The 72,089-nt window shown below is 29.2% G+C and overlaps 7 protein-coding genes across 13 annotated transcripts; 2 read left to right on the top strand and 5 right to left on the bottom strand.

The window, feature by feature from the left end:
- The first annotated feature begins 1,559 nt into the window (after positions 1–1,559).
- On the top strand, positions 1,560–4,730 carry LOC113857942 (monothiol glutaredoxin-S17). Of its 4 annotated transcripts, XM_027490280.1 has the most exons (4): positions 1,582–1,810; positions 1,888–1,962; positions 2,256–2,331; positions 3,238–4,699. In XM_027490280.1, the coding sequence occupies exons 3-4, from the start codon at positions 2,272–2,274 to the stop codon at positions 4,462–4,464; spliced, it is 1,287 nt and encodes a 428-aa protein (XP_027346081.1). In that variant the 5' UTR covers positions 1,582–1,810; positions 1,888–1,962; positions 2,256–2,271; the 3' UTR covers positions 4,465–4,699. The 4 variants fall into 4 exon arrangements, with proteins under 4 accessions (XP_027346079.1, XP_027346082.1, XP_027346081.1 ...); XM_027490278.1 differs by lacking the exon at positions 2,256–2,331 and having other exon boundaries at positions 1,560–1,810; positions 3,238–4,730; XM_027490279.1 differs by having other exon boundaries at positions 1,607–1,810; positions 1,888–2,331.
- A 2,091-nt stretch (positions 4,731–6,821) lies between these two features.
- Positions 6,822–9,435, bottom strand: LOC113859887 (heat stress transcription factor B-2a-like). Its single transcript, XM_027492552.1, has 2 exons — positions 9,157–9,435; positions 6,822–7,151 (listed from the first exon to the last, which is right to left on the bottom strand). Exons 1-2 carry the CDS (start codon positions 9,433–9,435, stop codon positions 6,822–6,824), a joined length of 609 nt encoding a protein of 202 aa, XP_027348353.1.
- A 4,442-nt stretch (positions 9,436–13,877) lies between these two features.
- Positions 13,878–27,453, bottom strand: LOC113857510 (vesicle-fusing ATPase-like). Its single transcript, XM_027489491.1, has 21 exons — positions 27,141–27,453; positions 26,818–26,913; positions 26,657–26,738; positions 26,511–26,561; positions 25,575–25,745; positions 24,795–24,949; positions 24,602–24,710; positions 23,844–23,943; positions 23,711–23,766; positions 23,300–23,365; positions 23,122–23,204; positions 21,509–21,642; positions 18,574–18,784; positions 17,120–17,251; positions 16,986–17,046; positions 16,831–16,890; positions 15,814–15,872; positions 15,633–15,720; positions 15,023–15,145; positions 14,689–14,754; positions 13,878–14,245 (listed from the first exon to the last, which is right to left on the bottom strand). Exons 1-21 carry the CDS (start codon positions 27,314–27,316, stop codon positions 14,102–14,104), a joined length of 2,223 nt encoding a protein of 740 aa, XP_027345292.1. The 5' UTR covers positions 27,317–27,453; the 3' UTR covers positions 13,878–14,101.
- A 1,137-nt stretch (positions 27,454–28,590) lies between these two features.
- LOC113857511 lies at positions 28,591–31,589 on the bottom strand. Its single transcript, XM_027489492.1, has 3 exons — positions 31,243–31,589; positions 30,985–31,142; positions 28,591–29,143 (listed from the first exon to the last, which is right to left on the bottom strand). The coding sequence occupies exons 1-3, from the start codon at positions 31,327–31,329 to the stop codon at positions 29,047–29,049; spliced, it is 342 nt and encodes a 113-aa protein (XP_027345293.1). The 5' UTR covers positions 31,330–31,589; the 3' UTR covers positions 28,591–29,046.
- A 738-nt stretch (positions 31,590–32,327) lies between these two features.
- On the bottom strand, positions 32,328–38,680 carry LOC113857509 (protein SMG7L-like). Of its 4 annotated transcripts, none has more exons than XM_027489488.1 (6): positions 38,407–38,680; positions 37,089–37,208; positions 36,394–36,996; positions 35,982–36,104; positions 35,673–35,881; positions 32,328–34,523 (listed from the first exon to the last, which is right to left on the bottom strand). In XM_027489488.1, the coding sequence occupies exons 2-6, from the start codon at positions 37,146–37,148 to the stop codon at positions 32,492–32,494; spliced, it is 3,027 nt and encodes a 1,008-aa protein (XP_027345289.1). In that variant the 5' UTR covers positions 37,149–37,208; positions 38,407–38,680; the 3' UTR covers positions 32,328–32,491. The 4 variants fall into 4 exon arrangements, with proteins under 4 accessions (XP_027345289.1, XP_027345290.1, XP_027345291.1 ...); XM_027489489.1 differs by having other exon boundaries at positions 32,328–34,520; positions 38,407–38,603; XM_027489487.1 differs by having other exon boundaries at positions 32,337–34,523; positions 35,673–35,905; positions 37,089–37,204; positions 38,407–38,603.
- Positions 38,681–46,533: 7,853 nt separating this feature from the next.
- LOC113859276 (protein RALF-like 19) lies at positions 46,534–46,863 on the top strand. The gene has a single exon (XM_027492086.1). The coding sequence runs from the start codon at positions 46,534–46,536 to the stop codon at positions 46,861–46,863; it is 330 nt and encodes a 109-aa protein (XP_027347887.1).
- Positions 46,864–63,654: 16,791 nt separating this feature from the next.
- LOC113858693 (VQ motif-containing protein 4-like) lies at positions 63,655–64,611 on the bottom strand. Its single transcript, XM_027491424.1, has 2 exons — positions 64,491–64,611; positions 63,655–64,446 (listed from the first exon to the last, which is right to left on the bottom strand). The coding sequence occupies exon 2, from the start codon at positions 64,405–64,407 to the stop codon at positions 63,667–63,669; it is 741 nt and encodes a 246-aa protein (XP_027347225.1). The 5' UTR covers positions 64,408–64,446; positions 64,491–64,611; the 3' UTR covers positions 63,655–63,666.
- Between the last annotated feature and the right edge of the window lie 7,478 nt (positions 64,612–72,089).

Genomic DNA, 72,089 nt, shown 5'->3' with positions numbered 1-72,089 from the left:
AAGAAAGCACCGGAACTAATCTATCACGGAGAAGTATGGGTTGTATGTTGAATAATAATAATAATGTAGAAGGAGAGGAAGTTGAGGACAATGGCAAAGCTTCAAGTTCTGTACATAAGTATAGGAGTTAGGAGTGAAGTTCCTTAATAGAAGAAAATGCTGAGAGTTGTTGGATGGGTAGTTCACGACAATTAATTAATCAGGGTGAAAAAGGGGAAGTTCTTGGTTGGTCCATGCTGATATGACAACAATTGCTATGCATTACAGTGGAGAATATTGCAGCAACAATGCCAAACTTCGAGTTCTAGTTCATGAGGTAGCCTAGGAAGAATAATTTGCTTAACAGAGTTAGTGACTCATAATTAACAATTCGAATTTGCAGCACTAACACTGTTCTTATCCTTTGCCGTTCACTCGAGCAAATGTCTTATAATTCAGGTTTTTTAATGCAAGTTTAAGAATGAATAATAAATATTTGTTATTCAAAATTATAATATTTAATACTATTAATATGTTAAATTTTGTAATATTTTATATTCTTTAATGAAAGTTTATTATACAAAAACTCCTCCTTCACAGCCAGTACAAACATGAGACTTCTAAAGTTTTGCTTGAGATATCCCAAAAATTATAGATACAAAATATCTAAATATAATATTAAATGATAATAATTTATTATTTTTAAAAAAATATTATTAGTTAATATATAAATAATTTTGGGAATAAATATTTTTTTAACTAAAAATAACTCATCATCTTATTGTCATTCATCTCATTATTTATTTCATTATTTAACTTTTATGTTTCTATTAGTATTAATTAAAATGTAATTTTTCTATTATTTAATATTGTAAACATTGTAATAAAAAATAGTCACTAACATAAAAATTATCATAAATGTTGACCGTCTAGTATACATATAATGCTTATGAAATAATGTCAACAATCAAAATTGATAAAATATTACTTAAATCAATAACATCTCAATAAAAATTTAATAGATTGGCTTTGATATCAATTATTTAGTAAATGGTTTCACCTCTTAAAAAAAAATTCTAAAAAATTAAATTACAAATAATTTTAAACTTAAATATTGGTTGGGTTAACTTTGATTCCCTTAAATTTACATTAAAAAAACTATTTATAGTATTTATAAAGAATCTATTTCATATATTTATGAAATTTTAATATGTTAAATTTTTTTTAATATTTTACATTTTACTTCACTAACTAATATCTCAATGTATACAAATTAGTTATGTGTGTTAATAATTAGCATTTATTCCTCTTAATCTTATATTATAATGTCATCTCGCAAAATTATTAGAGCACGGTGGGATTTTTGGGATACTCTTGAATATCATTTTTTAATTAATTTGAATTTTAAATTTGGATATATATATATATATAAACTTTTGTTGTCAACTATTATTTAATGTTTTTATTGGTGTATATTATTTAGTTATAACAAAGTATTTGATAAAAGTTTTTGGGCCTGAGAATGGGCTTATATATTATTGGGTCTGAGAAGAAGCACGCTACGATTTTATCCGATTCTGTTTTGATCGGAGATAGGAACTTAGGGTTTGTTTGTAGGGTGTTGGTGTGATCCTTGACAATTGACAGTGAAGAAAGCAGAATGAGTGGAACAGTGAAAGACGTGAAGTTGAAGGGTGAGATTGATGAGGTTGTGCGAAGTGGTTCACCGGTTATCCTTCACTTCTGGGCTCCATGGTGTGAAGCTTCTAAGCACATGGACCAACTCGTCTCTCACTTGTCCACTGATTTCCCTCTTGCTCATTTCCTAAGGGTTTTTATTGCTTTTCATTCTCTTCTTTTCTTTTATTATTTCCTTTGCTCTATTTTTTTATTAGTTAAATTTTGTAGGTTGAAGCTGAAGAGCAACCTGAGATATCCGAGGCTTATTCTGTCTCTGCTGTTCCTTACTTTGTCTTCTGCAAGGTATCGTTATCCTATGCCAAAGTGACTTAATAATAATAAATTAATATCATTATCTTTCTTGTTCAGCCAATGTTTGGTTCGTTTTAATGTGATGCAATGGATGATAATCGTTCTGTTTTAGTGATCATTCTGGTTGAACACTAGTCAATAGAGTATAGTTTGTAGTTGATGCTCTAGTTGATGTTTTGTTCTGTTGCTGAGTTACATGGTATGGGGTTAGGGGGAGAGTTGTTACTTTGAAACCGCCTCTTCAAAAATGACGATGAGTTAGCCCAGAGTTCTATTTCCTGAAGGTATGTGTTTGACTTGATGCTAGCTGAACAATGGAGCCCGATCAATGCCCAAAATGAATGGTATTTTCTGAGAAAGGTGAGAAATTTTGCATGGAATAGAATATGGTGCTAATTTTTAAGAGGACTAAGTTTTATGATCTGTCTTGATTGCCTGGAGTGAATCCCTTTGGTGACTTTAAAGTTTGACTACTTATAATAAAAATTTCATAAAATGAAAGGGGAGCTGTTATTCAATTGGTCTTTAGTGTATACTCACTGTTGAGGGCAAGTATCACAGCTGCACAAAGGTCAGCAGAACGTAGATAATTAGCTTTGAACCATTTTGGCTTTTTGATGTTGTTAAGTGCAAGACTGCTTCGTCAGGCATTTTCTTAGGGTGTGTTTGGGAGTTAGTTTTGGAAGGAAAGAGTGGGGAGGGCAAGGGAAAATTTTTATTTCTAATTAACATTCTCTAATTTCATAATTTTTTAGATAAATGCCATAACATGATAGATTAGTATAAACTTAATGTGTTCATATTTTATATACTTTTATATACATTATATAACTCTTTAAAGTTAAAAATGAAATATTTTGTTCTCCCTTTCCTTTTTATCCAAAACCCAACTCCCAAACATACCTTTACTTTGGGTTACATACCCAATCATTTCCTTTACTTGTGTGCATGGTCATTTGCTGCATTTCTCTAAAGAAACTTTCTGTGTACAGTCGAGACAATTTCATGCAAACACTAAACTGAAATTGAATTTATAATTTATTGGAGTTCTTTGTTGTATTTCCAACTTTTGTAGGTTTATAATATAAGACCCAGTTTTAATATTTTTCATGTTCTAAAAATATCTTCAATTAGACAAATTAATATCTTTGTTTTATTGCAATTATAAAACTGTATGATGATTCAACCGGCTAGGATTAAAAAAAATCACTTGTTACATTCTTTGCTTGATTTTTTATTAGATGATCCAAAGTCCTTTTTTGTCAGGATGGCAAGACTGTTGATACATTGGAGGGAGCTGATCCGTCAAGTTTAGCCAATAAGGTTGCTAAAGTAGCTGGTTCAATTAACCCTGGAGAAGCTGCTTCTCCTGCTAGCCTTGGGATGGCTGCAGGACCTGCTGTTCTTGAAACAGTGAGAGAATTGGCGAAAGAAAATGATTCTTCAAGGGAGAAAAGTCAAGTCCAACCGGGGCTTAGTGGTTCTCTGAAAAAGCGATTGCAGCAGCTTGTTGACTCTCATCCTGTCATGCTTTTTATGAAAGGAACTCCTGAAGAGCCAAAATGTGGATTTAGCAGAAAAGTTGTTGATGTTTTAAAGGAAGAAAAAGTCAAATTTGGAAGTTTTGATGTCCTGTCAGATTTAGACATTCGTGATGGTCTGAAGAAGTTTTCTAACTGGCCCACGTTTCCGCAGCTTTACTGCAAAGGAGAACTTCTTGGTGGCTGTGACATAGCAATTGCTATGCATGAGAGTGGGGAATTGCGGGAGGTTTTTAAAGATCATGGAATTGATACCATTGGTGTAGCAAAAGAAGCAGAATCAGGAGATGCCAAAGGTGGCATATCTAAATCTACTGGTTTGAGTACAACATTAACCTCTCGTCTTGAAAGCCTGATAAATTCAAGCCCAGTTATGCTGTTTATGAAGGGAAAACCTGATGAACCAAAGTGTGGTTTCAGTAGGAAGGTAGTTGAAATTCTCCGGCAAGAGAATGTGCACTTCGAGAGTTTTGACATTCTTACTGATGAAGAAGTTCGTCAAGGGCTTAAGGTTTTTTCAAACTGGTCCAGTTATCCCCAACTGTATATCAAGGGAGAGCTTATTGGAGGATCAGACGTTGTGTTGGAGATGCAAAAAAGCGGAGAACTTAAGAAGATTTTACATGAGAAAGGGATTCTTCCGCCGGAGACTCTTCAAGATCGTCTGAAGAGATTGATTGCTTCTTCCCCTGTGATGCTCTTCATGAAGGGTACCCCAGATGCACCAAGATGTGGCTTTAGTTCCAAAGTTGCTAATGCCCTTAGGGAGGAGGGTGTGAGTTTTGGGTCCTTTGATATATTGAGTGATGAGGAAGTGAGGCAGGGTTTGAAGGTGTTCTCAAACTGGCCTACTTATCCTCAGCTCTACTACAAAAGTGAGCTGATAGGTGGTTGCGATATTGTGCTGGAGCTGCGAAATAATGGGGAGCTGAAGTCGACTTTATCTGAGTAGTACTTTATTCCTTCAAATAACGTGTTATGTCTTAGAAGCCATTTTGGTTGTGTATTGGAACTTGGAACGAGTGTGATTGGCATTATACAGAGGCGATTTTGATCCTTGTGTTAGGAGGATGTTTGAGAACATATTATTATGATCTATCTTTTACATATTACCCTATAAAGCCTACTTGAATCAGCTCCCTTCCTGTTGTTATGTATTGCATATCAACTATTGGAATTTTTATATCACCACAATCACTTTATTTTACATTTGTTTTTCACTCTTAATTGTTTTTTTACATATTTTATTTTCTTATTTTTCTTTAATTCACTCACCTTACGCCCAAAAGAGTGGATGTCAAGATATAAGGCCTGTGTGTATTCCTTACTGATTGGAGTTGGTGACTTTTCAAAGGCACTTTGTAGAAAGTAAAAGACATTCAGTGAGCCAACGGAAATTTAAACGGGAATACAATAAAGCACGTAATTTTCCTTGGAAACCTCAGTTTGGGGCTTCCCGACAAGATATTTCTACACGGGTGAATCCTAGTTATTAGAACCTAGTCAATCAAATTTAACACTGAGCAACGAAATCCTTTTTATTAATAGATTTGACCTAAATTAATTATACATATTTATTATGTCGAATATCTTATCTTTAATTTATACAATTTTATTTAATTAGTTATTCATATTTAGAATTTAGTTAAATTTAAAATATACTTGTATGAGTAATGGTATTATTTATAGGTTAAATAACTCTGCAAGTTCTGTCTTATAATTTCATTAAAAATTTAAGTTGTCATCGGTTGAGGTCGTTTGGATTCGATTATTAGAAGTCTAATTCACAAGTCATTTTGTTTTGCTGTTATAGGTGTTTTAAGAAAGGACTTAATTATAAAATTTAGTAAAGAACTAATTGAAAACTTAGTTGAACTATAAAGTATTTATTTTAAAAATTTAAAATACATGAATTTCATTATAAAAATATGTATAAGAATATATCTATAATTTAATAAAAATATATTAAATTTAAAGTGTGGGTTGTAGAGTTACCATGTCTATTTCTTTCGACTCTCATTTTATGTCATGCCAACAATTTTATAAGTTCCTTGTTTCTTGATTTTTTAACCTTTTGAGCACATCACTATTTTTCCTTCCTATTCGTTATCTTCCTTTGATCCCCTGTCTTTTATTTTTTCGATTATGTAAAACATGAGCACGGGTTATTTTTTTATATATGATATTTAAAAATAATATATATATATATATGTATATATATTGAAATAAGGTACTTTTTAAAAAATTATAAAATATGGAGTTTAAAATTATCATTAGCAATTTTTGGTGTAGACACAAAAATTCAAAGATAAAAAAACAAAAAAGTGGTAAAATCTCAAAAATTGTCAATGACAATTTTTTTAAAAACATTAAGAAATCAAAACTTATCAATAATCATTTTTAAAATAATAATAAAATATTTCAAAAGTATTAAAAATCATCCTTGACAATTTTTGAAAAAAAACCTATATTTATGTAATTAAAAAAAAGCATACAAAAAAAAGAGAGAGCTGAGTTGCCTTCTCAACTCATGCTTAATCTTTTCTTTTCCTATTCAAAATTATTCGTAACCTTTCACATTTTTCCTTACTCTTTTTATTTCACCATTTCTTGTTTATCCTAATGAAAATAACATATTGAATAACTATTATTGCAAACTGCTACTTAAATATTAATAGGAATGTTCTTATACTATTGGCGATGAAACTCAAATTTTAATAGAATTTTCACATGTTTATTTTTCAATTGATGATATTCACATTTTAAGTTTACTAAATATCTAGATGGATTTTGTATAACTATTTTATTTGAAAGTTTTAACTTTTATATTTTCACATCATATCTTTTATTCTCTTCAAGTTATTCTCTTCATATCTCTCTTGTGAAAGAATCATTTCCTAAAAGTCTTAATCCTTTTTAAACTCCCTTTTCTTAAATATTTTTTTTATGTCTTTTCTTTTTCTCTTCTCTTCTTTTCTCACTGTATCTCTTACTTTCATCTTTCTTTCCTTTACACTATTTTGACATATTGATATAAATAATGAGTCAAAAAGCATCCATACAATTGATTTTGTTTGCAAGTTTAACATTGACTTTCACACAATTTTTTGCTTAATGCATGCTAGTTAGAATTTATATACGTGCATCTACTTATTATATTATTAAGAAAAGGAAGTATATTAATTCAGCTGTTGAGATGCTGAATATGAGTGAACCAGGAACGGTAAATTAAAAGAAGCATTATTAATCCATGGCAAACAAGACAACCTAAGTTTTTTTCTTTTCTATTTTCCATTGAATAGTTGTCAATTAACATAGTCTCCTAACTTTATTTTGGTGGTTGTCTGTAAATTGAGAGAGACATGCCAACAACTTTGTTTCAAGTGCTTTGCATTCGGCTAATTGCATTTGAAGCTCCAATTTCTCCTTCTTGAGGTTCTTGTTCTCTTCCATAAGTAGTTGGTGATTGTTTTCTTCTGTGGAACTCATTGCATTTTCCTCTGAAGAAGACTTGAGGTATGAAGGAAACACACTTGGCTCGCACTTTTTCCTCGTGATTTCAACTAGCATATGTTTGCAACCCCTTTGAAATTTCTCATGCTTAAATTCCCATCTTTTCGATGATATTTTCTTAAATCCCTGTTCGCACTTTGAAAGATTAGAAAAGACGAAACACCAAACCAAACCAGCTAGAAAAAATAGGTCAACTTTTTTTATGATAAAATATAACGCTTGTTAATTTTATTTTGATACAAATACTATATGATAAAAAAAATTGCATATTTCCAAGGATTATTTCGGCTTGATTTTTGAATAACTTAGGTGTCACACTGAACAATAAACGTTTTTTCTTCGAAGTTCCTAACTATTTTCTCCTGGATCAGGAAGATACAATCACTTAGCACAATTCCGTCCACATAAAGATTATAATATGTTGATAAGTTTCTCGAGCATTGGTTGAATATTTATAAAGTTTAATAAAAATATATGAAAAACAACAATATCATTCTTATTTATAAAACAATGATGAACTTATGTATTTAATTTTAATAAATATTTTTGGAATAATTAAGATTTTACTGTATTAGACAATATTAAATTAAAGAGTCGAGACTTTTAAAATAGAGAAAAAATGTGAAATTTTTTTAATGAAGAAACATCTATTAATTTGATTATCATGTGTTAAGACTTAAAAAATTATAATTCACACACACACACACACATATCATTTTGTGAATTTCTGATTAAGTTATCCAATTTGATTTTGCTTGTTTTAAAGACAACGTGGGATATATTGAAAAATATGCTAGTTAATTGTACTTTATTTTGTACATCATTTTATAAATTTTTAAAATATTTTTACACTTACTTTTTTTACATCTACTTTTTATTCTCGTTTTTATTTTTATTTTTATCATATTATCTATTACGTCCTTTATTTTTTTTTCACCTGTTTAACACTAACTGGACTTTAAAGAATTATTTTTGTACAAAAGAAAGGTGATAACAAGTGATGTGATAAAAAAATATTATAAACGATATTATATGAATAATACAATTATCACACACACAAATATGTGAGTATTACTAAGATAAAATTTATTAATCCTATTGATCACGAAAGATTGAGAAAATTTGGCACCTAACTGTGATTGATATTGAATTCTAGCAGTGGAAATGAATTGCTTAGATATTACATAGAAGTTGAAACATAAAAATCTATTATTCCACGTCATGTTATTATATATTCCAAACGGCTGCTATGCAAAATTGTCAAAGATAAATATTTGAAAATTCTTTCACCGAATAAATAGCATGGTTCCATTCTCAATAAGCGAGGTTGTATCTTCATTTTCAATTTAAGTGTGCTCCCAGTGGAGCAATAAAGGATTATCGACTATTTTGACTTTACTTAAAAATAACTGATTTGACCACATCAGCTATTTGTGTCTGACTTGACCAAATTATTCTTTACATGCACGTGGTTTGATTTGTTTAATTATATGATACTTCTTTTTCAATATTACAACTCCTCTACGTTCCTAGTTTTGAAAGAAGATATAATAACAACCACCAAACATACTATAGAACAACCACAAAAGCAAGAATAGAAACTCAAAAACTTCGCTTATTATAACCTTTGATCAATCAATTTATATCATATACGTTTAACTCAGATCTGTTTTGTTTAATTATGATACTTCTTCAATAGTTCTCCACTAACAATTCTGTAGTTTCTATAGAAGTATAGAGGGCGCTAGAAAACAACCACAAAAGCATAACAAAAACTTGGGAAAATAAGACCTACAATCGATCACTATTATCACATTCACTCCACGTTCTATTGGAGGTAAAATTGAACAAAAAGGAAACAATGACTATTTTGCTTTGCTTATTTTTTTTCTTTTTATGTTCCCCCTATATATACATTTGATTTTCTTTTTCATTTTTGTTATGGTAGAACTAATCCAAGAAAGTTAATTAACATAATTAAAACCTCAAAATGGCTGAAAGGGGATCCATTTGTTCTGAACTTTGTAAGGATATGACTACAATTAACCTTGTGTTAATATATTATCTATTGTACTAGTGCAGAGGAAAATGAATTAACTATATATATATATGTGTGTGTATAGCCACTTACATATGTATTCAATTGGCGAATGAAGCTAGAGAAGTTGTTGTGCTTGAAATATCTAGGCAAAGTGAGCTCAGAGAACTCAGCTGGAGACCACACAACAAAAGCAGTTCCTTCTCCATTCCATGAAACAATTTTGGTGCTATGTTCAGCCTCACCTTCTTCCAACAAATCATAGGTCTTCAACAAAAATGGTGCGGGGCATCTTGGCCTTGGTGACTGCCCTGTAAGATTAGTAAAGTTTCCTAAACCAAGGTTAAGCTCCAACACATCACCACCCTGCATGCTTGCTTATTTTACAAGTCTAGCTATTAATATTATCTCTTCATTTGTGTTGCATGCCCAAACAGATCCATATTCAAGACGTTCTTCTTTATATAGTTATAATAACTTTTACACCCACCACTTAATTGGTAGCTAGCTATAGAGAAGCTACTAGTGCCGTGGAAGGTGGACTGTTTAATTTTGTCTTCTCAATGATTTCCATCCTTTTCTTCCGCTTTCTTTTACTTTCTTTTGAGCAAAATAATATTAAATGAAGACATATTCTGGTGATGTCTTTTGTTTCTATGTACTCAATAAGTTGGAAAAGGGATATGATATCAGAGAAAGGTATTGGTACATTGATTAATTTTATATAATATTTTTTAATTTCTTTTTATCATGTCAAACATTTGATTGTTTTTTTTTATTCCTATCTCTCTTCAGTGTATATTTATTATATAAAAATTGTATGAATACAATCATTTTGAGATTTTATATACCAAAGATCAAATCGTTAATATGAAATAAAGACAAATAACAAATAATATTATAAAAAATATTTAATGAATAAAATATCATCATATTTCTATGAGTCAGAGGTGAATTTATGACTTTCACATGTGACAGTGGCGTGTATAGTGCTGAATTCTTTTTTTATTATCATAGAAATTACATTTATGCTATTATTTTGTATAATTTTATATATATGATAAATAGAGTTAAAAATACAAAAGAAAGTTAGATAATAATTAATATGATAGAGAAAAATTTTAAAAATATATAGATATTTTAATTTAAATAAAATAAATATGAACTGATAATTTGAAGACACTAATCAAAGCATCAAAAGTAAACAAGATTTATTAAAAAAATAATGTTTAATATTATTTGTACATTAAAATCATAAGTTTTAATCATTTTTTGTGTTTTATATTGTGTGTTTAAAATAAAGGGCTGAGCCCCCGAAGGAAAAAGAGAGGAAAAATAGAAGCGCCGGATATAATTGGCACATAAAACAAATTATGATTCAGAAGTTTCATGCATCTAATCACTAATTAAACACAAAAATCCAACATTGGTCTCAGTAGATTAAAAAGGAACCGTGGTAGAAGTTGACTGCACACGCAGATTAGGCGAACTTTATCCAGAATTTCTCACAATAACCCTAATATGTGCTAATGAATTCTTTTACTTCTCAAGTGTTCAAAAAGTAAGGATGCAATTTGTGTTTATTTTGTAAAATTTTAACAGTAGATGAGAATTAGATTATACCTTGATCTCTTTCTGCATGCCAGTTATAAAATTTTAAAATCTCTTTTTATTAGAGTCACTGAACATAAGTACAGACAAGTCTTACGTAATTCAGTTGTTGATTCAAAAGTTTTCTAGTCATTTTTTGGTTGGTGGGGTTCAATTTTTTATTTTGTTAATGTGATATTTATTTCTTGTAAATCTTGTTAAATAATCCAAAATTTTGTATTTACTAAAATGTACTCGTCAATATAAAATGCTTAAAAAATGTGTACATGTTGGATTCTTTTTAGATTTTGTACGAAAAAAGTGAAGATAAGATAAAGATGGAAGATATGGATATATAGGCCCACCAAAAGTTCATAACATGAAAAAATGAGAAGAATGGCCGTGAAGTTTGACATTAGTTTGGAAGGGACTAGCAAAGTTTTCCAATGCCCTTCGTCTTCCAATTCGATGATGATACAGTTGCTAATAGTATTTTATTCCAATTCATGAGGTAATCATTTTGGTCTATGCCATTTTCAATTTGCTGGCAGCCATAGAAACTTTGTTTTCTGTGTTTCTTTTTTCTTATCTAAAAGTGATTGTTTAGCTCACATGTATGCATGGTCAGTAGTTAAGACCATTGAAAGCTGTTTACTAATCTAATTAAGCAATACAAAGCCCTCAAGATGATGTAATTGATTGGCTGATTTTATATTTTTATGAATTATCGTATCTTTTATGAGGTGTATTATTGTTTAAGTTGATAATATTTTTAGTACAGTAAAGTTAGTTTTATTTGTATATATTTACTTTTTTATTATAAGATTTAAATTTAATATTTTATTTACAAAGAATAAAGTATGTGTCACTTAAACCTCTTAAATGAATTGGATGATTTAATTAGCTCATCATAAGTTTAGTTTAAAATGAATTAATTTTTGTACCTTGATTATTTAGTGATGTGTTAAAAAATAATTAATCTCGTTCAATCTGATTAAGTTGACAAAATTTTTAAAAATAAAAAAACATTTAAAAAAGTAAACGACCATGAACTTAGTTTTTGAGAATATGTTTGTATTATGTTTTATTACTGTATCTTGTCGTTTAAAGCAACTTGAGATTATATATATATATATATATAGTTAGAGAAATTTGCACACGATGCATAATTTCTTACTTCTACACATGTGAACGTGACATGACAAATCACTGCAGCAATCCTTTGAATTTGAGGTGATAATTTTTTAAATTAAAATATGATATTCTTTCAATTTTGTTAATATATGTCTAAGAAAACATAAAATAAAAAATATTAATTTTATTAAAAATTATATCATTTAATACTATCAATAAATTAAATTATATATATATATACATATATATATATAAGTTTTTGTTGTGTCTCTTAACACACACACATATATATATATATATATAAGTTTTTGTTGTGTCTCTTAACACATTTTGGAAAAATTGATTTTCTTCTAATAAAGCTCCCTGTTCTAGCCAAAGAAGATTTGAACAAACTGGCTTAATAGTGGTTTGTGATTTATCAAATGATCAATGGTGAGAAAGGGTGGTAAGCATTATCACTTTTTATTCGCTTTTACGAGACAATCTTCTCGTTTAGTTTAGGTTAAGATCTAAAGTAAATAAATAATAAAAAATGACCTAACTCTAGAAGAATCAAGATTTTAATGATCCTCTATCAATTCGGCAATCTTTAAGGCGCAACTGATTACTGATAACATTGTCTTCTCACAGTCAATAATAGTTTTACTTAACGAGAAATTTTGAGAACATAAAAAGGTAAAGGAATCCATTAAAGTAGGTGGCAACTTTGATTTACACCATGAAAACAATTTGAAAAACCTGAATAATTTCGCTCACACAGGACTCAGTATAGGGAAGTTAGGGCAATGTTAAATCAGTCACTTTATTAATTTATTGAATTAATTTGAAATTTAATTTCTTAAACCAATTTCTATATGTTTAAAACATATATAATTATGTAGTTCAAGACATTATTGAAACAATTGAAAACAATGTACGTTTTTGTAATTGTTATATATGATTTTTTAGTACAATCGCACTTATTTTTTAAAATAGCGCGTTGGTAAATTGTAACATTTAGTTGGTAAAAATACATCTAGAAAATGTATTTTTATAAAATATCATATTCACAAGACAAAATAAGCGTATATTAACATTCTATGCTATGGATATTTTTAATGTGAATGATTACATATTACATATACAATAAAAGATAATAATAATAATGAATTGAATTACCTTTTTAATTTGATCTTTGAAGAACTTTTTCTTTTTCTATACTAATAATTTGAGTGCGTATTGTTCAACTTTGAATAAATACATAATTGAAAAAGCTGAGGCAGTGTCAAGTGTCATGTCTGACATAAAATTTTAAAAATATTAGTCTTACATGACACATACAACTTCTAGTTTTTTTTTTAATTTTAAAATATACAAATTTTATTCAGCATTTACAACTTACTAATTTATTTTAAAAAAACTACAAGTAATTTTAGAATGAAATTACACCAGTCACGTAGAAAAGGCGGAGCCCACTTCCATTTAGACTGGCTCAAGAAATGGATTGTCTAATTTGATATATCCACATCAAATTAATCTCTTCGACATAATACCCCACTTATTACTTCTGAACTAAAGAATCTTCAACAACAATTATAAATCTCATGTCAAAGGTTCAAAAACAGTTTTTGTTAACATTTTCCATACATTATGAGTTTTCATAGCAAATATGCTCACACAATCATGCATAACACACACAGTCAAACCTTATAAACAAGTCAGCAATGCTATGTCAAGTACACAATCTGTTTTTGGTACTATTATTACTCTATTAGAACAAGCGCTAAATTGATACCCCCCCCCCCCCCCTTTGCCTTTACATTTGGATGAGTTCAAAAATTTTCGAAAGTCTTTCCATTAAGGTTTTAGACTAACTATATAATCAATTTAATTTTTATTTTTATTTTTTTTGTTTCCATTTTTCCAGTTTACAAATTTTCAACTCAGTTTTAATTTTGATTTTGGATTGGTTCGGTTGAAAACATTCTTATTCGGGACTCTTGATTTCCAGCAGAATCAAGATCGAATGGTTAAAGAAATCTTAGTATAAGAAACCTCAATAAAAGGTGATTGGATGATGTAGAATCCCGAATAGAGGTTACGCCAGTTTGAGTGCAGCTCAGTTTCAACTATGCCATAGTCGTAAAGAAAAAAACATGGGACTACAAAACTCTTGCCTCTCAAAATTACAATCCGCACAACCAAGCAACACTGATTGAGAGAGCCTCCGCAAAACTGAACAGTAACAAAGGCTGTAGGAATGAACTATACAAATGAGATTTCAACACAATAAAGATATGCACGCTAACTGTGAAAAGCTTAACACAACCACAAATTATAATCTGACAACATCCTGGAGGCAATCATAGAAATGAGAGATGTTAATCTTCTCTTTGCCAGAATAGATAGCTTCTGCAGATCCACCGTACTCCCCTTGTGCTGCCATCTCGATCAACATATACAGCTTCTTGATAGGCATCTGTGAATAAATATTGAGCACGAAATGGACCAGTCAGAGGAAGTACCAACAAAAATATGCATAATTTTCCCCTCCAACCACTGGTTTTGAATAGAAAATGTTGTGCAAATTAAATTAATAATAACCAAACAATTTAACTTCCTGCCATTCAAAGAATAGCATGCTAGAAAATACCTAATTGGGCACCATTCATTTTGAAATAGATGGATGAATGTAAAAATAAAAATAAATAAAACATCATTTAAAACGAGAGAAATATCAACAGACAGAAGACCATTAGCTATTCTACTAGTAATCTGTACAAAGGATCAGCCCAAACTAAAATAAAAAGGAAAATTTCCTTCCAGCTAAAACTATTGGAGTTCCCTTGTTTGAGAAGTCAACCAAAACTTAACACATGACAATTGAACAAATGAAGCAGATAAAGGAGTGATTATACGTACATCATTCAACGCTTCCGCAGCAGAATCAATATCTTCATCCGAAAAGACATTCAACTGTCTTAGGACCTGTAATTTTAAAAATGAGAAAAGTTTAAATTTATTTTGAATTAAATGTTTACATGAAGCACAATTTGACGTATAAACTCAAGCAACAAATTAAATTGTTCATTCACATCTGACATTAGCAAGTGATACAATCACTTAATTTCAACAGATGAAACAACAGAACCAAAAAGCATAAACAATAATAGGAAACTATCATAATGCGCATGTCAATAACATGTAATTAGGCCATGAGCCAGATAATATAACTGTAAAGAACAACTATGTTTACCTTCTTTGCGTCGTTAGTGTTCAAAGTAGGAACATGGTAAGTGACAGAGAAAGTATTGCAAAATCCAATTGAGTCCAAGAAACCCAGCTCACTTGTTGTACCAAGAACCAAGAGTTTTTTCCCCTGACAACATGGGTAGAATTGTAGAAATACACATTAGTTAGGATAAGATATAGGGAGCATAAACAAAAGTATTATTTGTCAATGACATTTCAAACTTTTCATTGGTGATATTGACCGAGAGATGATGGACTCTCAACAGTTAACAACAATTTGAATTCAATATTTGCTCCCAGAGCCATCTTTATATTACAATAAGGAGTAAAACATAATTATCAAAATTGTCATCTGACAATTTAGATATTAGATTATAGATTTTGGTTAGCCCACTGGCACAGTAAAGTAGCATGGCAGATGATATTTCACCCAGCCACCTCTTCCGCCTCCCTCCACAAAGAGAAGGATCGGGTTTCCAAGAACAAAATCAGAGATATTCCAGCAAGTTGAAAGTCAAACCATTGAATCCAGATCTATTCTGGTCAACGTTGTTTTTGAACTTCTAACAGATATGCTTCAGAAAGAAACTGAAAGATCAAGGATGAACAGCAACCTTTGGAGGAAGCCGTTTGAGCAAAACCAGTAGTGTTTGAGAAACCAAGTTTGAAAAACGAGGACCTATTGCCACATACTCCAATATTCTGGATCAATATACAAGGAAACAATTAGATTAATATTATATATTAAGGAGGAATAGCTGGAAAGGATGAACAAATAAAAATCACAAATTTTACCTCTCAATTTCATCAAGAATAATGACACTCAAAGGTGACTTGTATGCATCCTCAAAAACCTATAATAGACCATTAGACCTTAGAATTCACATTATACAGCCAAATAGTAAGGGGAAGACTATCATATCAATGTAATTGTTAATGTAATAAAAATAATCAAAAGTCAAAAACATGTGCGAGACTGTTGACTCATTAGTGTTCATAAAATGATCCAATCCAATGTAAACTACAAAATAAGTAGAAAAATTGAAAACTAAAAACTAAGATCAAGTTTGATTTCTGTTTTAAAAACATTTTTCTGTTTTCAATGTATTATATTTTATTTTTGAAAATAGAAAACTGTTTTTAAAAAGAAATCAAACATGCTCTAAAAAACACAAAATCCAAATTTTTATACTTGGATTGGATTAAACTTTGGATCCAATTTTGGAAACTGATCAAAACTGAACTTTTGTGTGTGTGTATGTGCAATTATTTATAAAATTAACCTCTAACTCAGTAACATAATTATATATTTAAGAAAGTGCAATGCTTAACTATTTTTTATAATTTTATTCTCAAAATTATATCTTTACTTTTTCAGATACATCTTATTATTTTAATGTATTTATAAGTTTGAAAAATTTGGAGTAATTTAAAGCTATTCTTGTGTCATTTTTTTATTATATAAATTTCATTTCATAGAAATATAAGATTTAATTAAAAAGTGTAGAAGAAATAAAAAATAAAATGTATTCACCGTCTTCTTACTAAATTAAAAACAAAAACATAAAAATATGAATCATCCAATCCAAATCACTTTTAGTCGAATTGATATATTTAAATCAATCCAAACCAAACCACAATGAATTTTTATGATTGGACCAAATGACTTTTTCCCTAAAAACCAATCTAAACCAAGCTGAAAACACTCCTCCTTAGTAAAATTTCACTTGTAAAGCCAGTAACTGAGTCTTCAGAAACTACATACACTCAGATAGATTCAAAAGAAGGCTCAAAATTTTAATTATGACAAACCTTAATAATCTGTGCACATTTGGTACTCTCATGTAGACCAATCATTGATTCGGCCGACACCTACAGAAGATTAGAATTACATGTAGGCATAATTATAAAGTCAGAAGCAATGAATATTTCAGGAATGTAGTATTCAAGATATGGAGAGAACGTACTATCTTGACATATGGAAAGTCACTGTCAATACCAACAGTAGCTGCAAGTGCAGTTTTACCACTATCACAACAAAGTAAGTTAGAAACATTGTATTAAATGGTCAAATTAAGATGCAAATTCATACATAAGATACCTGCCACTAGAACCTTCCAGAAGACAAGTAATAAGTGGGCTTCCTTCACTCACTTTAACTTGCTCCACAAGTAGCATTGCTCTTTGATGAATATGCTTATGTCGATCACCACAGTCAACCATGCCATGGAGTCTATAAATCAAATAATACAAAATTATCTGAACAGTAATATAATGCAAATTTGCTTATTTCCACAATACTTCCATAAGGACTTAGGTTTTCAATTTTTCACATTCGGTGGAACATTTTAAATCAGTACCGCATTGCAAAAAATAATTGTGATAAACTAACCAAGGGAGCCCCCACAAGCTCCATCAGCAAGAAACTTGCCAACACCTTTCAAGCCATCAAATTATTTGGCATTTCACATTCAAATAATGAGGAGAGGTAGCAGACAATAATGTTTCATATAGCCTGAAAATTGTGAATTTTGATGCTTCATTTTATCCACTCAGGTAAGAGATTGCATACTCTTTTTGCTATAATAGCGAAGGTAAAAGATGAAATGTTAAGAGATATGGCCTACTTTGGGTGTTTTTCTAGAGAATATTTTATAGGAGAAAAATATCAGTATAAAAAAATGAACAAAATTTCCCTCATAAGTTAGAAACAACTTATGTTTCTTGATTTTTTGAGAAGCTCTCTCATTTAACTTCTTTAAAGTTTGATAAGATAGGTTGTTTCCAATTTATGAGAGAAGTTTTATTCATTTTTATACTGATATTTTCAAGCTATTTTAAAACAATGAGAAAGTGTTCGAACTGAAGAGGTAAAAGATCAAACCAAGAAATTGAAACAAAAGTCAAAGTACTTTGTAATTGCAAGTCTTTCAATATTCACCTATGGTTTACAATACAAGGAGATACTTAATTGGACAAAATCTATATGCATGTACGAGTGTTACCCCATCTCACCGAAGGGTACTGGCCCTCAATTAAAAGAGGTGATAGATGCCTTTCCGTCATCTTTTCATTCTAATCATATAGTATGCATCAGCTAATTAAGTCTAAAAGCATAAATCAACAGCCTCAATATAGCAGGGCAGGAAAATAAACTGTTGGTAGGCATTTGCAAGCCTATAATTGCAAATTTTCTTAGTTATATCTACCAGTAAAAAAAATATCATGTTAGGTGTACATTTAGTTGCACCTGCAAAAGAGTTGTTCTTCCCCCTGCCAAGAGGATTAGAAATGATTACTATGTTTCTGGGGCCTAGAGTTCAATGCCTAGACGATAAAAGCAGTTAGCACAAAACAATAGTAACATATCACTGGCTCATTATCTGATGCAGCACAAAGGATTCAACTTATACCACCTAATAACTTTGTTCTGGAATTTCTTCTATGGATTAAATTTATGTAAATTTTAATGATGATAATGGGGTGAGAATAAATAAAATGAAATTGCTTAACCCATTTCTGAGAACTCTTAACCCTTGTGACTAAAAGCAATACCTGCATCTTTCAAGATCATCAGTGGAAGCTCCAAATGCAGGCGTAACTTCTTGAAGTGCATTCAAGAAATCATCCATTGTAACCTTAATGTTCTCTTCCTCCACTGGCTTAGTGAGATCATCTAGACTCAATTGTCTATTTAATGCATATGAGACTGCACTTTTCACAACACCTTCAAGTTCTGCACCACTGTAGTTTTTCGTTCGAGCAGCTGCACAAGACAAGACAAACCCAGAGTAAACACCCCATAACTTTCATAGTTCAATCAATGTAATTCAGATAATTTTATGGATTATACACAGATATTTGTCTATGGTGCCATTCTTTCTCCTGTAGCCAAAATGACATCCATTTGACTATTCTTGTTTAAGGTTGCTATCTACCATTGCCCCCTCTATCAACTTGATATTTTAAGAATGTTTTCTTTCATAGTGATCTTGCAAAAAAAATCTACATGGATTAACTTTCTGCATTTGTCGCCAAGGAGGAGTCTTCTAGTCTTATTTGTTGTCTCTAAATATCCCCATTTGTTCTCAAACAATCTCCAAGTGCATAATTTGGTAAGCATGGTGGTTCAACAACTTGGTATGACTTAGTGTGAAACTGATAACTCAGTCTTCTATTGTCATTCATTCTTAAGTTATATTTACTTGATTGTGTATATTGACGACATCGTCATTACCCAATGATCATCAAGGTATTAAACAAGTAAAACAACACCTTTGTCATCCCTCCCAAATAAAAGATCTTGGTAGACTTAGATATTTCTTAAGAATTGAGGTGACAATTTAAAAATGATATTGTGATTTCTTAAAGGAAGTATACAATGAATATCCTAAAAGAAATATGATTGATAGAGACCAAACATATTGATACTCCTATGGATCCTAATACCAAACTTTTACTAAGACAGGAGAAGTCACTTTTAGATCTAGAGAAGTACAGAAGGCTTGTTAAAAAAATAAACTATTTGACTGATACTCGTCTAAATATCTTTTTTGCAGTCAATGTGGTTAGTCAATTTTTTAACCCTTCTTGTGACAGACATTGGGATATAGTAATTTGTATCTTGAAATATATTAAAGGAATTCTAGAAAAAGGTATTTTGTATGAAAACAAGGGACATACTCATGTTGTGAGGTATTCAGATGTAGATTGAGCAAGATCACTGTGTGATAAGACGTCTACATCTAGTTACTACATTCTTATTGGTGGTAATGTAATTTTCTGAAAAAGGTAAAAAGTAAAATATGGTTGCATGGTCTAATGTAAAAGCAAAGTATCGAGTTATGATTTTTGTCACTTGTAAATTTATTTAACTTAAACAACTGCTCAAAAAATTGAGATTTGGAAAGCTTACACATATGACCCTTATTTATGATAATCATATAGTCTTCATATTGTTTCAAATGCAACTTTTCATACAACTAAACATATTAAGATAGACTATCACTTTATTAGTGAAAAAAATCTTATTTAGAGACATTATCACTAGCTTTGTGAATTCTAATGATCAATTGGCAGATGTCTAGACCAAGTCATTAAGAGATCTTCAGATTAGTTATATATGTGACAAGCTTGATGCATATAATTTATATTTTCTAGCTTGAAGAGGAGCATTAGAAATATTAAATTATAATAATGTTGTGAATAAGAAAGTTAATATATTTGTAATTACAGTAAATAGGTAATAGGAAACTGTATATTTTGTTATTTAATTCATATATTAATTATTCCTATCATAAATACACGTTCCGTTCCGTTGTGTAGTTTAGACACATAGATTCATTCTATATCTCATTCCTCTTTCTTCTAACGAATCATATCATCATGTTAATGTTACTATCAGAAATCATTAACCAAAAGTAAGTGCTGACTAATTATAAAATGAAACCATAATTTGCCTATTTTATGGAGCAAAGCATGGTATTATCATCAAGGACAATAACACACCTTTAAAGATTAATGATGATTCAAAAATTTTAAAATCAATTATTATCTCATAAATATTTAAGCAAAACTGTTTTAATAAAGGAAACTATTTAGTAAGCTTGTACTTTTGCAGTTTATCCTTGAAAAAAAAATTCCTACATTTTATACTTAAACTTTGAAAACATTTCACCACATTTGAGCAAGCAATATTTGATCTGAAGTAAAAACTTGTATAAAACTAAACTAGTTGTGATTTCTACTGAGTATAGACACTTTGAGAAAGTCTAAATGTATAAAAAGTAATTGGACACCTCACATTTGTTGTATCACAATTACAATATCAGACTGTGTGTCAGCGTTTTGTCTGGTGTGTCCATGCTTAGGATATTTCTAACCAATTCAAAGGTGAAATTCAAAGGTGAACCAGTTTTTAATTTGCCAGGTTTGCATGTAATAAAACTATCAAATAAAAAACTTACACAAAGTTACAATAGATCATGAATAATATGTAATGGTTCCCGTAAATTCAATTTCTATCGACAAAGTGTAAATACATAGAAAGCATATAAATAAAGAATTCCTCTAGTTAATTTATATTCAATGGTAATTGTCAACCCCGTTGTGAGGAATTACACCAGAAAAGCAAGAAAATGCAGTACAAAATTTAGAAAATCACAACTAAGAAAAGAAGAGACAAGTCAGAGACAAACAGAGAGAGAAAAGAGATTCACCAAAACTATCTACTCCCCTAAAACTCTGCGCCCACTACACATATATTATTATTAACTGTCCCTAAACCGCAAAGGAACCCGAGTTACACATTTACTATGCCTAAACGCATTATTCTGCTCACTATTCTCCACCTTAACATAATATTCATTAATAAAGAAATATTTTGCTAATGCAAATAAGAAGCGTAATGGCAAAATTTTTTATCACTTTCATAAAAAAAGTAAATTTATAAACATATGTAAGACAAGACTAGGCATAAGTGAAAGCATACCGAGTTCTTGAAGGTTCACATCAGCAGCAAGAAAAGAATTCTCCTTCATTTTGTTGGTATGAATTTGAAGAATTTGCAATCGACCATTTTCATCTGGAAGGCTTATCTCAACCTGGACTTCCAACCTCCCTGGCCTACAAGACATAAGAAAATGATAAATGATTAAAGGATAAGCACCACATAGGCAGATAGCTACTAAACAAATCAATTACAAGTGTTAGGATTAAGTGTGTTTGGCTTGAATTATTTTTAGTGTGCAATCTAATTGATAGAAACAAGCTATTGGCATTACTATATTTGTGTTTGGTAATTTGCATTATAATCAAATATTATAATCTTGACAAAAGAAATATTTTTATAATGAACAAAAATCTGGAGATTATAATTAAAAGCTAACTGAATATTTTTCAATGAACTTTTGTTTTACCATTTTATCCACAACAGTTTGATTAATTTAAATAGACAACTACTATAAATAACTTCATACCCTTTTTAGCAATTTTTTACAATAAAAAACGAATTCATTCTTTTAGTCAATTCAAAGAAAATATATTATCTTTAAACATCTTTTCACTAACATATGCAAACATAAAACTTCTTTCATACAATCAACTATAACAATAATCGATTATTAAAATAATCTATTTTTAAAACCAATCCAAACACATTAAGCATTAGAACTAAGCACATGTGCAATACGTAATATTATTACTAGAAATAGAACAAAGTTGCTAGCTCAATACAAAGGCCAAGTATCGAGCTACAGCAGCAGAAACTGATGAACTTGTGTTGTTAAAGCAATTGCTTTAGCAGGCTAAAGTTGTAATACATTAAGGAAATGAAGCTGATTTGAAACAACCAAATTGCACTACTTATTGATTGTAACCCAATTTATTATGAAAGGACTAAACACAGATTAACTACATTTTTGTCAAAGAAAATGATTTTCTTTTAAGGCAAGATTTTACTAATTTTCTCAACTCAAACAATGGTTAGCTGATATATTTACTGAATGACTTGCAGGGCAGCAAGGCCTCCAATTGACTTTATTATAACAAGCTTAGCAAGTATGACATATACTTCAACTTTTGTATTAATCACATGCATAATGAATGTCGTTAGTTAATACTAACTAATGTTATTAGTACTGAATAGCTTTAATTTAATACATTATTCCCCTTGTAATTAATATTTTAAATAATATATATATATATATAGAGGCAAGATTTTCTTCCACTAATGTGAGTCCAAAAACTCTTACACTTAATCTAAACTTTTCATTTAATTTATATTTAATGAGTTATAATTTACTACTTCACTGACTGTTAGATGTAAGTTAAATGAAAGGTTCAAATCGAATGTAAAAGTTTTAAACTTACGCTAGTATGAGAAGATCCTTCTCTCTCTATATATATATATATATAGACACATACACATGTGTGTAAACTAAATAACCAATAAAGTTCCCTCAAACTTTCCAAATTCTATAACAAGCAATCAGAGTAGCAGTAGATTGGATGAAAATTATAGCATACTTGTTAATTGTTAACATTTATGTTTTCCACATAAAGTCTATTCTAGGATCTAGAACAGGCAAAAAGAGATGTAGAAACCTTAGGAGAGCTTCATCAAGCATGTCTTTTCTGTTAGTCATTCCAATAAGAAGAACATTATTCAGTGACTCCACACCATCTATCTGCAAACGAAGCAAATAGTCTTTTAGATTTACTGATATGACTACTATAGGAACATTGTTCCTTTATTAAAAAAGCATTTAACACCTTTACTGACCTTAGTAAGAAGCTGGTTTACAATGCTATCATGAACTCCAGTACCATCTCGAGTTGAACCTCTTGACTGCACAAGATATGAAGAGGAGCATTGTGTGATTATATACAGTGCCAGGCAATACAATCACAACATTCCATGCTCATGGTCGCATGAAGAACTACATACAGCATTTTCGAGGCCACAGATAAACCAAGATGAAAATAAACTTTCTACTCATAAATACATCAAAACAAAATGAATATAAAAAATTAATATTTACAAGAGACCATAACAAAGTTTACACTACAGCTGAAATAAAAAGACTCCACCAGTTAAGGCAAACTCAATTGTTGCATATTAACTGTCATAAAAAAATTGACAATAGCAACCCAATAGATGATTGATGTTGAACTAAATGGAGAAACCTTGTACCTTGCAAATAGCATCAATTTCATCAAAGATTATTACATGCAAATCACTTTCATCCCCTGGAAAACAGTGAACAATAAAAGTGAATTATATGAAATTTTAACTTCAGTAACATGCAAGTGTATATATATGTCACCTAGGGTCCTCTGATCCTGCTCAGCATCAGCAAAAAGGTCTCTCACATTCTTTTCAGTTTCACCAACAAATTTGCTCAAAACTTCAGGTCCATTGACAATCTAATACATGTCATAGAAAAGAAATATTAAGATTCCTCAACTGCCACAAAAGATAATTACCAAATACCAGCCTACAGAAAGCAAATTACACATTTTCTATATTCCAATTTTGAAACTATTTAAACATGCCAATTAGGTGGTGAATCTGAAAGAAGCCAAAAAGTTAAACAATGACACAGACTCACAAAAATCTAGTAAGTATAGAAGGCATATATACAGGGTGAGAATTGATAATGTTAGGAGATAGTAGCATCCACTCAGATAAAATTTGTGCAAGCTCACAAAAATAGAGAAGAGTGGACCACAAGAAATGACATAAAACTCAATATTGTCAAATTAAGCCTAGATTCATTATCAATAACAGCATATGAACCTGATTTATATGACAACACATGAAAACAATCTTGTTTTGTCAAATTCTAAGTAAAACAAAGATAGTAGAAAATGTATAATGTACCAAATGCTGAAAACAAAGTACATTCCAAGGCAATTACTAGCCCACTATTAAAAATAAAGAGGAGACTAAATTATATTAGTTAAACGAAAGAAATTAGAAATATCTTATCTGAATAAACTGCTGCTGACTGCATATATAACAATTTCAAATAGATGTACTAATTCAAATTTGTAACACAAGTATAAGGAATAAATTCCAAACCTTTGGTTCCTTCCCATTCAAAATTTTCCCAATTTGGCGTGCCATAAGTGTCTTTCCAGTTCCAGGAGGCCCATAAAGCAGCATGCCCTTCACATGCTTGATCCCTAATCTGAAACCTCAAAAGCTTAGAATTAAGAACATGATATATGATAAAAACAGCATATTAAATGAATCACAGTATCTGATCTATTACTTGGATGTCACATGGGGAGGGAAAACTCGAGAGGCAAAAGCTCTTCGAAATATATCTGCAAACTCCTCACTCAGACCACCAATACCCAGAGACTGAAGGTTAAATTCTTTCTGCTTGAAAATGTTGCTAGTGGCAGCCTCACGTTGATTGACAATCTTCAAAGCACAACATAAACCAATACATATACACAAAGATAATTACAATCAGTAGAGTACAGTTAAGAAGTTTTCATAAAATGTTATTATTTTGTTATGAGAAGTATTGGCTATTAATCTATTATCTCACATGGGTTATATAAAATAATGACTATTGACCAATATCAAATAACTGAATTTCAAATGACATACACAAGATATCGCCAAAAGAAAAAATTTGTACTGCCAAGCACAAATTTTTCATAGTAAAGAATTGCTGAACCTGATACAAGATAGATAGTACACTGAGGCAACAGATAGTGCCTTGGTCTGGCACCACTACTATGGTGATTATTCTGCATTTTTATCTTGGCAAGCCAAGATTGTCATATTTACTCCAGGTTAGAATTTAATGTATTTAATCAGCCTGGTTTAAGTAATTTATATGCAGTGTATTCAAATTATGAGATTATCATTCCATCATTATGATTCACTTTTGAAGTTAAAGTTGTGTTACCTTTTCTATTGACCCATGAATTCCTTAAGTATCAAAGGATAGTTAAGCTACGTAAGCATTCATAGTGTATCAAGAAAGATCCAAGTAAAACAACGAAGATAAATGTCAAAAGCCAAATGGGAAACTCACCTTAATTCCACTATCACGTGATGTTTCAAAAACAATGTATGTGTCCTCTGAAATCATCCCTCTTTCAAGAGAATTAGACTTTTGTTGGCCTTCAACAGCAGCTTGAGTGACTGTAAAGCTATAATTATTTCCATGATACTCAAATAAAACTTTTTGCCCTGCAGTCATAACCTGCATAAAATAAGATCAATTAAAAACTGTTGACCCAGGAATATAGTACATCTAACAAAAGGAAAGGAATGTTCATGAAAGAAAAAATAGAGGGAGCCAGGATACAGAATGTTCCCAAGCTTCCTAAGAATTAGAAAATAATTTGAGAAATCATGGAAATAGTGTGAGATTAGAGAATGTGTTTATCTTTCATCCAACTATATGCAAAAATATATCATGATTCAAGTAAAAATACAATGAGAGAACCCCCTCCCTCCCAACCTCTCTCTCTCTCTCTCTCTCTCTCTTTCCCCCTCTCCCCTCAATAGAAAATTATTCTCCGAATGGATCATAGGAAAAAAGACAATAAACAAGCTTATAGCTAAGAATATCCATGCATCATGTACAAAGGAAAGGCTATCTATCAGGCATCATGAACAAGTTAAATTTCAAAACAATTGTGAAAATCAAATAAAAATAGTATAGTTGAGTCATTGACTTGACATAACAATTTTAGAGGAACTATAACATATTGAGCAGTTGAATTATTCTCCTATGTATTATATATAGTAACAGCTTCTAGAAAATGATAAACACATATTTATGAAAATAATAACAAAAGAAGCTATGCAACAACCAGGTGACATTTTCCTGTCTGTTTTACAACAATGATCAATCTAGGCCAGAACCTTTTGAAAGAAACCTCGGCAATTAGTATTAAAAACATCTAGCAACCATACATCAATGATAACTAATAAACCACAGATAACCTTGTGAAGACCCTACCTGGTTTATAAATCTCTTCCGAAGTTGCTTAGCCAGTAGAACAGCATCAATCTACATGATAAAGCAACACCAACAATTTTAATGCTATAGCACTCTAATGAGCAACAAATTGACAACACAGCGAGCACTTTTCCATATCAACACACCTGTTCACTCTTATTTCCCTTTTTAACGAAGTCCAATTCAAGGGTTAGCAATGCCAGGTTGAAGTTGTCGGGTGGCACGAATCTTACACAAAAGAAAAAATGAACTCGTAAGAAACTTAGAAAAAGCGGTAGTCAATCATTCAATAGTATAAGAAACTAACCGGCTCACAGGTACGGATTCAGCAGCAGAAACTTTGGCACAGCGACGTTGAATGGAATTTAACGCAATTTGGCCACTACGTACGCTTTCATGAGCAGTATTTTTCAAGTTAAGGCCACAAAATACAAATCAATTAATCCACGCATTAATTCCCACTACTCGACATTGGCACGATTATTAATGACAAAAAATGAACACGTAATTGTAAGGTACTCAATGGTTGAACATGATATAGTTAAGGAAAATTTTAGCTGACTTGAAGGAAATAATTATAATAGTGAGATTTGATTGAAAAAGAAAGCGTTGAATAGTGATGGAGGATATGAGAGAGAGAAGACGAAGGAATCGTTGATGGAAGCAAGGTAGAGGTTGTGGTGAGAGGGAACGGCGAATTGGGGAAGATCGGAGGGGGAACAAAAGGCGAGGTTGGTGAGGGCGAGGTCCTGCGATGGCGTGTTGGTGACGATCATCGTCTTCGAACCGAAGAACCGACTTGCCATTTTTCGTAACAGATCTTGCTTCGCTCTTTCACCTGCAAATCACAACACAGTTGAATGGGAATGGCGCGGGAGAGTGATGCCTTAAACCGCAATGCCAAGTCGCAACTTCCTATCTCTTTCTACGTTTGACTCTCTTCCTTCGTTTTTTAAACACTTAGCTCAGTTTAGGGAGCAGTAGAAACCCACCACCTCACGTCCATAACTCTTCTGGCATTAAATTACTTTTGCACATTTTACACCTTTTTTTCTTTTTACTTAGATAAACACTCCTGTTTAATTTTTTTTTTTTCATAACATCTGGAAGTTAATTGTACTTTAAATTTTAAGAACTCACTTTGAAAATTTTTTGTACTATTTTGACTAAAACTTCAAATTATTTATTTTTTTAAAAACACAGAGAGTTCTTCAATTTGATCTTTATAAGAAAAAAATATTAAAATCAATTTCTAAAATTTTTAAATGTATGACTATTCATTTTAGTCTTCTACTAAAACTTTTTAGTTAAGTTTTACAAAAAATAATAATGTAACATATCGAATGTAATATGAAATGCTAATTTATTTATTTTTTTTAGTATGACAATATAAAACGTGATAAAATAAAGTGACTGAAAAAATTTTATTTTTTTTCCATATTCCACTTCATTAAGAATATATCTTTTAAAGATGAAATTTAAATTTTAATCATGCTATTTTTAATAAATAAAAATAGTTTAACTATTTCATGTAAGTAATTAGTATTAGAGTTTTTAAGCTTTTGGTCAATTGCTTTATTATGTATATGAAAAAATATGTACAAGTTTATTGCAAATTAAAAAGAAAATTAGTTATTTAATAAACAGGGCACCGTTTTTTCAACTATGTTGTAATATCTTCCTCGTAAGGTTAATTTTCAGTTGTGACTTATTGTAAAATATAAAGGTTATAAGTCTATATTAAATTTTCATTTTAGATTTAATATATTAAATAATATACAACGATGGATGAGATGAATAATAAAATATATACTTACCTCACAAAAATTTTACAAGTAAATATTCATATTTGGTTCCAAATTTATTTAGCAAATATTGATTAAAAAAATTATATGGCGAAAAATTGACCCCCTCATCGTGATTTTTTTTGTTTGTAAACTCCTGTTAAGTGGATTCAATTTTCATTCTTTGGGGTCGAATGGATTAGCCTATAAACTTAGCCTTTTTTTTCTCACAATTATTAATATCATAATTATCACACATAATTATTAATTTACTATGATCATATTCTTACATTCAGAATCTCAGATACTGTGCATTAATATTTAGTATGTTTATATTTGATCAAACGCGCAAATACCTGTGAGTGAGAGGAAAAAGATCTAAACTTTGTCACACGTCTAATTTAGCAAGAAAGAATAAAATCATTATAACAGAAGAAAATTTATGCCCCTTGGGGAATACAAAAATGGAGAAACAAAAAAAAAAGCATCAAAATTAAGCCTAAGTAGATCATGACAGCAAATCATGAATGGAATTAAGTTCTTGTCAGAGTTTCCCAGATCATGCCTCTGTTTCATTGGACCTGTTAAAGAGAAACATAAAGTGAAGGAAACCAAGAGTGACTAACAGAGGATAAACCTTCAGGAAGTAGATTTCTCTTCTATTAAATCTGGAACATTTGGTTGCTGTCCAAGTCATCATGAAGGACTTCAACTGAAGTTTCTCCCAATTTCATGCATAATATAAGAAATAGTTATTTGCTTTTCAGGTTTTCTAGAGGATCCGTATGCTCTAAGCCCATCTCACGCATTTGATGTTCAATAGAGACTAACCCAGTTTGTGCAAGAAACCTGCAGAAAAAATGTATTCAGTACAGCATAGGAAAACCACAAGAGAAACTCCTAACCAGCATCTGACTCATAATTATATGTCAAAAGAAAACTAATGCTTTTCACTAATTTACTTACACATATGCTATAATGATACAGCTCACATTTCCTTTTTTATTCTTCCCTTTGCAACCAGAAGAGAACACAAAAAGGCTGCTCGAATCACAATACGATGACCAATCATATATGCAGTTTTGTGTTCCTTTCCATGCTAATGCACCATGAAAAACTAAATTTAATTCATACGAAATCCATGAGTCATGACATCATCAATCCATCACAAAGCAATTTGCATTGACATGCAAACAGCAAGACACACAATTTTATAAAACCACACACACAAATACATACAAAAACCTTAAATCATACTTAAGGCATGAAACTTAGGACCTGTTTGAAGTCCAGGATAAGAGAGCAAAATAAGACTCTTTTTATTTTCTATCCTATCTTATTTATAGAGCCTTTTTAATTAACAAGATGTAATAAGTCTATCTTATGAACTTATCCTATCCATCTTTCTGAGGAAAATTTTATATTATTGGGAGCCCTAACTCCTAAGTTAGAAATACACAAAATATGATAGCATAATGTTAAATAGTTTGTTATCCTGCACCAAACATATGATAAGATCAATGAATCCCGAATACTCCAATTTGGCTGAAGTGAGGGTATTGGACATGTATCCGATACTGGTATGTATCTAGAAAGTATCTGATTTTTTATTTTATTATGAAAAATAAATTCCCGCCACAATACAGCTGGGATACAACTCAATACATTTGAGTACAGCTTCTGGCCATTGGATACGATATGTTTAACTTAGTTACTATTGAATCAGTGAGTTTCAATTTCATGATTGTTCACACTTGAGACAGAGTCTTCGAGCAAAATCATCACTCGTCTCCTCAAAGCTTTTGCACGCAACATCTCACACAAAATTGAAGACTCTTTCGCATGTGGCAAAGGTTTTGGGTCTTGCAAAAGTCACTTGTTATCGGGTCACAGGTGGTGGTGATGGCTACGAAGTCGTGAGTCGGTAACGATGGTTGACAACTTGCAATACTCAATCCTTGTGGGTCTCATCTTTCATACAGTTCTAATATGCAAATGTAATACATTGATATAAATTAGTCATCAATATCTCTCTATAAATATTTTGTTTTTGTATAAAATATTGTTTCATTAAATTCATGCTAACATAGTTAGGCAATATCGTATCTTGAATTTCCAAGAATCTCCCATATTCCCGTATCCGTATTGTATTAAGTATTTAGGCTTCACATGACAAGATGACAGTCTATCCTACTCTTATTTTACATTTAATGCATATCAAAATATTAAATTAGATGCATTATGTTATCTTATTCTATTTATTTATAATCCAGGATAAAATTTACACTGGAGTGTAAGAAACAATAAGTTTACAGGGTAGACTTATCATATCCCATTGGTTAAACAAACATCAGAACTAAAATAAGATAGGAAAAATTATCCTATACTGTTCTCTTATACCATTCAACAAATGGACCTTTACATCCTATATTCATAGAACAGGCTTAGTCTTATGACAATTTCAAGTTGTTTGTCCTTCAGGAACCAACATGGACAAACTTGACATTACAATGTTAGCACAGTATCAGAAGCCAAATAGAATGTTACATCACATTCACAAGGACCTAGTTCGTACATGTTCAATTTAGACTCCACAGGGAGGCAAACTGTACAGGAAGCATGAACAGTGAACGAAATCCCAATTTGAATTGGACAGCAATAACATTTACATAAGGGAAGAATGAAAGTACCAGCTGAGAAGTAAGAAGAGGGTAAGGCAAATTAGAACAAGGAATGCAACATGGAACATCAACCATGAATCACTGGAAGAGAATGCTAAGGCCAGCATAACAGCAAGACAGAGACCGAGCAATAAAAATGTTGACTTTAAAGTAATCCACGTAGGACCCTGAATCAGGAAGCAAAATATAAAATTAAAATCACAAAAATATAATGAAAATGGGTATAAAATTTAAAAATGGAAGAGAGAGGAGATTGAGAACACGGACGTTAACACCAGGGGCTAAAGCTCCAAGGAGAACTGCTTTGGCTGAAGATACATCTCCACCATCTGATTCTACGTGACGATGTTCCATTGCAACGCAAATTATTGTAGTTACTTAGGGTTTTTTACAGCTACAAACGCAGAAAGACTGGGAAAAATTAAGTACAGAAATGTTTAATCATGACGCTCCCAGAGTAGCAAACAGTTACACACACGCAATTTTACATTACTGCGTCAAACTTTGTATCTGCAAATACTGATAGGGTTATAATAAGCGCTTTAATTTCTTAGAGAAGAAGAGAAAGAGCAAGACAGGGAACCCGCCACACACTGTTACCCAAATCCCCATTTGACTGTCATTCTACGACATTTAGCTTTTTGGATTAAAAAAAGAAAAGGAAAAAAATTGTCATGGGTATATAATTGAACTGGGCTTCGATCAATTTGGGTTCAAGAGCCCAAATGGTTGGGCATGATGCTATTAGAGTTATTCCTCTTAGCCCTTTATTTTTACATGCACTTCCATTTTTTTAATAAATATATATAAAAATTATTTTTAATTATTAGTATATATAGCCTTTGTTTAAAAATAAATAGAGACTCACGGCAAATAATAAACTTTAAAAGTTGTAAAATATATTGAAAACTTAAAAGCAAAAATATTTTAATACAGCTAGAAGCTTTCTTTTATCCGTAGTCTTCGTACCCATTAATTTAATTGTGAACCAATAATTCTTCCTTCGATTTTACAATCGGTTCAATTTTAAAAACACTAATAAAATCAGTTTCCGAATCTGTAACGAAATATAAATACCTTCGAGAATTTAATTTTGAAAGGTATGCAGATAGCTTATTAGCTTTTGGAATTATGATTTCGAAATTAACATTAATACACTGTCTAGAAACAAAATTCTAGAATTATAATTAGAGTTGTACTTTTACAATTATAATTTTACAATTAATTGTTAAAGAGTTCTACTTTATTTAGAGTTATACTCATATTTTTATAATTTTTAATAAATTTCAGTTTATAAAAAGGACAACATGGTTTAAAATGTACTTGCTTAAAAACTAGATGAAGACCGAATGGTGATAATTCATCCACTTTCTTTGAAATCCCTCTTTCATGGAATGGTTGAAACAGTATATACACATTATAATAAATATATACATTTATACAGTTCGGTACGTTGTATGAATCAAAGTGCAAGAAGCAAACAACTTTGTAATGACGGAACAAAGTTTGAGGAGTTTTATTTTCCCATGAATGTAGGTCCTCCGAGGGTAGGATCCTGCTGGAGTCGCCATTCCTTTTCCTTAAGGTACTCTAGTAAAGGCAGTGCCTCGTTTCTCTGCTCTGTGACAGAACCACACCCATAAGGCCTTGGTCTTTGAAAATTGTTGAAGAGACTGGTCATGTGTTCATCAACACCAAAAGCATAGGGATAACCTGGTTGCAACGGTGTGGTTCCTGGAGGTTTCATATATGTGTAATGGTTAGGAGACAAAGGATTACCCCATTGATCATATTGATTAAACCTGTAGTTGTAGGTGTTAATGTCATGACAGAAGAAGTTTTCATGATTTCTAGGAACAGTCAAATGAGTAGGCTGCAACATGTGATTGTTGATGTTGACCCTCTCAGGTGTGGGATTCTCTCTGTACCAATGCAACCATTCTAAAGAACTCATTCTATTAGATGGTGAGTATCCATTGGAATAAGGTGGAAAGTTGGTATTATATCCAAGGGGTTCATAAGTAGACCTCCAATCTGAGTAAGCACTAATTGGTGAAGGGTTATCTGGAAATAATGGAGAAGATACACTAGATTGTAGTTCAGTGTACCAAGCAGCATTATCTGGCAACAATGGAGCTGATGGAATTGGAGCAGTATATGTAGCAGAAGAAGAAAGCAAGTTTGAAAACTCATCCACTGAACTAATGACTGAGTTCTGAGTTCTATTGATTGAAAGATCTGCCAAGTATGAAGAAGCTACTTCCTCAATGGGCTGTAACCTGTTGGTGCTCGAGCCTCCTCTCTCAAGGACCCAAGCATTGAGTGAAGGAGGCCCAGCTGAGATTAGACCTTCAGAAAATGTGTGCGCATTTGATTCCTTCATTGAAGGTTCATTCAATTTGAATGATTTGTTGATCCTTGGATTCACCATGGCACCATGGAATTCCCATGGATCACTTTGAAGTGGATTTTGTGCTGTGAGAAGAGATGTAGTACGGCGCAGACAATCATCAGAAGGTGAGATTTTATCATTCTCGTCTTTTGGTGATGATATCTGCTCATCAAAGGAAATAAAGGCATTTGATGGTGCTGAATTATACCTTGCTAGAGGCCTAAAGAGAATAACTTCTTCTTCTTCTTCCACAAGTGAAGATTTTTCCTTAGTACTGGAACTACTTGGATTATCCCTTGTACCACATTTTCTATCTTCTCCTGTGTCTTTTTGAGTTTTCTGATTAGGGTCATCCCCTCTCTCTCTTATGTCAATGGACTCCATATTTTTTGTTTCTTTCTTGTCATGATCTTCTTCTGACATAGCCGCATAAAATTTTCTTCCTAATTCATCACATGTAATCCACTTTTGAAAATTATTAGATCTGGTAGCAATCTTCAAGGCTGCTTCATTTATGCGGTGAGTACGCAATTCAGTGCCATTTTCAAAGTTGTCAATGTATTCCCATCTACCAGAGAAATCTAATGAGAAATGTGAAAGAGATATAGATACAAAGCCCCTCAACTCATAGTCTTCCCAAAGTGGGGTGCTATCTACAAGCTTTTTGGTTTCCTTTCTATTCTCATTTAGTTGATTTAGAAGTTCAACAAGCACATCAAAATAGTAAGAAATAGCTGTTGCACTCCTTTGATCAGTTGCATATACTTCAATTGCGTCAAGCATGCTTGCACACCACTCCGCAAAAACAAGTACAGAAGGCAATAAGGGACAATAATTCAAAGGACTAGACTTTAGGCATCTTTCGACAAAACGTCCCATGAAAATGAATGCAGCAGCTAATGCCAGCTGTATCAGAACAAGTTGCTGGCTATCACTTTTGTCTTCTAATTCATATCTTCTGTGTTTATCGATTAGATTCTTTAGGGTAAATATGAGTATAGAAACTACTTGTAAGGCTCGGAAAGGACCCTTTCTGGCTATATCCATTTGTCCATAAGACACCAACATGGTCTTTAGTTTTGTATCTTCTAACTCCATCATTTCATCCAACACTCCAATAGTAGATGCCAATGCAATGGGGAATTCCTCCAAACTACTTCAAGAGATAAGGGAAAAATAACATCATCTCAAATGTCGTAGAAATTGAAATTAGGCATTAATCTGCAATACATGAGAACATTATTTTTTTTGGTTTCAAATGTTTTTCCTGGCATAAAGGAACAATACTTTGCTACCTTAAATTAATATAATGTTCCCTTTGTTTTCAATTTATCATAACCTGCAATTAAATGTCTATTTCTTATCTTCAAAAAAATCAAATGTTCAATGAACGCTTCAACTTCCTGCAGCTAACAAACACAGCCATTAGCATATACATAGAGGCTGGAGCACCTAAAACAGTATGGGAGCGTAAATGCATCTCGGTGGTTAACAAAAATATTGCCTTGTGCTAAAGAAATGACAATTGAAACATTAGCATATACATAGAGGCTACAGCACCTAAAACAGTATGGGAGCGTAAATGGATCTCGGTGGTTAACAAAAATATTGCGTTGTCCTAAAGAAATGACAATTGAAACATTGAAGAATGATCTATATGTTAGTTGCATCCTATGATAAAACTGTATAGTAAAGTAAATGAGACATTTTCAAGTGTGGAGTGAAAAATGTATCATAGTGGCTAACAGAAATATTTCCTTTTTCCTAAAGGAATGACATTAAATGTTTAACTATGATATATAATGTCAGCAGTATTGTAATAACTTGCGAACCACGATTTCTTTTAAAAATAAAATCGACATTTAATCATCTTAGTAGTCTACAGCTCATTACTATTTAAGAAGACAGGCTCAGAATATTGTTTTTTAAGCCTCTAAACCAGATCATGATCAAGAATTGTATCTAATAAATGTTTCGATCCATCAAAGAAGAAACTTTTCTTACTTTTTCTCTCATAGAAAAGCCACATGCATTAATAATTCAACCCCTGGTATAGTCGGAGAAAGTATCCACACACTATAAAGTTTAACTACTAACCATTTTCAAGGAACCTGGAAATCCTACAGTACATAATAAATTACTTACTAACCGCTAACCCAAAGATGTGCACAAAATGAAATGCTACTCAGAGATACCATGAATATGCATGACTCAAGTTGACTAAAGGGGAGAAATTCAAACTTAAAAAGGCAAGATAAAATAACAAGAAAATACTAGAACAATATAAACTGAATCCAAGATGTACCTTGATATTATGAAGAGGAAACTTATTGTTCTGACCACAAAAGACCATAACTTTGTGTCAGTAAAATGATTACTTTCACTTTCAAACATGTTGTAGTTTGAGCTATTGTCATTTGTTCGTGCTTCGGTTCCTTTACTGATTCTTTGAGAAGGTTTGAAGAAATTCAAGCAGAATTCACTGGAAACATATGGCAGATGGGATGACCTGTTCTGCAAGATCATTAGAGACGGCAGCTTATGAAGCTCAGAAACATTAAACTTATGGATAAAACAAATTGCATTTGATTAAAGAACCTAAATATCATCTTACTTTCTCCAAGAGTAAAATAAGATTATCCCAGGCATCAGGAAAAGGTTCTTTAACTGCTAAACTTCTTACACAGTGGTACAAAGCAAGAAAATCATCACCAATATATGTTGCCAACACAGCCAACTGCAAATGAACAAGGTTACTGGAAAGAAACAAAGTAGAGGACAACAGCTTTTCTCAGTCTGGTTTTTTTTAACATGTGTCCAAGAGCACACGATAAGAAATTAATAAATAGTTTTTATTAAAAGTTGTAGCATTTGATGTTATCAATGCATTGAATTCAGTGAAATTATGTGATTTTCAATAAAAACTTACTACACATAGGTTTTTATTATGTGCTGGCACACATTAAAAACCGTTCTTAATCAACACATAAAGAGCTAATTTGAAATTAAGACAGACAAAGCTTTACCTGGTTTTGTGGGTTTCCACTATCTGGCCAAATCCTTGTTGCTTCCAAGTAGTGGCTGGCTGCAATTGACCAATTCTGGTTTTGAATATCAAGATTTTCATATTGTTGTTTATACCTGGCTAGATCCCCCATGCAGACTAAGCAGCGATGGCATAAATATTGACACTTCAGCATGAATTCAGGTTCAAAAGAAGTTGAAACATAACCCTTTTTATAAAACAAAGCCTCTTCTGGGACTCCATAATATTTTCTAAGTTTTACAATTAGAGTTTGGTAAAACTCAGTTGCTTCTGACAGAAACGACATAAATGCCTTTATGTGATTGTCATTGTTCATCTGCATAACACCATCTTGCGAGATTCCTGATTTGTTGTTCTCAGCATTGCCAGAACATTTCTTTATTCTTTTGCGAAATTCATCAATATGCTTATAGTGAAGCTTCCACAAGGAATATTCAACATCTTGAAGTTCTGAATGAGTGTGGTTATTCAAGATTGTTCTCTCATAACTTGACCTGATGTTGCGATACAACTCTTGGCCATCATAGTTTAATAGGCCTTCAGAATGGATCAATGCCCACAATTGCTTTTCAGAATTCCCAATCTGAGCATGTCACAAGTTTTAAAATTAAGGATATAAAAGAAAATACTTTTCATAAGCCTTAATAGCTAGGAATGATAGCTTCAGAATGTCACCTCCAAGAGAATCTGTTTTTCTTTGTGAACACCAGAAGGAAGAGATGAATCAGTTGTCATGGTCCCAATTGAAGTGCTTCCTTCAAAGGTAATGCATCAGCTTGGCACAAAATGCACTGCCTGACATGTTAGTAGCTGGTGTCATTCTTGGCGCAAGGACAAAGAAAAATAAAAGGAAAACTTCTACTCAATTTCAACATGGTAAAATATATAGATATAAGGAGTTCAGAATCACAAGTTTTAATTCCATTTTAAATAAACAAGTGCATTTTAAGAATTCAGAAAAACAATCTCAAATTCTCTAAATTGACCCCATTGTCTGTAAAGTTTACATGCTACAGCAAACAGGAAGAAACATTATTATTATTATATTATAATAATTAAGATATTTCACTTTCAGTAAAAGCTGTTACATACGGAGCAATAATTTACAGTAAAAGATCAAAGTCACTGAGCAATAGAACCATTGATGTGATTGCTCTTCTCAAATTTCGTATAATATATGTCCATCACTAACAAAAAGAAGTATATTTCTGTTTTGTGATTGGTATTAAAATCCAATATTAGTGAAGTTTAAATTCTTCAAAATGTAGTGTACATCACCGTGGACTCAGTTCCCATGCCATTTTGCCATATGCACAGATATATTCCCTTCATCTTATCCCCTCGCAATCCTAAAGCTATACTTGCTAACCGAACAATTAGTTAGAAATGCATGATATCTCTCAACTATCACCTACTTCCTCCCAATTTCCTCTCATTTTGAGCTTAAAATTTGACACTAGCAGCTTGAGAGTTTTAATCACAGAAAATTATCAGATTGATTAGAGCTTGAAGGGAAAGAGTATAAAACTTAATTAATTCAACCCAAAATAAAATTACTTAATAACCAATTCAACCAACTCTAAGCTGAGATCTCCCTGATTTTAATTTGAGAGGGGGGGGGGGGGGGATGAACTCATTTGAACAATCATATGGTTATCACCATAATCTTTTTGGATAAGTAAACAGAATACAGAGTAGCTATCTGATAAGGTATCAGCCAGAGTCAGACTTAAAAACCAGTTTTTTACCTCTGCTACATACATCAAGACACAATTTGAGACAAGGAACAAAGGGAGTTACAAGTTTCATTACAACACCAAGACTCACATACAGAGGCTGAAATTGTTAATTCACAGTATGACCAAGACCACCCACAATCAAGGGAAGACTCAAAGCATCCCATCAAACGAAGATATAGTTATGTTATGCGTCAAAAAGCAAAAAGAACTGCACTAAGAAAGTGGTAGGCAAAAGAAGTTTGGGAAAACATTACCCAATGAAGAGGATAAACTTGAATAAACATAGTCCAAGTGCAGTTAGCTAGCAGCAACCAATGTTAGAACCAGAAACTTTAGTCCTATCATCCAATCAACAACATTCACTTGAGGAGAAAGGAAGAAGCAAGAAGAATTGAGCCATCAAACTATCTTAATCATTTAATGTCATCAAACTATCTTAACCATCTTTTGTCTTTTAATAATGTTTTGCAAGTGCTTTTGCCATTAAAAAAATCTCAAAAAATGTACCAAACGAATAAATTAAAGTGCCGCATCATCATCCATTTCAGAGACTAAATATGCATGATCACTTGTAAATCAAGCCAAGGTTATTTCCGTACTTTGGGAATCATCTGGTGCTTGGAGGAGCACCGTGATCAATTGTATACATGGGTCATTCTCGTCAATTCCTACATGGAGAATTTGTTAAGAGTTGCCCATTAGACACGCCTACATCAATAACAGCTCAAGGTAAAATTGTGATTTCTTAAAAATTTTCTTGAACATATCAACGAGTGACATAAAATGGTTAAAATAAAATTTGTACATTTAATAATATCTCCCAAGCACAAAATGTCAATTCATTGGGATTCCTATTTTTGTGGGAGACCTCTGGTTCTGAATAAGTGTGCTATATGTGTACATACACAAATTATAGGTATATCTATCATGAAATGTAAGCAAAAGCAAAATCATGGTTCAACGAGATGTAACTAGATTGAAAGAAAATAAAAATGTAAAACGAAGGTAACTTAATAGTACTTTTTCACTTTCCTTTCATTCCAATTTTAGGACAAAGTGATGGACCATAGTGTCCATATATGCGTGCACAGTGGAGTGGCTGCTGATGGGTAGTTAAGACTTCTGAGGTTGTCAATGTTTTTAATTTCCTAATGCTTAAATATTTTAAGATGTCTTTTTCTCAACATCGGTGAGTCACAGACAATTAAGTCATCTTATTTGAATCTCCATTATTTTTTGTTTTTAGATCAATTTTATTATTTCTTCTCTAAAATAAGAATTTTATTATTTATAATGCAAGATTTTTTTATTTTTTACTTGCAGAAACTAATTCCTATACCATTTATGTACAGAAGTTCAAGCCGTAAACTCATTTTCCATGCCTCACTGTTTATAAGAGTTGTAGAAGTCAATTTACAGATAAACTAGTGCAATACAGTGACACACGGATGAATTAACAAAGTTAATAAAAGATAATTTTAAACTATATTGTTACTCACTATAAAAAAAATATTAAATTTATCTTCATTAAATTGTGTGTTAATATGAAATATACATCATAATAAAAACAATCATCTTCATACATATTTGAATTTCAAGCATCACTGTTACTTATTCATCCGTCCATCAAACTTTAGAAAGAATGTATTAATAATTGAAAACAAGAAAACAAAAAGGAAATTAATAATAAAGATATTATTAGCAATTTTAACAATTGAAAAAGAAAATATATTATAGTCTTTTAAAAATAATTCTCTTTCAGTACAATATTGTAATTAAAATATGAAAAAAAAATATTATTTAATAGACTATTAATATATAAATGGGAAGAAGAAAAATAAGAAAATGAAAAGATTTTTTTAAAAAAAAGTGAAAGGCATACTTAAATTTTTTTATTTGTAATGCGATTGCTTATATTGAAATTTCAATATTAATATAAGTTAATATTTTTATATTGAACTATAATTTAATATTTTTTTTCAAAAAAATAATTATAAATAATATGTCAAATTATAATTTAAAAAATTAAATACAAATAAAAATAGATCATGTGTTATTAGAGTAAAGTATTGAATTATATCCACACAGATATGAAATAATTCTAATAAAAAACATATTTATTTAAAAAATTATTTATTAACTAAGCTTTCGTGTTAAACTTTTGTTTATCTTGTGTAAGCTTTTAATATAATGACGTACATATAAATAAGCTTGTATGTAAAGGTTTTATTCCTTAAACTACAAGTATTGTTGTGTACTTGGTCTAGTATCTATGTAATGCAAAGATATATACTACATTAAAAAAAATTAAAAAATTAAACAAATATCGTTATACAAAATTAGTTACATTAAAAAATAATTTATAATAAGTTTTTAAGTATAAAATAATTATAATATTGTAATTCAAGTACTCTTATACATAAAATATTATTGTCACAATCTAAATCATCATTGTTCAACTTCTAAATGTTAAAGTTGTCAAAATGGGTTGTCTCATGACAAATAACAGCTTTAATAAATTGGAACCAAAAGACTCAAATGTAATAAATTCAAATTGATCTTTATCAAATCAGGTTAAAGAGACTCAAATTTAATTCAAATTTAAAATCAAGTCCTATATTTCAACAAATTTTGGTCAACTATTTTATTAGTTCTAATTGTTACTTTGCTATGATCTAATTATAAACTACCTCAAATTTAGTATTCATCATGTCCTCATTAGCTATCATTATGGGACTATTATTGCATTATATCTCACGAATGTTCAGCAATAATTTTTATTTTTATTTTTTGTATTACCACTAACAACACTACAAATATCATTATTATTCGAACATATCATTACAAAATTATTATTCTTATCATCACACCACTTTTCAGGAACTAAGCGTCATCATCACCATCATACCTAGAACCACTACTAGTTCCTCTCAACCATATTTGAAACAAAATTTATAGTCATTATAAGCCTTCATCATGTCAAACGTCATTCATTGTGCTACCAAATCAGGATTCCTTCATGTAACATGACCCTCATATTCTGTGTTTTTGTATTTTTGTTTAAGTGAATAATTTTTTACTTAAGTGAAAATACAAAAGTACAGGCACATGAGAGTCATGTTCGCACCAAAAAATGAGAGATTCTGATCTTTGTGCTACCATAGTTGTTGCATTCCTAATTGTGAGTTGAGTGACATCTCACTTATACATGCATTTCTAAGTTGGTAAAACACATTTTAAAATTTTATTTTATGATAGAGGTTGTGCATAATTAATTTTTTTAAATAACTTTAAAGAATAGTTATTTATAAAACTGATCTACAAGTAAATATTAAAGAGTTGTTATAAACCCTTATGCAAGTAAAGATTAGAAAGTGATTACTCTACTTTGCTCTACAGCTAACTACTTCAAAAAATTTAAAATAGTATAATAATATATTAAAATTGAGATATTAATAATATAATTAGTTATTAGTTAAAATTTATTAAAAATTATGTGAGTTTTATTTATTATTTAATTATTTTCTCTTATAATTTAATAATTATCTCTTATACTTTTGTAATTTTTAATCATTTTTAATAAAATTTAAAAATTTATTAAAAAAATTGTTAAAAAGTGTATTCTAAATGTAACTGTTAAAATTAAATATATATTTACATTACACACAGGAATGAAAACTTAGTAGGTCCAACACTTTTAATTAATTTTACTAAACCAAAATGTTAAAAAATATTTTTTAACATAATCAATTTTACCTAAATTGATTCTATAAAAATTAACATTATGTGCTCCTTTAGTTTATTTTAAAGTTAGGTAGAAATGAGTTTGGTAAATTTGATTTTGAAAGGATTGGTTAAAAAGAATTGATTTGCTTTTAGGTATAAGTAGATTAAAAAGAGATGATTTTATTTATATAAAACAAAATAAAATCACTTTTGAGATAAATTACCAAAATGGGTATTATATAATGTTTTAAAATTTTGATGAATTGGTAAAATTCATAAAAATTCACCTCACATTTGCAATGTGGCTAATCAAAAGTAACTTTCTAGTCGATGCGGGAGAGCGATATTTTTCTCCAACGCAACCTTCCGTTAGTTGTGCTCAAATCTTTAGACTATGTAAACATTATTAATTCAAACAAGCACTTCATGAATCGTGCGAATTAACATAGTTTTACAGAATACAGTTTGATTCTGAATGATGTGATCTATGAACCAAACAAGCCCTTAATATATATCCAGTTTCAACTTTTTAAATGAAAGATTAAATAAAAATTATTTATGATCTTAATCCCTTCATTTCTTAATACAAGTTAATTTTAACCAATTCACACTTAATAAAAAAATTATTAGAATTAGTTGATAATCATACAATTTTAAAAAATCGTCGTAACTCTTAATTGCACTACAGCAACCTAATAGTAATATTGGTATAGCTACCTCAATTTAAAAAAGGTTTTTATTTTATTTTATATATATATATATACACGCGCGCCGGTCTATGGAGTAGTTGTTAGGTTATAAATAGATTGACGTCGATTTGAAGCCAAAATTCAAACCTCATTGTTCCACGAAACCTTTTACGCCCTCTCGCATGTTTTCTGAACCCTAAATATAGGTAGCTTTAAGCTTGGTTGACCATTTCTACCAGGGCAGGAATTTTTGGAAGAAACTTCTTGGGAGTGAGTGTAAATGCAAACTTGATATTTTATCCTGTATACTACTGTCAAAATTTTCTTTTATTCTAAAAAATAAAAAATGTCATTTCCATTTACTAAAAAGAAAAAAAGTTTTCTTGTAATAATCATGGTCTCATGGTTTTCTCTTTTTCTTGATCTTTCAATCTTGCAATTAACATTTCTTTTTGTTTTTCTACATAACCGATGTTTTATTTGACTCAAGGCTTGTCTGATTTGCACCTCTTACACTTTTAGCTATTTTTTTTTTATACATTTCAAAACTTTTATGCTGTTTAGATCAATCCACACTTTTCAATTGTTCCCTTTTATATTTTTCTTGTTTTGATTTCTGTCCTCTATTGTCTTTCCTCAGTGATTTCAGTTAAATTCAAATTAGACAATATATCTAATCTTTTTTAGTGTTTCATGAGACAAAAAATAATAGCCTTCCAATGATCCCTGCCACGTTGTTTCAATCAACCACCCTTATGTTTTATCAATATAGTTATTTTCTTTTAATTATATAGCATTATTCGTTGACATTGTTTAATAATTTTTTAATAAGTCTGAGTAACGAACACTTTAAAAATGCTAATTAAAGAGCTAAATGAAAAGTAAAATATTGACTATATTAGAACCTTAAAAATGTTTGTTTTCTTTTTTGAGTAATAAAAACATTAAATAAAATATATTAATGAGAAGTCTTTTTTAAGTAATGAAGATTATTATCAAAACTATACAATTAATATGGCAATTCATATGTATGATTATTTTTCGTATTTTTAAATAAAATAAGAGAACATTGTCAAATTAAGAGAGTTGGTATTGTAGGAGTCACAAAAAGTTGCTTGAGCCCAGTGAGTGAAGAAATGCTAAAAACATATTATTTTTAATACATTCTTAATTGTTAGTTAAATTTATTAAAAATTTAAAAAAATTATGTAGGTTGTACTATTTTTTTTATTCCTAATTCAATAAATCTTTCACATAATTTTATAATTTTTTAAAAATTTTAATTAATAATTAAGAGTATTAAATAGAGTATACTAAAAGATGTGTTTCTATCACTGTTTGAGTGAAAATAATGTAAGTTTAAATTTTAAGAAAATAGATCTTTTGAACATGTTCAAATGGATTGACGTTGTAGTAATATTTTAATTATTAACTCATTAAATGAAAGAGAAAGAAAGGGAAAATCACAACCTTATCAATAAATTTCGTTGTAAGACATCAGTTATTAAGGTAATTTTATATTTTTACTGATATGAAGGGTAATTTTCTATGGTTAGTAAGGAATGATATAGAAAATAATAAAATGTAACGATTAAGTTACTTAAACTGGGTTAAAAAAAAAAGAAAGAAGTGAAATTAATCTATTTTATAATTTTATTTAAATAACTATTAGGTCACACATATCTCCAAACTTAAAGTAATGAACTTAAATATGAAATGCCTACATTTTTCAACATTTAGTAAGTAATAGTAAATAGTTTTAATTATTAGAAACACATATTTTGAATTTCTAATATATCAAGTTATGCAAATTTCATGTCTTCTTCTTTTTTGTTATCATTAGAACTAGGATGGGAGGCACCCAACGAGAGAAAGCCATAGTCCAAAAAGGTAAAAAAGTGCAGTAGAAATTCAGAAAGAAGAACAAAGCAGCACTGGATAGACAAAAGCATCAAGAAGACATGAACAGGTACGCGTGTCATGTGAGAATCTATACTAGATACAGAAGAAGCACATTTCTGATTCCTTGATTAGTTTCCACTAAAATAATTAATAAAACTCTTTTTTTGAATCAAAAGGAAACATGGAGAACTCTTGTGGAATAGAAATGAAACAGCCTTTGTTACTGATAGGGTTTCGGAAAAGACCCACAGTACTATAAACTACTTAGGGCCTTGTGTTCACATTACCCATACAGAAAAAAGCCCAATTGATGCTGCACCAAAACTGTGCAATTTGACAAAAACAACTAGCTTTTAGCAAAACCTAAAAGTTAAGGAAAAATGCAAAACATAAAAAGTAAAAATTAAAAATATGATTGATTTTATTTTTAATTTTTTTTAATTTTTAAAAATAAAATATAGTATAAATTTGTAATTTTTTTAAAAAAAATTAAAAACTATTTCTAAAAATGAAACCAAACATACTTTAACTAAGCGAGATCTTTATTATTCTAAAATTACTTTAAAGCTTATACTTTTTAATACGTTTTTAATATATTTATTAATTTAAATTTATTAAAAATTATAAAATATAACAAACAATAAATTAAAAATAAAAAAATGAGACTCATATGATTTTTATAATTTAAAAAAAATTAATCAATGATTAAAAGTGAATTGCTAGCATTTCTTAACTAAATTTAAAAACATAAACTTGATAAACTAGCTTAAAATTTATAATCTGTTAATTAAAAAATATAATATTGTGAGTATTTTTAAAAAGTAGTTATTAAAGTAACTGATAAATATAAAATAACATGACATGTTTCTATGTTTTTTAGAGAAATTTATTTTTATTTTGTTAACTAAAAATATATATTTAAGTAATTACAGTTTTTATATTTTATTAATAAATTATTATTAATTTTTTGAAGATAAAATATTTTATTAAAAAGATAGTTTAATAATTAAAATAAATAGTATTATATTAAAAGTCTCAAAAATAGTAAAAATTAATTATTAAAATAATTTACCTTTATTTGAATCATAATTTTACTTTTGAATTGCAATAATTAATGTTTTGATATCTTCTTAGTTTTTGTTGATAAATTACCATTTTCTTTTTTGTGTAATAATCTGCATGTTCCTTAAGTTGATAACATAACAAAAGAAGAAAAATAGAGAGATGACATACGAAGCAAAAGGGAGAGTGTGTAAGAGGTGAAAGAAAAGAGTATGCAAAATAGAAAAATAAAGAAAAAAGGAAAGTAAAAGGTAAAACATTATTAAAATACAAAAAAAATATAATCTTTAAAAGTATATACTAACAACTTATAGTTTATAAGACATAAGCCAATAAAATAATTTTACTTTCCTAACACCTTCATCTAATTAAACAAACTGATAAACTAATTAGCAACTTTTTTAACATGTGTCAAATGGTGCATATGATAAATTTTTATTAAATATAATAAAATATCAAAAAATTATTGTATTATCAATATTAAATGCTATAATTTTTAATAATGTTTTTTAAACGTATTCTTCAGTTAAAAAAATGATTAATTAATTAATTAACAAGTGAAAAATAAACTCATTTAACACAACAAACATGCTTTAAATGGTTTATTGACAGGCATATGAGGATACAGGAGCCTTGGAGTACTCTAAGGGCAATATTTATCTCACATTGCAAATACAGTTATTATTAGTTAGAGAAACACATTGGCTTCAATTTAACATACGATTAATGTCAAGTTACCAAAACAAGAAGAGAAAAAGGAGGAGAAAGAAACGGGCATTGCCCAAAATCACGTTGAATCACAAAGGACACAACCATGAAACCTCGTACCCTCCAAACTCTATCTTTTTTTATCCTACAATGTAACTGCCTTCTCAACCTTGGTCGCCTATATCCTCCTCTTTCCCTCCTCTTCCAAGAAGGGCAGGGATAAAGGCAACCTAAGAGGCTTTTCCCTTTCTCTCTAATTCCAACCAAAGCCCCTACGAATCCTCTCATAGAAAAATGAACTTCAAGCCCTGGCTTGTTCTCTTCCTTTTGGCCCTGGCGTTAGCCATGGTGGCTGAAGCTTCCAAGGCTGATGATTTTAGCCTTGACGGTGTTGTTGGTGATTTAATTGGAGAAGATAATGAGATGATGCTAGATTCTGAGTCCAACCGTCGCACTTTGGCTGCACGGCGACAAAGGTACATTAGTTATGCAGCCCTTAGAGCCAACCAAGTCCCATGTGGTAGGCGTGGACGATCCTATTACAGCTGCCAACAAAGGGGTCGTGCCAACCCTTACCGTCGTGGTTGCAGCGTCATTACACATTGTGCTAGAGACACTAGCTAAATCAACCTTCCCAACCTCAAGAGGAAGATGAATATCATATTCTTATATGTTTCAATAACTATATTGTGGCTGCCCTTTGTTCTATGAATTGTCGTTCTAGAATATAACATATTTTATAGGCAACCATTCAACAATTCATGTTTTGAATGTCAATTTTATTATTATTTTTTTGTTGGTGGTGTTGCTTTATTAATTCTGAGTGTGCGTGATTCTAATGTGATATATATGGGATCGAATTGATCAATATATTCTCGTTTCAATTTGTTTATATTTCTTTCGCTTTCTTTCGTTCGGTACATACATACACAATGGAGCACATTCAGTAAAATTAGAAATTAAGTACAGGAGTAAATTATGAAATTTTACGTTGTTAAAGCTTTTTGCATTGCATTTTACTTATATAAACCGAATACAAATCATTAATGTCTGCTCAAATTTCGTTTCATTGTTTTTGTAGACAATCATATAAACATCTTCGATGGCTCACAGGCTTATACATACATAAATGTATATGCATGGATGATTTCATTCTCACTTCTTTTTAAATAATCTTTTAAATAAGATACTCTTTTTTATTAGTTAATTAAATTAATAATAATATTTAAGTAAAAAAATTTGAATAAATAATAGTATTAAATATTTTAGAGTAATAATAGACAATCTCCATACGTGTGTTCAAATAATTTATTAGTGATGCACGTAATCATCTTATCTTCTTAGTTTTCGAATTAGATCAACTTTTCTCCGTTACAATCATACCAAAACACACTCAACAATTGAATACGTTGTTCCTTCATTGTGTTATAACCTAGAATCTCCCTTTCTTTTTATCTGAGAAACAAATTTATTGAATAAAAGGGTACAAGTAGTAGGTACTCTCAAATACATATAATCCCCTAAATTAAAGTATCCTAAAATTCCTCTTCTTAAAACATTTTATAGCAGCCATGATTAATAATCTAATGTGTAATTAAACTGGATTTATGTAAACTGGTATATTCATTTCAGCAATAATACTGTTTGATTGGAATTTTTTTTTACCCCAAGTTATTATACAGTACGTTTAATAATTATTCATGATTAAAGGTGGGAAAAACCAAGTTGAAAAATGGAAGGTATATTAATTAACTAATCCTGTCTAAATGGCCAACATTTGTCTGGGGCTTCAAAATTTTAATGACACGTAAGAGTATAAATTTTTAAAGTATGCTAACTTAAGTATATGACTTGTTATACTATATTTATACTTATAAATGTATATTTAGTTATTTTAATAGATTTTTTTTAATGTGTTTGATAGGTTGGTGTGAGGTAAATAAAGAATTGTATATTGAAATACAATTCAATGATAGAGAAATTGTTATACAAATAATTAAGTGTTACAATATATCAAAAAGAGTGGATTATAAAGTGTTTGAATATGAACCAAATAAGTTTTATTGTAAATGTGTTAGATATGACATATATTGTGGATGACTTGTTTGTATTACTTTTAGGAAGAACAAGTATTTTTGTAAAAAATTAGAAAGTATAATAGATTACACAATTGTAATTAAGCAAGGATTTTGTAGGATCATATATAGAAAGTTGGACATAAACATAATTGTAGAATTTATTAAGCCAAATATAGAATTTGATCTTTCTTTTAAGATAAAACTTGTTATTAGTAAAGTGCACACTTAATATAGATACACAACAACATATTAGAAGCATTGATTACAAAACAAAAGATAATTGAAAAAACATTTGGTCAATAAAGTCTTATATGAAGTTATGCTACAATAGTGTGTAATAATGTGTGACATTGTTTGAAAATCAGTTATTTAGTCAGATGTTGTTGAGGTTTATCATAATAATGAATTGATTCTTGAAGTTCAAATATTATGTCGAATTTTTTTAAATTTTGGTTGTTGCATTAGAGCTTTTAAAAACTGTAAACTACTTGTACAATTTGATGAGATACATTTATATATAAAATACAAGAGAGTTCTGTTAGTGACAATTGCACAAAATAACAATCATTGTCAATTGTTTTTACTATTATTAAAGGAGAGACAATAGATAGTTGACATTTTTTCTTTGATATGTAATCACTTCATCAATATACTCTTTCTTTTACACATTTATTGCTACCCCATAACATAATAATGAGGAATAGCTATATAGTTAGGACTCATAACAAAAATAAAAAAAATCCATTCATGAGAAAAGCTTTTCCTACATCAAACACTAATCTCTTTTTAACGAACAATTATATGGGTAATCATTTAAATAAAAAATAAAGAAGAACTCATTACTTTTTGTTTCCCTGTAATTGGAGCCATAATGCAAGATGACATTAGTATTATTTTTGATAGCACGAGTCAATTTATGCAACAATAACACAGTAAAAATCTTGGCATTTCACATGTATTGTATTATATACATTGCTATAAATTTCTTACAAAATTTTAAGCCACATTACTTGCATAAATTTGTCATTAGTATGAATATTTGACATTATTTTTTTACTTTAAATATTCTTATATGAATGAGTTTGCATTTTGAAGGTTATTCAAGAACGAAATGTGAATTTAATATTTATAAATTAAGATTAATTCACAATTTAATTTTCATATTATTAAATAACTAACCACAAACATTTAATTATCAACAATTTTTGAAATAAAGGTTATATTAATTATGTATTAATTATATTATACATTTCTTAATATTAACTTTTGAAAAAAAATATTTCAAAATTTTAGTAAACCTTTTTTTTAGTTTCTCGTAATGTTAAAAATGTCAACAAATTTATTCCACATTTTTAATTAATTTAAAAATAACTATAATACTTAATTTAATAAATTATATCAAATGATGTATTTTATTAATAAACATATTACTTAATAATAATTTCTCTCTATTAAATTTATATTTAATTTAATTATTTTATCAATAAACATATTTATTTTATTATCAATAAAATTAAAATACAATATGCAATGTTGCACTAACTTGCATTAAATAAAAATTTTAAAATTATAATAAATTAATAATAACTATACATTTTGACTATGTACTAGTTTTGAAATGTATTTCAAAATTAAATTACATCATGGATCATATTGATCAAAATTTTGAAATATAATATTTTTATAAAATTAAACTAACTCTTTTACTTTTTTTTTACTCTTTTTTTAATCTCCTTCTTAACAACATTTCTTATTCTTGTTTTTTTCCTTCCCTCAACTACTTGTTTGAGGCTTAATTTATAGCCCCAAGACTATTTTTTCAATACCTAAACCAATTCTTTTTCTCACTAATGTTTCATGTGACTCTATTGTTAATAAATTTATATTTTGATATACTTTTACAACTTATATATATATATATATATATATATACTTTATCGCAACAAGCATATTTATTTTTTAGCAACCAGCACAAGAATGTTTTAAGCTACATGCATGATCATATGTATTGATGAGCACAACTATGCATGCTTACCTTTTAGAGATCCAACATTGAAGAAATATTAGAGTTTTGAAACTTTATTTAAAGAACTTTGTGGGTAATGATTTAAACATCTTCATCTTGAATATTAGTTTTAACCAACTATTGACAACTAGTAGAGCTTTAGGAACACGTCTTGAGGTCAATAACTGTCTTCATCTATTCTTTGTTGGAATTTCTTAAGTTTGTATATAATTTTTGAATGATTATCATTTTCTTTATAATTGTTTTCATTGTTTATTTTATTGTGTCTAGCTAAATTCATAGCTAGGATTATAACAAACCATTTGTATCACTCTATGTGACCTTTATACTTGATAATAATTTTACTTTCATTTCTTAATTGGTGTTTATCCTATTGCACTATCTTTGTATGTTCAAAATTGACAATTCTTAAACATACTATAATTAATTATATTATAAGCAATCGTATCACATATAATTAATGAATCTATAAGATAAAATGAGACAAAGAATTAGATAAACAGAACTTAACTTTTTTTCTTTTAATTATTATTAAATTAACAGCTCATAAGCTCTTTATATATATATATATATATATACTTGCATAACTATTGAAGTAATAACTTAATAAAAAGATTATTAGCTTTACATGACTATTGAATGTTAATAAATTTAGTATAATTGGTTGATAATTATAAAATTAAAATTAATTTAAAAGTAAACATACAAAAATGTAAAAGTAAAACTATGAACATTAGAATTTATCTCAACTAATTTATTATGATATTATTAATTATTAAAAGATTTAGTAAAAATAGTTAACAATTATAAAAAAATCAGAATTAGAATTAATTTAAAAATAAACATAAAAAAATATAAAAATAAAACCATGAATGTTAAAATTCATCTCAACTAATTTGTTAGGATAGGTTATATTTTTTAATTTTTTTATATTTAAATTTTTATTTATTTTAATCTTGTATCTCTTATATTCAAATAATTAAATTAAAATATTTAAATACTTAAAAATAATTTTTCTGAGATAATATTTTTAAAAATTTTATTTAAAAACGTTTTATTTCTTTTTTATAAATACACTTGCTCCTAAATAATTGTATCGGTAACAAGTTTTCAGATGTACCTGGATTCCCTTGTAAACCCAAACATCACCGATAACAATTTTCTGAAAGGCTTGGAGGCACTATTCACCCTGCACAAAATAGTTTCCATAACTGCATTAAATTGTCAATGACAATATTTTAAAACTCATATATGGATAAATATGCTACAAATTTCATATCAGAATAATTATATAACTAAAATTTTATATTTAAATTAATAATTCTTTTAAAAACATTGATAATAACAAAAATAATAAATTTGAATCTCACATCTTACAAGTAAAAAAATAATAAATTTTATTAATTAAATAGAGAAATGAGCATAAAAAAATTAATTAGAGAGAGAGAATTACTAAATTTATCTGAAAAGTATTTTAAAAAAATTGATGAATGTTCACTTACTTCAGACCTGTAATAGCAATTCCCTCAAATACAATAGAAAAAGGTTGCGTGTAAGAAACAAATTCACAAAAGATAAATCAGTAGCCAGGTATCTCTAATAACTAGTACTTGAACCTCCTATACTGCAAGTTTTCTCTACACCCGTCATAATTGGTACACAAACACAGTCTGCACATTCAGACCCTACAGTTTTTAAGAAGATATTTTATTCTTACACTATATTTCTATAAATTTTTCATACAGCTCATTTATTTTTAATTTTTATCATCGTATTATTCGTTCAAATCTCCGTGATTATCCTGCCAAGAGACATTTCACACCTGAAAGAACGACCAGCAGCATAATTCTGCAAGAGTAATGATATTTTCATAATCTTTGTAGGGCAGAGAAAAAAAATAGGAAGTTAAAAAAGAAGGAAGAAGATCCTCTCCAACTAAGGTTTTGGATTTGGTCCAGTAATTATATCCGGTAAATATACCCATTGCTCATCTGATTATTACACAAACACTTAAGAAAAAGAGAATCAAATTTATGGTAAAGATTTTGGCTGTGGAGGAAGGCTGACAAGAGGCAAGATATAATCTAACGTAGAAAACTTAAATGAAGTATAACAGTTGTTATTATTAACAATCAATATATACTGACATTAAAAGAAGTCGAGCTAAAACTTTAATTTTAATTAAAGAATAACAACGATAGTGTTTATGATACGTACCGAGTCTTGAAGATATTGCACTTAAAATTTATCTCGATTCAAATTGGTGTGAATAAAATGAAAGAAAAAGTTAGTGTAAAAATATTACCATTGATTATGCACTCAGTTACCTGCAGTCCTAAGTACTCGATCTCATATCAAATGCATGCATGTTCCCAGCTAAGTTCCTTTAGCATTCAAAAGAGGTTGCGTGATTACTAAACTGGCCAGCTTGACAGTGCAAATGTTCCACCAAGACCATGATCTTAATTTAATTGCTTCAATGATTTCGTCATTATGCAGCGTCTGTGACTTGAAAATAGCATGACTTCGTTCTAGCCAAATTTTACTTAAAAAACTTATAAGGCCAGTTACATTTCTCACTATCTTCAAACAACTTATTTGTGCTACGAAAATGTATAGATAAAATAACCTAATTTTTATTATTAAAAAAAACTAATTTTGATTTTATTTTTTCCTTTATTGATTGGCGGAGATCGAGTCACGTGTTCTGGGTATTGCCACTTCCTCAGCTGTGCCTTGGTTGGAGTTTATACACAAACATATGAATGTATTAAAATTATATTTATATAAAAAATTAAATTTAAAAGAAGTTATTTGAAACGATTAAATTATCACCTACAATTCTCCATCCTATTCCTACGCCATGCATGCAGCTTGTTTCCGCATCATGTGCACAGTTACTTGAAAACTCTTTTGCACGAGCATCACAAAAGTGTACTCTTTATGGAAATGGTTTTTTAACAATAGGGTAAAGGCTACCCACGGTGTCTCTATTTTAAAAGAAATCATGTGAAATATATAGAGGAAAAAAGGTGTATAAATAAATGTAATAATGTATAAATATACTAAATAGATCACATAATTCCATATATATGGTAGGCTGAGCTCATCTCCCAATCAAATTCATAGCACCAAAGGCTTGTTCTCTGGGGTCTAATCCAAGTAGCAACAGGAGCTATAATGAATGACATGTTCATTCCCCAAGGAAAAACCTCATAACTTGTTTGTTTCGAAGTTACAAAGTCCGTTTTGGAAATTTGGAAAGACAAAAATCATCTATGAAACTTTCGTTGAACACTCTCGTAATTCAAGATTCTGATATGTAACTCCGTTTGAAATCATATCTAAATAAACTCTTAATCTTTTGCCCAAAATGCCAAATTGGTGACAACTGATAAAATTTAGTTACAAATTTTTTAGATATTTTAAATACAAGTATTTTTTATTGACGTTATACTTTATTTGTAATTTAAAAATAATTAGCATTATAACTGCATAAAAATAATTAAGTGTGCATTGTTTTCTATATATTTTTACATTATTTTTAATTAAAATTTTAATTTAATAATTAAAAAAACTTTAAGCATAAATTTTATCCTCCGAAAAATGGAAACTGAGACATAAAATAAAGCAAGTGAAGGAAGGTAGCGAAAGGTGAGGCACGTGAGACGTGTGTCGTTTTCTATTATCCATATTTTAAATTCATTGTCAAAACTTGCGGCTACTTCCACAGGAGAGTTTAGTAACACACACAGGAAATTGGATATTTTTCAAGTTGAGACTTGAGAGTTGTTCATAGAGAAAATATGGATAACCTATATTTTTCAGTCTTCTATTTTGAAAAAAGTACATATATCATGGCACACCTTGATCTTATATAGATCAGTTCTGTTATTATTGAACATTTAAAATTTGATATAAGATACAACTATTTTTATGTAACTTTTATTTTTTATATACATAAAAAAAAACCTTTTAATTGATGTTTTCTTGTGATGAAAACGTTTTCCTATATAGATTCCTCCTTGATTGTTATGCTAACGCTTAAAAAATTGAATCTGACAAGCAGGATTCTGATTATTATTTCAAGGTAAGTCTAGTGACTACTTAGTACTTAAATCATTCACGAAAAAAAGGAAAAGAGTTTATTCCTTGCATCTATCGTACATTAAGTTATGTTTTGTCCCTTTCCTTAATTTTGGTCCATGCCGTGCATCTGAAAAGTGGAAAAACTTCTGCATTGGCGGCAGATAAAGACTAACCAAGTGGGCAACTAAGCCAACTAGTTTTCAAAGTCATCGTCAGCATCAATCCAAACTAAATTTGCATTGTACCTTTCAAACTATTGGTGCCAACTTGTTATTGTCTTCATGTGGAGTTGAAGTACCACTATTAATTACATTATACATTTTATTCGTCGATCTGAATACAACTTCAAACTCGTATACATAGATTATTAAGCCATCACAGACACTACCCATCACTTTGTTTAAGAAAAATATTATATTTAAACCTATCTTGTCCGTTCAAACCCCAATTTCAAATTATGAACGCAATCGGACTAATGCCAAACTCCAATGCTCAATGTCAACTAGTAGTGCTCACTCAGATCATGCCAAACCCTTCAATTTTTTATAAACGCTTACTCGGAAACAGACGTATCAGTCGATTTTTTTTTTAAAAAACGTGAGACTGCAGTGCAGTGTTAAGATATTTCATAGAATAAACTTTGATAATTTCATAATGTAACATATATGTGTATATATTTTGTCACGATGATAATTATTTTCTTCATCAATAATTATAAATGCTCTTTTTTTTTTCAATAAAACAAGCACATTCTGAAGAACAAATGACAGAGAACACATTCAGAAAAATATTTCATTCATTTTAAAACTATGACACAGTAGTAGGCTTTATATAGCTAAAAAAGTTCCATATTTAGTGACTTTCTGATTCAACTAAAAATAATTAACAACAATAACTATTTTAATAACAACAAATTTATCTAATCTCTAATTTAAATTATTACACGGTATTCTTCCTTAATTCAACTTCTTTAGAAAGATAACGTACATTTACTTTCTCAATTTTTCAATCCAGTGCTTCTCTAGTGACTTTATCAAAGCATCAACTACTAGCTCATTTGTATGAAAATAAACCATTTCAAGTTTTTCTTTATTAATTTGATCACTTAGAAAGTGAAATCAGGTTTTTATATGTTTACTCCTACCATGAGATAAAGATTTTATGGCCAAATCTATGACTGACTTATTATTTAATAGCAATTTCATAGGATTGTCTTTTAGAACAAATTCGGGTCAAATTTCTTGGCATGCAACAAAGGGACTAGCTATATATATAACATCCTCTCATGGTAACAATGCATGGTTGACTTATTATCTGATAGCAATTTCATAGGATTATCATTTAGAACAAACTCGAGTCAAATTACTTGGCATGCAACAATGGGACTAGCTATATATTTAACATCCTCTCATGGTAACAATGTAACTATAAGTTACATTTTAAAATATCATGAGATTGGAAACTTAAACAAGTACCATGTGTTGATTTTCCTTTCATCTACATCTCAACTTCAATCTAAGTCAGAAAATTCTTATAATTTGTTTATGTTCTAATTTGATTCAAAAGAAAACAAAACACCGTGTCTAACTTAGATATCTCAATATCCTTTTAGCTACTAGTAAGTGTGACTTTCTTGGATCATTAAAAAAATTAGCTAACAATTTCAATAGAATAGCATAAATCATGTCTACTATTGCAAATAAACCTCAGACTTCCAACAATATGCTTGAATAAAGTGTCATCAATAGTCTCGTCCTCATCATTTTTCTTGAGCTTAACTTTTACTTAAACTAAAGTTGCAATAGTATTACAACCTTCTTTTTGAACTTTCTAAGTACCTATTTTCCATACTTATTCTGATACATTAGAATTTCTTTAGAAGTTTTCACAAACTTCAAACCGAAAACGTATGACAACTCGTCAAGGTTTGTCATCTTAAGTTATGAGATCAACTTTAATTTAAGTCCCTCAATCTCTCTCATGTTGTTGCCAAGGTTGTTGCATAAAACCTTTGGCTACCAACCTACCTTTATGCTTAGCAGTGAATCCATTTAGATTCAATTTCAACTTGTACATCTATTTAACCTTAATTGGTTATTAAGAGACAATTTAGTTAATTTTTGTCTGATTTTTCTCAATTGACTTTATTTCTTCTATCATGAATACTTTCCAAACTTGTGAGGCAATTACTTCTTTAAAATGAATTGTTCAACATAAGTTAAAAGTGCAAAATGTACAAGATCACTTTTTATAGTTATTACTTTATTAGAATAAATTTCAAAATTGGCATATATAGGTGGATGATGTTTTTGTCTTTGTGGTCTTTGAACCTACAATTCATTCTCATATGTTGTTAGTTCTTCCTCTCCATTATTCTAATCAACATGTATTATTGTAAAACTTACTCATTTGATGTTGTCCAAGTCACTGGTTCAATCCCAAGCTTAATCTTCATAATAATAATATTACTCATGCAAATCTTTTGTTTAGCTAGATTATACAATCTATAGACACCCGTGGAATGATATCTTACCAAAACCATTAGTTCACTTTTATCTTGAAGTTTTCTTCTCCTTTCGTCATATATGTGTGTGTAGCACAGAGAACCAATCTTGAAATGACTCAAAAATGGCAACCTTCCAATCCAAATTGTTTCAAGCACTTTACTCTTCAATCTTTTGGTTGGACATCTATTTAGAATACAAACAACTATAGAAAGTGTCTCACCCCAAAATAAATGTGGTAGTCTTTTATGTTTTATCATACTCTTGGTTATATTAAGCACAGTTCTATTCTTTCTCTCAGCAAAATTATTGTGTTGAGGAATATAAGGGATTGTTACTTCATGTTGAATTTCATATTACGCACAACTCCAAACCCTTAAGATGTAAACTCTCCTCCACCATTTGTTCTTAATACTTAGATGAGATACAATAACATTATTCTACTATATTCTTTAACAAATTAGATGAAGTATTTATTTCCACCTAACATGGACACTTCAAAGGGTCTACACATCAAGATGAACATGTAGATCAATAGCTCTCATGGGAAGGTGAGACTTGAATGGCTTTTTGAAATGTTTTCCAATCAAACATATTTCACATAACTTTTCTGGTATGGTGACGAGAGGCAATCCACCAATCAAACCTTTAGAAGTCAATTGCTTCAAGCTCTTGAAATTCAAATGCCCAAACCTCTAATGCCACAATCATGCTTCATTATCAAAGAGATCTCATTCTTTGAAATAGGAGTCTTTAAGATCAATCTTTGACCAAGGTTATACAATTCAAGGCACTAATGATGCATAATCACAGAGAAGCTTTTCTTAACTAGTTAGTTAACACTCAATAAATTACACTTCATACTTGGCACAAACAAAACATTCTCAATCAATGTTGTTCTTCCATCTTTGCTTTTGATTAAGATATGGACAATACATTTTTTTGTCACCGTTTTGTTATCTATAAATCTAACTTTACTCTTTTTGCTTGATCAAAATCAGTCAACTATTCCTTATAGCTAGTCATGTGATTCAAGTACCCAGTGTCATTATACAAACTCTTGGACTTTATAACATCATCATTAGTAGTCACCAATAAAATAATTGGATCTAAATCAAAATCATCCTAAATCTTGCTTACTTCATCATCACTCTTGTTTTCATTTTTTTCCTTTCTCATGCTAATAATCAACAACAAAATTACCTTACTTTTGAGAGTTAAAACACTATATTTTGTGCTTTTATCAATTTATTTTCTTTATTTTTGTTGTTTTTATTAAGGTTGTTTCCACATTTGTTACACGAATTTTCAAGTTATTCTTATCAAAGAAGGCACATTCTTTATTTAATTTTCTCTTGTCTTTTTGTTTATTAAATTTCCTTAAATTAGAATTATCTTTTTTAATAATTTGAGCCTGCAATGTTTCATTTGTAGGTTTCTCATCAAGTTGTAGCTCATGAGCCTCTATAGAGTTTTGTAACTCATCAATCTTAATTTTCTTTACATTTCTTGATTCTTCAATTGAAGAGTGCATATGGTCTTTTTTGTTATGAGTTAATCAATGAATTATTTTTCATGACTCTTTATTTGATTTGATGAGACTCAACACTCAAGTAAAATAACTTGTCACATTGATTATTCATATGACGCAATTCATATTTTCTTCTTAATGAATGGAGTTTCACTTCTTTTTTTAATCTTTTCACTACTAGTATAACATTTTCTTAAAATATCTTACCTCCTAGGATGTTACAACAATATTCTCAAAATTACCTCAACATCCACACATTAGTGAATAAAAAATAGAGCATTACAATCTTTTTTTCTTTACTTTCTTAAAGGCTTTTTTCTTTACTCATTCACCAAAATGTCTAGAATATCTTGAAATTTAAACAAGACTTTCAACTGCATGTACCATTTTTTCTAATTCTTGCTGTGAAGAACTAGCAAATTTAACGAAAAATCATCATTTGCGTTTGTTATTGTTGCAGTCACACCGATACCCAACTTTTTAGATTCATCAAAGTCCCTAATCACATAAGCTCTAAACACCACTATGATAAAAATAATCACCTTCTAAAAAACAAATAATATGAGAAGATACACAAAAAGTAATTCATTCGTCTAAAAACTTTCGCTCAATATTAGCTTCTATATCTTAAAAAAAGAGTTTCATGTTCAATGATTATCTAAATTAACTAAAAATTACTGACAACAATAATTATTTTAATAATAACCAATTTAGCTAACTCCTAATTTAAATTATTGAACATTGAATAGTCAAACGATTGGTTAAGTTTAAAAAAAATATATGGTGATTTTACACACAAAAATATACGTAAATCACAATCATTCTTTTAAGTCCATTGATATTGATGGAGGCAACAACGTATATGGGAAAGACATATATAAACGTAAGCTCATTGATTTTGATTAATTATACTAATGCGTTCGCGTTCGCTGACTTCCCCCTCTTGAGTATGTGCGATTGGTTTATATAATATATATTTTTATTTAATATCTTCAACTGGAAATATATATATATATATATATATATATATATATATATATATATATATATAATATTATATTCATCCCATCCATTAATTTTTCTGAATATCAACCATAAAGTTCTCTTTCTTTCTTCTTTAGACTAAACATCTCTATCATATGCCCCTTAGTTCCTCACCCCAAAAAAACACACACACCTTAGTCCTCTTTTAGACAATATTCCTCTAGTTGACTATCAAACTATTTATACTAATCTTGTCTAATAATTAATTATCTTACCAGTGATTACCATTCCATCCATTTTTATGATGAATTTATTAAAATTTAATAATTATATAAAAATAAAGACAAAAGTAAACGATAATAATTAATTTCTTTCAAACTTTCAAGAAAACATATAAATAAAAGTAAATTTTCTGCTACAACTTTATATATAAAAAAATGGAAATAATATCTATTATCACAGTTCATACTACTCTTCTTCCATTTTATGTATCTATTTTCAACGATACCACATAGATTAAAAAATAATAATTCATATTCTCATATGTTAAGTTATTTTTTATTTTTCAACATGGCTTTCGCTATCATTTCTTATTTATTTATAAATGTACAAAATGTTTAAAATTATATTCAAAATAAAATATATAAATAAAAAATAATAACTAAAACCAAATATCTTAGACTTTTAAAGCACAAACAAATAAGAAAATTTGTATTTATGACTTTTTTTAATGTTTACTTAATATTTGTCGAACACAAAAAGTGATATATGTAGCTTTAACTCAATTTTCAGCGAAAAGAAAAATCGTGGGTTTTATAGAAAGAAGTAAAAAAAAAATTATTAGAAATGAAATATTTGTTATTTACAAAATATTCAATATTTATTATTTAAGTAATTTAAATTATTTTAATAAAGTGTATTTAATATATATTCTCTGGATGCCCAAGGATACGTAATAGAGAATCTTACAATTTATTACTCATCCCAATTTCCTTTTGTTATCTAATTTTGAAAGAAAACTTTGTTCTCTTTTATTTACCCATTTAAAAGTTTATGCAGCATCGATTACCCCATTTATTTTTATTTGTGTATTTTAAAAAAATGTTATTTATTCATTCATGTAGAGATTTAAGACAATATTAATAATTTTAAAATTATATTTTGTTGTTACTTAATTATTTTTTTAGTGCCTTAATTTAAATTACATGTAATTATGGTTTTTTAAGTTTGTTTATCTAATGAAGTTTTTGTGTTTAAAATTAAGTGAATTCGGTCCCTTCATCAATTTTTTTCTACCTCAGTTCTTCAAATTCTATTTTCTATTCAGTTATTTTAGAAGTTAAGACGGATTTGAAATATGCTATAACTTAAATATATCAGAAATAAAATTTTAATTAAAAAAATTGATATTATTTGAAGGATTTTACAAGATGTAGGATTATAGTTTTAAAAGGAAAGCTTTTTATTTATTTGTTTATTTAAGTGGATTTTAATGTTTTGTTTGGTGAATTCTTAGTAAAAGGTTTAATACAATTCAACTCATTTAATTTATGAAAATTTTAAAGTAAAAATAATTTTAGGTAGAAAAATAGATTAAATAACTATAATTTTTTTTAACTTTAATAGTAAATTTTTTTATAAAAAATAATCAAATTATAATGAGGTAAGTTACATATATTCTTACACTGTCAATAATTTTATATAAAATATATTTTTATTGATTTAACTATTAAATTATAACTACATGTTATCTCAATTATCCGTGACAAAATTTGTTGAAATATAATAATGCAATTAAAAACATTTATTTTCATGTATTTTAAATGCGTATATCATTTTAAAATTTGATATTTAAAAAGAAATTATTAAATAATTTTAGATTATTCTAAAATTTTGTAGTCGATTAAAATTTTTATTCTAATAATTAATTAAATTTCTCAATTAAAAAATTATGTAAAAATAGATATAATTTACAGTAGTAACGTGCATATCCCAACTCCTCTTTTTCTGTAATGCAAATCTCCACATTTTAATGCTCCCCCTTTATAAGAAAAAAACTCAAAACTTTTCGTAAGTTGATTAAATACTTCTTTTGTACTACAAATAAGGATCATTCTAGGGTGTTATACACGTTTAAAGATTAGTTTGAAGAGGTTAATCTATGGGTTTGATGGAAAATCAATCAAATTGTTAGCTCAGATAATTGAATACATATTCGATTGGAAAGGACAGTGCATTAGCCACCAATAATAATAAAACAAATGTCGGTTAAGGAAAACTAAAAAAAAGAAACTTACGGACAGGTACTTGTGGCTCCTAGGAATTCAAAGGTATGGGTGATACAGTCAAAGATGCCAAGCTTGAATTTTCTTCATCATAAAATAAGATCTATAGACTTTGAAAGGGTTATTATCTAACAATGCTTCAAATGAAAACATGCCACATGAGAGATGTCGTCTTATATCCTTCTCAAAAATGATAACGAAAGGGAAAAGTATGGAAGATGGGGTTGATAATGGGATAGCAAAACGCCACAAGTGTTTCAGAGAGCACATGTTAAGTTTCAAATTCCCAATAAATGCACCACCAACCAAGACTTGCAAAGTCCTCCAAAATTATAACAAGCCCACACAACCAAACAAACAAACACACAAGAGGTCATCTCAACACCATGTTTTCTGCCTTTCTCACTTCCATCACTACCTCCCATCTTTTCTTTCCTTTCATCATCACAAGTCCCACTTCCTCCTCTCCCTTCACTTTCCATGTCCCCATTCACAACACTTGTGGACTCCTTCCAGTCAAAAAGGATAATTAAAATACTCAATATCACAAAGAGGAACCATCTTTGCATCATTGCTTTTTACGCTTCTTCAAACTTTCAATCCAAGACCCTCACTCAAAAGAATCGGGCCCTACTTCAAAGCAAAATCAAAATAAAATACAACACTTCTCTGTCTCTCACACTTGGTACCTTCTCTCCAACCTAAACTCACTAATAAGCTAGTTTGACTTCTGCTCCTTACACAACGCTGCCCCAATTTCAAGGTTCGTGAAAAGGATGTCAATTATCACATTAAAAATAAACATTTTCTTTTTATTTTTTTATGAAAATTCTGAGACCTTTTTATATACATATATTCTTTTTAACATGTTATTTGTACAGAATTCAATCGTTTATTGAAATAAAATTTTAATTTTAATTATAGATTAACACCAAATAACATTACTTGTATATCAAATATTTTTTGTGATAAAAGGAGGAAAAGTGTAACAACACACATGGTAAGGGTGAATATTATTTTCAACGTTTGCCAAGGAAACACAAGTTGTGGATCTACCATGTCCATGTCGCTGGGGTCTGCGGTGCTTTGGGAAGAGAGGCACAAAGTACGCAGTATAAAACCGGTGGATGCGTTCTACGCAAGCACATAGAATGCCTCAATGCCTGCATCTCTCGTTGGCACCTTCCCCTCACTCGGAAAGACAACAAAAAGGGTCAAGATTCCTTACCCATTCGTCTACTCTTTCTTTGACAGCTAACCCAACACTGCTTTTGCCATTGAGAACCAACGCATTCTCTCTCTCTCTCTCTCTCTCTCACTCACACATACTAGTTTCTTCCAAGTACTGCACTTAGGTGTAGCGTTTATTATTATTATTGCCCTCAAGTGGAAGCAACTGAATTGGATCACATAATTCGAATACGGCATTCATTAATGAAAGGATTTGACAGTGGGGGAAACGGAAGTAAATCCTCTGAACTACGCAGCGACCTTGCAGGAACCGCATTTTAAAACTAAAAAATTAAAAAGGACCAAGACCAAAGTTAGAAACTTTTTCTCTCATTAAATTCACGTACATCCAAATACCCTGATCGGCATGCCTCCTAATAATAATTGACCAATTTAATAGCGCGGTAAGTTAATTAAGATTCACATTTTCGAACCAAACTTGCTTTTTCCACAAGCTCAATAATTAGCCTTTAAAGAAACATAAAAAGAGTCAAATTTCCCTTCTTCCCTCTCCCCCTCTAATTAAAATTTCAACAAACAAAAAGAAAAAGGAAAAGGAAAAAAAATTACATACAGTCGAAGCAAGATTCTTCCATTCTCTTCATAAGCCATTACAAATTTATCTCTCTTGATGAATGCCATAAATATATTTATATGAGAATCTTACAGAAAATCTAAAGGAGGAAGGAAAGGGGAAAATTCAAGAAGAACCTGAAGAAGCTCTGGGGGAAGTTGTGGGGAAGAGAGGGAGCAAACGAGGCTCAGCATCTCTAGGAGTGGTTGCAGGTGACGGGTGCAAGAAGAAGCCCTTTTCTTTAATAGCTTTCTCTTCAGCCTCAGCGTCCAAAGGAGGGCTTCCATTCTCAACGGAACGGGATCGGTCAAAGGGGTCAGGAATGAGAGGAGTAACGGGGCTGAGAACAAGCGCGGGGAAGTCGAGGATGCTGGGAGACAACACTTCGGGTTTTCTGGGAGAGAAACCGCAAGTGTTGGTAGAAAAAACAGGTAAAAGAGGGTTGATGTTGAGGTTCTTGAGGGAGTTTCTTCGCTCGTAGAGTTTGAACCCTGATTGTTGCTGTTGCTGCTTCTTTGGGATGGTTTTCATCGGAGGGATGCTGTGACTCTTAGGCTCGGAGTTTGGTTTGGGGACGGAGGAGGCTTGTTTGGCTGTTTCGGTGGATCCGGTTAGCATTTGGACCACTTGCTTGAAGGAGGAGGTGTCGGCTTGGACGAAAGTTGTCGGGTACGGGTTTGCGGATTCGGATCTGGTTACGGGCTTTGGCGGGTATGGCGATGCTGTCACCGGGGGCAATTGTTGGGTGTGGTGGAGTCCATTGCTGCTGCTGCTGCTGCTGCTGCTGTTGTTGGAACTGTGGTGTGGTGATGGAAGAAGGGTCGCTGCGAGGTGCTCTTGGTACATTCTTGGGGATTTGGACTCCATAGTTGACTCGCTTCAGAGAAATGAAAAGAAAAGAAAAGAAACGAAACGTTGAGAGAAGAGAATATGAATATGAATATGAATATGAATAGGAATGAGATTAGAGCTTTGTTACTTTTGTTTGGTTTGGTAAGAAATGTATTCGTAGGGCCCTTCCTTTGTTCAGTCCAATCCCTACGCGCTATTTATGTTGTGTGCCACTCTGCACTGTGATCGACCACCAAGGAAACTTGTTTTAAACTCTCTCTTTTTTTTAATATATTTGTTATTTTCTTCTTTTCTTATAATTAATTATATGATTTTGTATTTGGATTCAAAAATAATAAATGCATCCATGTTTGGTAATTTCATCAAACAATTCTGTGAGATTCATTTTACACGTAAGATTATGGATTATGCTGCTGAACTTTGTAAATTGGACCACAACAGTTGCCACATTTAATTTCAAGTGTATTTTAAAAATGTGTAAAAAGAATATTTTTGTATATGCCAAGTTATTTTTTATGTTTAAATAATAAATTTTAAGGGTATCTGGTGCTAGGGTTTGGCTGATTTATTTTGACAATAATGACAATAAGATTGGTTAAATGCTGGATTGTGTATTTATTAAAAAGAAACAATGGCACACATGCATCACAACTGTATATTCTTTTCATACGTAAATGGAGACAAAAATCTTAAATGCTCATCCTCATACCAATCACTAAAAGAATTTATTGTTTCAAAATCTAATATAATATTTTTAAAATTAAATCAGATTTTTATTTACTAGACCATTTATTTTAATACATATATTATAAATCTACCTGCAAAAGTGTTTGTTTCTTTTTAAATAAATAATAATAATATTTTAAATTTGATTTCAATGACCTTAAGGTAAAAGATTATTTAATCGATTAAAATATAAAAATTTATTCATTTTGGATGAATTTTAGAATAATATTAAAATCAAAATAAGTACAAGAATATTTTCAGTTTAAATTAGGTCATTATTTTCATTTTTTATATTTATAAATTTAATTTTTATTATAAATAAATAAAATTTCATTAATTAAAGTATAACTAGAGCGTCATTTACACAAATTCTTTTAGCAACAATATATTTATTTAATAAATAACACTTATTAAATAAAAAGTCACATTTATAATAATTATAAAACACTAGAATTAAAATTTAATCTAAATTACAAATCATAAATTACAATAATGTCAATTTTTAATAAAATAAAATATATTTAGTAAAATGTACTTTGAATTAATATTTAAATGAGAATTGAATACAAATTAATATATTTGAAATTCGATCAAATTGATTTAGTTTTAAAGATGAAAATATAAAATTGAAACAAATTGTAAAATAATAATACAACTTTTATGTTAAAAATTTATCAAGTTTTCAATTTTTTTGAATTTGTTTAATAATTTATAATAGTTTGAATTTATTTTGAAAATCCTTTAAAATATTGGTTCGTTGTGAATTTTTTTAAAAATCCAATAGTCTTCTTCTCTTTAAATTGATTTACTCCACTCAACTTAAATTAATAGAGATTTGAGTGATTTGTGAGTGAAAATGGAGAATCTAAAATAACGCATAATGATAAATTTTAATGTTCTTGAGAATATAACTATAAATAGAATATTCATAATTTTTCATTACCATATTGTTAAAATATGTATTTAATTTGAAGATTAAATACTGCAAATACATTTCTTTTTACCTTATAAGGGTGCAATTAATTTTCAATGTATCTTGTAAAATTAATTAAGAAAAATGTCAATCATAATTTTTAAATTTAATTTTAAGTAATTAATAATAATGTAATTTTATTAAAAGTATTTATCATATTTTTATATTTCTAATATAACAAATTTAGGTAATAAAAGTATTTTTTAATACAGAAAATTAATTTAAAAAATTAAAGTTAATCAACTTTATTAAATGTGTAATTCTGGTAATATTTAAAATTAAACCGAATCATTTTTATATCGCTAAGTCAATAAAAAAATTGAAAACTAATTAAATTATTAAATTAAAAATCATATTTAATGTTGTAGTTTCGTTTAATTTTCAGTTTCCACAATTAAAATTGAAGCAAATTAAACTAAAACATAATTATAATATATTTATATTATTTTTTATTATATTTTATATAAAAATTATTACTTTTACTCAATTTTATCATGACATTATATATAATTCATTATTTATATTTATTTTAGACTAAGTTTTTTAATTTAATATTATTTATTTTTTATCAATAATTTGCTATTTTTATTAATTTATCAGTTTAATCGTGTGTGTGTGTATATATATATATATTCAATAAATTCAGTTCAAATTTAGAACTATTACTTATTTTAAATTTAAAATTAGATTAAAAATATAATAAGAAATAAAAATTAATTTAACAATGTGTCAATTTTTTTATACATTTATTATTCTAAAAAAAAAAACATTATGGTTTCCAAACAACTCAACCATCTTCATGATTATCGTTGACGATAATAACTCAAAAAGGGGTTCTCACAAAACTAATGATCGCATATTGCTTAATTTGGAAACTGTACATACTCCAAAAGTAATGCTCTAAAGTATAAATAATCATCACTCCCACCTGAAAAGGAAACTTTGCCAAAGAAAAAAAAAATTAATCAATCACATGTGTCTTTTAGGCAAACTAAGTGCACGCACAGTAATTTTATTCAAATCAATTGATTTACGTATTTGCTAAAAAGATAAAATTTATTAAAATAAGATAAAAACAATTTATTTTAATCAGTTATGTCAAAAAAGTTATTTTAAAAAATATAAAATCGTAAACTATTTTTATAAGTTACATAAACTTTTAAAATAAGCCCTTTGACTGAATAACATTAAAAATGTACAAAAATAAATTTTAGCTTTTGAATTTTTATATGAAAGTGCGTCCCTTTTATGAAATGTACTGCAAACACACTATAAAATTTTCAATTAAGAAATTTGTTGCTTTGAATAATCTATACTTTTCTTATAATTATTTATTTACACTCAAAAGAATACTAATGTTTTGTGAGAAGATTATTAAGTGAATTCAAATCTTTAGACAAAAAGCAATTAAAAAGGTATTAAAATAAAATCTGATAAGTTTAACTTTTAGAAAGGGACGAAATGTTACGTTTAAAATAAAAAGCTCCATCTTAAAAGGGTTGCAAAACAAAGGACATACTTGCCATGTCTAATAACAAAACAACTAGTCTTTTGTGTTAATTAAATGCGTAGTGTTCTTGTTAGGGAAACACTAGTCTTCAAGTCTCTGCTTGAATAGGATAACGTCCTTCCGTATCTTGCTGACGTTACTTGACGTAGGGAAGGTACATGCAAAAGACACTTTGATGCTGAAGTAAGGATTCGGTTCTGAGTAATAAATACTATTTTATATTGAAAAGTTCACCTATATTTGTACTTCTTATCTTCCTTTTATAGACATTGTTATGTGCTAATGAGTTTGTTGAGTGAGTCTTGGTTTTGTCCCTTTAATTAAATTAGATAATATTCTAATTATTACCCTTAATTAAATTAATTACCTTTTAATCTGATAAATGATATTCAGCTATATTAGACCGAAATGGTACTCGGTTACCTTTTCCTAGAGATAAGACTAAATAGTGCTTTATCCATTACACGTAGTTTTATATAAACCTATCATTTATAGAGAACTATAAGTTTCTCTTTCAAGGGTTTAAAAAAATTCCTTGAGTTATAAACTCTAAATAATGAAGAATTAACGACAGTTAAATTCCTCAAACTTCATTAATTTAGATAAGCTAGTGAAAAAAAAAAAACTTGAATAATTAGGTATAAACAACGGGTGTAATCAATTGAGATACGGTGAAATTTTTTATTTGTTGACGAAAGAATGGATATAACACTCTTAATTTTATAGATGCTTGTTAAACAATAATTTTCAAATTTGTTTTTAATTTTTATAAAAACTTTTGAAAATATTTTTAAAAGAAAGAGAAATTTAATTCATAATTTTTTTTATATATTTTTTATTTCTCTCTTTTTTCAATTGATAGAGTAAGGCACAAGTTTTTAGGCATAACAATATATATATGTTATTGGGTTAACACTTGAGACATTCAAGGAAATTTGTGTTGAGACAATGTCAAGGAATAGAAGTCTTATGAGGATGCTATTTGAAAAACTTTAAGCTCAAATTAACCTATTTGGCAAAGAAAAAAGTAAAAGGAATGAACTTTAACTCTTTGCTTAGAATAGAATAATGTGTATGTTCTTTGGATAAGTCATTAAGGCAGCGTTTAGTTGCGAGACAGAGACACAGAAGTACGTGTATCATGTTTGGCTAGTGTTTCGCTGGAGAGACAGAGATACAAAGGACACTGATGACACAAATTTGAAGAACACCAGTGTATTTCCTGAAAAAAAAAAAGAGAGACTAGTATCTTAGCTCCAGAGACACAAAGGATAAATTTGTAAAAACAAAAAGGGACACTAATATCTCTGTCCTTATTGTCTCAGTGTCTCTGTCTCCAGTGTACAGAAAGTGTAACCAAATGTTATCTAAGAGTTAGTTAAACTGTTTCCTTATATAATTACTGATTTATTTTATGCAAATAACCTATTATTAAGATAAAGGGATATGGAAACTGGTTTTTTGAGTTTGTGACATGTTTGGACAATGATTTTGTTATTGTTTCTTGATTTACAAAACACTTGGATTTTGATCCCGTGCGTGAACTCAATAATGTATTTTGATTTGCACAATGAGTTGCATCGATTTACAGCTTGTTGTATGACTTAGTGATTAATCTATGCTAGTCTTATGGCTTATATTCTTGTTGTAAATATCTAACTTTTCCTTGTTTTGTAGGTTCATGATAGCATGTCTTCAGTGGCTTGCTTTATATAATACTATGCATAAGATTAGTTAGAAAACTAATGTACCAAACTTTTACTGCATACATTTACATTCATTTAACGTCATTATAACAAATATAAATTGTAGGGACAAAAATATAATGGTAATTAATTTCATATAAAGATTAGAGGTTAAGATATTTTTTATGTACAAACTAATTCATAAATAAGTAATAGGTATAAAAATCAAATGATTAATATAAAATTATTCTTTCTTAGTACTTGTATAACTCATAATGCTAGTAAAATTGAAAGAAAATGCCTCATAACTTAATATAAGTAAACTTATAATAAAGTTAGAAAGATTACCATTCATGTATAATTCATCTATTATGTGCTTAGAAAAAATAAAATTATCCAGGGTAGAGTTTTTTCTTGAAAAAAAAAAGTTTTTTTAGCTTCACTAAGATTTAGATTTTAAGTGGTTATTTCAACAAATTTTTTGAAAAGTCATGGCAAAAGAAAGCGTGAAATTTTTTGTTGAAAAGAACAAAAATTTCTTCAAAATATTGAATAAAGAAACATTTCAACTTGTATGATAAACATGACATTCTTATCAAAGTGAAGTAACATTTTGACAAGTTTTTGTTGAGCAAAGTTCAGTGAAAAAGAACATTGACTTTTTTTTATATATATATTTTGCTATTAAAACATTGACTTTTTAGTTGAAGAGAAGATGATATTTCAAATGAGTTTTCACACAAGCTCTAACTTTTGGCAAATTGTAAAGTGTTGTATCATCAAAGTTTGAGGTATCTTTACAAAATATTGCAATCGTCAACAAACGTAGGAATAGGCTAAAAGATATTTCTTCAAGGAAATTCAAAAAAAATGAAACATTTGAATAGAAAATTTAATATACTAGAAGTGATTATTAAAGATTGTAAGTAAAAATACGTGACAAAAATCATGAAAGATATATGATAATAATTATAAATATTAAGCAATTATTTTGGACTTGTCTATAAATAAGATTTCAGACAATAAGATTAAGGTTATGACATTTTTATTTAGACACTTATACTTAATATCTCAATAATTATCAACATGTTATGCACGTTAGACTCGACAAAAAAAATTAATAACACTTTGTCTCAATTAAAAGTTGTATGTTCTTTTAATTGTAATTTACTTTCAATTTAATTGTTTTTTAATCCTTTTGTTTGCTTTTAATATTTCTCTACCATTATTCTTCTTCTTTTTTCTTTTCCATTTTATTTGAAAGTTACGTGTTTTAATCTTACTAAAAATAAACTATAAAAAAATTTATTAAGAAAATCTAACGCTCAAACCTAAATTACTCTTAAATTTGTTTGATTACTAAAACATTTACCATAAACAAAAAGTAAATAAAGTAATGGTTGTATTATTATATGATCAAGCCTTATTTGTTAACAGAGTATATAGCTTCTTTTCGTATGTGTTTTAAATGTCAGCAATATTTATGATTATGAACATAATTCATTTTAACGTTATATGGAACGTGGAGATTTTGTGGTGATCTATTTAGTGGACAAAGATGAAAAAAAGTAAACTATACGACAGCCTAAATCTTTAATTTACCAACAAGTTAATTTACATTAAAACTTTTTTGTACATCACTGTTCTTGTTTTCTCTTCAATAAAAAATAAAATGGTATAGTTTTAGCTCATTAATAACAGTGCTAGTAACACACTCTTTAATTACTCTCTTATTAATTAAGTTTACCTTTAATTTGACAAGTTTTATAGCTATCTAAATAATTATAGATGCTTAAAAGAATAAGTAATTATAGACAAGTTTGTCAAATATACTCATATTGTACCCGTCAGGCAAAGTAATATCTTGAAAAGGTTAGTAAATCTATACAATTAGATAAAGATTCTTTGTTTTCTTCTAAATTTAGATGGACCTTTTACCAATTCTTTCGGACCAATCTTTATTTAGTAAAATGTTAACACCTTAATTAATCTCATAATTCAAGAATTAAGCACAACAAAAATAAGATAAATAAAGGCACTTGTATATATTATTGTCAAAAGAATGATTTTATTAAATGTTTTAAAATAACCATATTTTTAATAACTATTAACTTGGTAGTGATTACATAATTTTATAAAAGAATCTTTATTGTTTTCAACATCTCAAGATTTAAATATATAATCTTTGTAATTTTTAATAACAATATTAATTTAGTAAGTTCTGCTTTTTTTGTGATGTTTTGTTTAAGCGACTTAATATTTGGCTTAATAAATATAATAGTTATTATGCAAATCAGTTCGTGATCATTGTGCAGGAAAAGCATGGTAAAGATTTGAAATGAAATTCAATAATCAATCAATATATAATCAAATTTTAATCATGGATTGAAACTCTAAAAGTGATAAAAAATGTTTAAATGTAAAAATTATGAACTTTATATATATATATATATATATATATAAAACATCTTTTTATATTAGTATAAATTTAAAAACTCTTATACATTATTTGAACCTTCAAACTTGCCCATATAGATTTTAGGATGAAACTTACAGATCTAAAATGACATTCAAGGTTAAGGTTATATTGATTCAAAAGTTATTTTTAATTATAAATTAAAACTCAATTAGTGCGTGTGAATACAAACATTTTTAAAATTATAATCTAGATACAATATTTACAATTAAATAAGACTAAAGAGACATGGTTTTGCTTAAGTCATACAATATTCGTTTAAGCTAAATTTATATAATAATGACTATATAATTTTTTTTTTAATTTTTACTTAAGTCATTATTTTTA

The sequence above is a fragment of the Abrus precatorius genome, unplaced genomic scaffold (genome assembly GCF_003935025.1).
Source record: "Abrus precatorius isolate BTA unplaced genomic scaffold, Abrus_2018 Scaffold2, whole genome shotgun sequence".
NCBI classification, from domain to species: domain Eukaryota; kingdom Viridiplantae; phylum Streptophyta; class Magnoliopsida; order Fabales; family Fabaceae; genus Abrus; species Abrus precatorius.
The sequence above is the reverse complement of the archived record's forward strand: the minus strand, read 5'-3'. Positions and strand labels throughout refer to the sequence as shown.

Bases quoted from the DNA above. Each gene is read 5' to 3' on its own strand.
- LOC113857942 (XM_027490278.1), top strand. From the start codon at position 1,640: ATGAGTGGAACAGTGAAAGACGTGAAGTTGAAGGGTGAGATTGATGAG. The intron at 1,811-1,887 runs GTTTTTATTGCT...TAAATTTTGTAG, and splicing joins CTCTTGCTCATTTCCTAAGG to GTTGAAGCTGAAGAGCAACC. The intron at 1,963-3,237 runs GTATCGTTATCC...CTTTTTTGTCAG, and splicing joins CTTACTTTGTCTTCTGCAAG to GATGGCAAGACTGTTGATAC.
- LOC113859276 (XM_027492086.1), top strand. From the start codon at position 46,534: ATGAACTTCAAGCCCTGGCTTGTTCTCTTCCTTTTGGCCCTGGCGTTA.
- LOC113858693 (XM_027491424.1), bottom strand. From the start codon at position 64,407: ATGGAGTCCAAATCCCCAAGAATGTACCAAGAGCACCTCGCAGCGACC.
- LOC113857509 (XM_027489487.1), bottom strand. From the start codon at position 37,148: ATGACAACTGATTCATCTCTTCCTTCTGGTGTTCACAAAGAAAAACAG. The intron at 36,997-37,088 runs GTGACATTCTGA...TGACATGCTCAG, and splicing joins AAAAACAGATTCTCTTGGAG to ATTGGGAATTCTGAAAAGCA. The intron at 36,105-36,393 runs GTAAAGCTTTGT...GTTCATTTGCAG, and splicing joins GTGGAAACCCACAAAACCAG to TTGGCTGTGTTGGCAACATA.
- LOC113857510 (XM_027489491.1), bottom strand. From the start codon at position 27,316: ATGGCAAGTCGGTTCTTCGGTTCGAAGACGATGATCGTCACCAACACG. The intron at 21,643-23,121 runs GTTTCTACATCT...TATGTCTTGTAG, and splicing joins CTTGATGAAGCTCTCCTAAG to GCCAGGGAGGTTGGAAGTCC. The intron at 15,721-15,813 runs GTAAAATTTGTG...ATATTGATCCAG, and splicing joins ATTCTTGATGAAATTGAGAG to AATATTGGAGTATGTGGCAA.
- LOC113859887 (XM_027492552.1), bottom strand. From the start codon at position 9,435: ATGCAGGGTGGTGATGTGTTGGAGCTTAACCTTGGTTTAGGAAACTTT. The intron at 7,152-9,156 runs GTAAGTGGCTAT...AAGTGCGAACAG, and splicing joins TTCGCCAATTGAATACATAT to GGATTTAAGAAAATATCATC.
- LOC113857511 (XM_027489492.1), bottom strand. From the start codon at position 31,329: ATGGAACATCGTCACGTAGAATCAGATGGTGGAGATGTATCTTCAGCC. The intron at 31,143-31,242 runs GTCCGTGTTCTC...TTCCTGATTCAG, and splicing joins CTTTAGCCCCTGGTGTTAAC to GGTCCTACGTGGATTACTTT. The intron at 29,144-30,984 runs GTACTTTCATTC...TTTTTTCTGCAG, and splicing joins CTCTTCTTACTTCTCAGCTG to GTTTCTTGCACAAACTGGGT.